The following is a 72,089-nucleotide window of genomic DNA, read 5'->3' on the forward strand; positions in this document are numbered from 1 at the left end:
CTGAGGAGTTTGATAAGTTCTACAACTTAGCTCTCAGGGCTGAGGCAGCTTTGCTCATGGTGGAGAATTCTAAGAAGTGCTTCAGAGATTCCAGCTCGTCTTCCTCAACTCAGGTGGTTCAGAAGCAACAGAAGTCTTGGGTGTCTCCTCCTGCTCCTCGGCACACGCAGCAGTTTAAACATTCAGGTGGTCGTGGTTCTTCCCACCTACCAAACTCAGCTTTCCAGGAGAGATTCCAGCAGCAGAAGCAAGGGCCTCCTCAGACACAGTACCGTCAGCCAGCACATGTTACTTGTCACAAGTGTGGGCAGAAGGGTCACTATGCCAACAAGTGCACTTCTCAACTCCGTTTTCCGCCTCCTCCTCCAGGCAAACCTCCAAGCAATGCTCTCATCAAGTTCAACCCCAGGTCTGCTCGAGTCAACATGGTGAATGCGGCTGAGGTAGAAAACTCGTCAGATGTGATCATGGGTAACCTCCTCGTTAATGATATTCCTGCTAAACTGTTGTTTGATTCTGGTGCTTCTCATTAGTTCATGTCTAGACCATTTGCATGGAATCATGATTTCGTTTCTAATACATTGGACAAACCTCTTCGTGTGGTTTCCCCGGGCATGTTGATGAGCTCTAATGTGGTAATTCCGGATGTTTCTGTCAAGATGGGTAGTTATTCTTTTCTGGCGTCTCCTATTGTCTTGGGCAATTCCGACATTGATTTGATCCTTGGTATGGACTGGTTGGCCATGAACAAGGCATCGATCGATTGTGAAGCTAAAGAAGTGAAGCTTACTCATTCTTTGGAGGACGTGATTATCTTCGCGGCGCGCGATGACACAATCCGTCTGTTCTCTTTGAATGAAAAGGGTGAGATTAATCCTATTTCGCAAGTCCCAGTGGTCTGCGAATACGAAGATGTGTTTCCAGAAGAACTGCCAGGAATGCCTCCGCACCGTGAAGTTGAATTTGTTATTGAGCTTGAACCAGGTACTGAGCATATGTGCAAACGGCCGTACAAATTGGGTCTAGAAGAGCTGAAGGAACTTAAGAGGCAACTCGATGAGCAGAAGCGTTTGGGTCTGATAAGACCAAGCTCGTCTCCTTGGGGCTGTGGAGTACTGTTTGTCAAGAAGAAGGATGGCACAAACCGTTTGTGTGTCGATTACCGTCCATTCAACAAGAAGACAATCAAAAACAAGTATCCACTTCCGAACATAAATGAGTTGTTCGAACAGTTGAAAGGGGCTAAGATCTTCTCCAAGCTCGATCTCAGAATGGGCTATCATCAAATTCGCATTCGCGAAGAGGATATTCCGAAGACTGCTTTCAGGACAAGTTTTGGCTCGTATGAGTATACGGTCATGTCTTTTGGTCTGGCAAATGCTCCACCGACATTTTGTCGAATGATGAACTACATATTCTTTCCGTTCAAGAATGAGTTCGTCTTGCTGTATCTCGACGATATTCTGGTCTTTTCAGAGACTGAGGAAGAACATGAAGAACATCTCAGGCTGGTGCTTGATAAGCTGAGAGAGCACAAATTCTATGCCAATTTTTCCAAGTGTGAGTTCTGGTTGAAAGAAGTCGTCTATCTTGGGCACATCATCTCTGTCGAGGGCATCAAAGTTGATCCGTCGAAGGTGCATGCCATTGTGGAGTGGGAGCCTCCGCAAAATGTGAAGCATCTTCGAAGCTTTCTCGGGCTTGCAAGCTATTGTAGAAGGTTCATTGAAAACTTCTCCAAGATTGCTAAGCCTCTCTCAAGTCTTCTTCAGAAGGGTGTGAAGTATGCCTGGTCTCCAGAGTGTAAGTTGGCCTTTGACACACTCAAAGAGAAGCTCACCTCTACTCTAGTCTTGGTTCCTCCTGATGATTCCAAACCTCACCAAGTGTTCTGCGACGCCTCTCTTCAAGGTCTTGGTGCAGTTCTGATGCAAGAGAAGAAAGTGGTTGCTTATACCTCCAGGCAGTTGAAGCCAGCGGAGAAGAATTATCATGTGCATGATCTTGAGCTCGCAGTAGTTGTACATGCTCTGATGACTTGGAGACACCTCTTGTTGGAACGAAAGGTTGAAGTGTTCACCGATCACAAGAGTATCAAGTACATCTTCACCCAGCCTAACCTGAATCTCCGGAAAACTCATTGGGTGGAAATGCTCCAAGATTTCAATCAGAGTGTTGAGTATAATCCAGGCAAAGCTAATGTCGTGGCAGATGCTTTGAGCAGGAAGGCTTACTACAACAGTCTCATTCTGAAGCCTCTCCAGCCTGACCTTTGTGAATCTTTCAGAAAGCTCAACCTTTAGTTAGTACCTCAAGGATTTCTTGCAAATCTTCAGATCTCTCCTACATTGGAAGATCAGGTCCGAGCAGCACAACTTCTTGATGCAATGGTGAAGAAAGTCAAGATTGGCTTGGTGATACGTCTCCAACGTATCTATAATTTTTATGGTTCCATGTTGTTATCTTGTCATCTTTGGATGTTTTATGCACCTTTTATATCTTTTTTGGGACTAACCTATTAACTCAGTGCCAAGTGCCAGTTTCTGTTTTTTCCGTGTTTTTGGCCCATTTTCAGAAGGAGTCCAAATGGAATGAAACTTTATGATGATTGTTTTGGACCAAAAGAGACCCGAGAAGCTTTGGAAGAAGGCCACAAGAGCCACACGGGAGTCACAAGCCCTGACGCCACCACCACCCCCTAGGTGGTGGCAACCAGGCTTGTGACCTCCTCGTGGGCCCAACCGACGTAATTCCACCGCCATAAATTCCTATAAATTCAGAAACCCCCAAAAAGAAACCTAGATCGGGAGTTCCGCCACCGCAAGCCTCTGTAGCCACCAAAAACCAATCTGGAGCCCGTTCTGGCACCCTGCCGGAGGGGGAATCCATCTCCGGTGGCCATCTTCATCATCCCGGCGATCTCCATGACGAGGAGGGAGTAGTTCTCCCTCGGGGCTGAGGGTATGTACCAGTAGCTATGTGTTTGATCTCTCTCTCTCTCTCGTGTTCTTGAGATGTCTTGATCTCGATGTACCATGGGCTTTGCTACTATAGTTGGATCTTATGATATTCTTCCCCCTCTCCCTCTTGTAATGAATTGAGTTTCCCCTTTGGAGTTATCTTATCGGATTGAGTCTTTGAGAACACTTGATGTATGTCTTGCACGTGTCTATCTGCTGCGATCAACTTGCGGGTTTGTGACAATTGGGAACCTATGCATGTGGGTTGGCACACGTGGATTCATGTGAGTACTCGATGTATGTTTTGGTGATCAACTTGCGGGTTTGTGACATTGGGAACCTATGCACAGGGGTTGGCACACGTTTTGACTCTCTGGTAGAAACTTTGGGGCACTCTTTGAAGTTCTATGTGTTGATTGAATAGATGATTCTGAGATTATGTAATGCATATCGTATAATCATGTCCACGGATACTTCAGGTGACAATGGAGTATCTAGGTGACATTAGGGTCTTGGTTGATATGTATCTTAAGGTGTTATTCTAGTACAAACTCTTGAATAGATCGATTAGAAAGAATAACTTTGTGGTGGTTTCATACCCGACAATAATCTCTTCGTTTGTTCCCCGCTATTAGTGACTTTGGAGTGACTCTTTGTTGCATGTTGAGGGCTAGTTATATGATCCAATTATGTTATCATTGTTGAGAGAACTTCCACTAGTGAAAGTATGAACCCTAGGCCTGGTTTCCACGCTTTGCAATACCGTTCGTGCTCACTTTTGTTACTAGTTACCTTGCTGTTTTTGTAATTTCAGATTACAAAAACCTATATCTACCATCCATATTGCACTTGTTTCACCTTCTCTTCGCCGAACTAGTGCACCTATACAACTTACCATTGTATTAGGTGTGTTGGGGACACAAGAGACTCTTTGTTATTTGGTTGCAGGGTTGCTTGAGAGAGACCATCTTCATCCTATGCCTCTTGCGGATTGATAAACCTTAGGTCACCCACTTGAGAGAAAATTGCTACTTTCCTACAACCCTCTGCACTTGGAGGCCCAACAACGTCTACAAGGAGAAGGTTGCGTAGTAGACATCAAGCTCTTTTCTGGCGCCGTTGCCGGGGAGGTTAGCGCTTGAAGGTATATCTTTAGATCTTGCAATCGAATCTTTTTGTTTCTTGTTCTTTCGCTAGAAAATTACAAAAAATGGAATTGAGGATGCCTCATATGCTCCATCTTTTCAATGTCTTTCGTGAGCATGATGGGAAGGAAAATTGTGCTCAAATGCTGAAAGAAGAATTACATAGAATGCTTGGCATAGAATAAGTGAATGATGAGCATGATTGCAATGTTCTTAGCATGAATTCTTTGAATACCCATGATGCTAATGATATGCAAAGCCACAAGCTTGGGGATGCTATATTTGATGAAGATGATCTTTTTAGTTCTTCCACTTTGAATGATCAAAATTATTTTGATGAAAGCATGCCCCTATCTATGATGATTATTGTGAGGATACTTATGCTTTAAAGAAGAGGGATGATAAAACTTGTCATACTCTCAAGAACCCCTTTGCTAAACCTTGGTTTTTCATTGTGGACATAATTTGTAGTGCTCAAGTCTTTTACGATACTCCCACTACTATTCTTGAGAATAGATTTCCTTATGTGGAGAGTAGTAAAATTTATATGCTTGTAGATCATGAAAAGAATGCTTTAGGTGCTGGTTATATTGTTGAATTCATTCATGATGCTACTGAAAATTACTATGAGAGAGGATCATATGCTTCTACTTATTGCAATAGTATCAAGCTTCCTCTCCATATGTTGAAATTTTTGAAGCTATGCTTGTTTTGCCTTCCTATGCTAGTTGATTCTTGCTCCAATAAATTGTTTGATCACAAAATCCCTATGCATAGGAAGTGGCTTAGACTTAAATGTGCCAGCCATTTGCTCCATGATGCTCTCGTTGTGTTTCAATCCTTACCTTTTATGTGAGCATCATTGAAATCAATGCCTAGCTAAGGGCGTTAAACGATAGCGCTTGTTGGGAGGCAACCCAATGAATAAATTTTTCTTTGCTTTTTTGCTTCCTGTTTTGTGTTTTCCACACTTTCATAATTCTGTTATGATTGTGTTTTTTGTGTTTATTTTTGCTTTTGTGCCAAGCAAAACCGTTATGATTAGTCTTGGGGATGATCGTTTGGTCATGCTGGAAAAGACAGAAACTTTCTGCTCACGAAATGAATTTCCATTTTTTTCTGGAAGAGCTTTTGAGTTGATTCTTTCTGCTGCTGATTTCTACGCAAATTCTTCAGACTTTCGTAATTTTTCAGAATTTTTGAAGTACAGAAGTATACGAAATATACAGATTGCTACAGATTGGTCTGTTGTTAACAGATTCTGTTTTTGTTGTGTTGGTTGCTTATTTTGATGAAACTATGGATAGTATCGAAGGGTATTAGCCATGGAAGATTGAAAATACAGTAACCCAACATCAGCATAAGTAGAATTTAAGTTTTCTACAGTACCTAAGGAAGTGGTGGTTTGCTTTCTCATACTAATGTTATCACGAGTTTCTGTTTAAGTTTCGTGTTGTGAAGTTTTCAAGTTTTGAGTGAAGTTCTTATGGACAAAGAGATAAAGAGTGGCAAGAGCTCAAGCTTGGGGATGACCAAGGTGTTGGGTAACGTAGCATAAAATCAAAAAATTTCCTACGCATGATCAGATCTTCCTATGGAGAGACCAGCAACGAGAGAGGGGTAAGAGCATCTTCGTACCTTCGAAGATCGCTAAGCGGAAGCGTTGCTAGAACGCGGTTGATGGAGTCGTACTCACAGCGATTCCGATCTAGTGCCGAACAACGGCACCTCCGCGTTCAACACACGTGCAGCCCGGTGACGTCTCCCGCACCTTGATCCAGCAAGGAGGAGGGAGAGGTTGGGGAAGAAGACCAGCAACACGACAGCGTGGTGTTGGTGGAGAGACGAGGTCTCCCGGCAGGGCTTCGCCAAGCGCCGGCAGAGAGGAGGAGGAAGAAGTGCAGGGCTGCGCCGAGGGAGAGGGAAAACTGTGTCCTCCAAAGGCCAAAAGTGCCCACTATATATAGGGGAAGGGGAGAGGGGGTGCCACCCCTAGGGTTCCCACCCTAGGGGGTGCGGCAGCCCTCCCAGATGGGGGGTGTGGCGGCCAGATGGGGAGGAGGGGGTGGCGCACCCCTCTGGTGGGCCTAAGGCCCACCTAAGTTAGGGTTCCCCCCCTCTTTTTCTTTCCCCTGCGCCATGGGCTGATTGGGGAGGCGCACCAGCCCAACTAGGGGCTGGTTCCCACCCCCACTTAGCCCATCTTACCTCTTGGGGTCGCAGCCCCCCTTCGGTGGTCCCCCGGGACCACCTCCGGTGGTCCCGGTGGTCCCGGTACGTTACCGGTGATGCCCGAAACACTTCCGGTGTCCGAAACCATCCGTCCTATATATTAATCTTTACCTCCGGACCATTCCGGAGCTCCTCGTGACGTCCGGGATCTCATCCGGGACTCCGAACAACTTTCGGTAATCTCGTATAACAATTCCCTATAACCCTAGCGTCATCGAACCTTAAGTGTGTAGACCCTACGGGTTCGGGAGACAAGCAGACATGACCGAGACACCTCTCTGGCCAATAACCATCAGCGGGGTCTGGATACCCATGGTGGCTCCCACTAGCTCCACGATGATCTCATCGGATGAACCACGATGTCAAGGATTCAATCAATCCCGTATACGATTCCCTTTGTCTGTCGGTATAGAACTTGCCCGAGATTCGATCGTCGGTATACCTATACCTTGTTCAATCTCATTGCTGGTAAGTCTCTTTACTCGTTCCGTAGCACGTCATCGTGTGACTAACTCCTTAGTCACATTGAGCTCATGATGATGTTCTACCGAGTGGGCCCAGAGATACCTCTCCGTCACACGGAGTGACAAATCCCGATCTCGATTCGTGCCAACCCAACAGACACTTTTGGAGGTACCCGTAGTGCACCTTTATAGTCACCCAGTTACGTTGTGACGTTTGATACACCCAAAGCACTCCTATGGTATCCGGGAGTTGCACAATCTCACGGTCGAAGGAAAAGATACTTGACATTAGAAAAGCATTAGCATACGAACAATACGATCTAGTGCTAGGCTTAGGATTGGGTCTTGTCCACCACATCATTCTCCCAATGATGTGATCCCGTTATCAATGACATCCAATGTCCATGATCAGGAAACCATGATCATCTATTGACTAACGAGCTAGCTAACTAGAGGCTTGCTAGGGACACATTGTGATCTATTCATTCACACATGTATTAGTGTTTCCTGTTAATACAATTATAGCATGAACGATAGACGATTATCATGAACAAGGAAATATGATAATAACCATTTTATTATTGCCTCTAGGGCATATTTCCAACAGTCTCCCACTTGCACTAGAGACAATAATCTAGTTACATTGTGATGTATCGAACACCCATAGCATTATGGTGCTGATCATGTTTTGCTCGTGGAAGAGGTTTAGTCAACGGGTCTGCAATATTCAGATCCGTGTGTACTTTACAAATATCTATCACTCCAGTTTGGACATGGTCCTGGATGGAGTTGTAGCGGCACTTGATGTGCTTCGTCTTCCGGTGAAACCTGGGCTCTTTGGCTATGGCAATGGCTCCAGTGTTATCACAGAAGAGTGTCATAGGACCCGACGTGCTTGGAACCACTCCAAGGTCGGTGATGAGCTCCTTCATCCAAATTCCTTCATGAGCCGCTTCTGAAGCAGCTATGTACTCCGCTTCACATGTAGATGCTGCCACGACTTCTTGCTTGCTGCTGCACCAGCTCACTGCCCCACCATTCAACACATATACGTATCCGGTTTGTGACTTAGAGTCATCCGGATCTGTGTCGAAGCTAGCATCGACGTAACCCTTTACGACGAGCTCTTCGTCACCTCCATAAACGAGAAACATTTCCTTAGTCCTTTTCAGGTATTTAAGGATATTCTTGACCGCTGTCCAGTGTTCCGCATCGGGATTACTTTGGTACCTCCCTACCAAGCTTATCGCAAGGTTTATATCAGGTCTGGTACACAGCATGGCATACATTAGAGAGCCCACGGCTGAAGCGTAGGGGACAGAACTCATCTTCTCTCTATCTGCTGCCGTGGTCGGCGACTGAGTCTTACTCAATCTCATACCTTGCAAAACTGGCAAGAACCCTTTCTTTGAGTTTTCCATATTGAATTTCTTCAATATCTTGTCAAGGTATGTACTTTGCGAAAGACCTATGAGGCGTCTCGATCTATCTCTATAGATCTTGATGCCTAATATGTATGCAGCTTCTCCAAGGTCCTTCATTGAAAAACTCTTGTTCAAATAGGCCTTTATGCTCTCCAACATCTCTATTTCATTCCCCATCAATAATATGTCATCCACATATAGTACGAGGAAAGCTACAGAGCTCCCACTCACTTTCTTGTACAGACAGGCTTCTCCGTAAACCTGTATGAACCCAAACGCTTTAATCACCTCATTAAAGCGAATGTTCCAACTCCGAGATGCTTGCACCAGCCCATAGATGGAGCGCTGGAGCTTGCATACTTTGTTAGCACCTTTAGGATCGACAAAACCTTCTGGTTGCATCATATACAACTCTTCCTTAAGATTCCCGTTAAGGAATGCTGTTTTGACGTCCATTTGCCAAATTTCATAATCATAAAAGGCGGCAATTTCTAACATGATTCGGACTGATTTCAGCTTCGCTACGGGAGAGAAAGTCTCTTCGTAGTCAACTCCTTGAATTTGTCGAAAACCCTTTGCGACAAGTCGAGCTTTGTAAACGGTTACATTACCGTTTGCATCAATCTTCTTCTTGAAGATCCATTTATTTTCTATGGCTCGCCGGTCATCGGGCAAGTCCACCAAAGTTCATACTTTGTTCTCATACATGGATCCTATCTCGGATTTCATGGCCCCAAGCCATTTGTTGGAATCCGGGCCCGCCATCGCTTCTTCATAGTTCGAAGGTTCACAGTTGTCTAACAACATGATTTCCATCACAGAGTTGCCGTACCACTCTGGTGCGGAGCGTACCCTTGTGGACCTTCGTGGTTCAGTAGTAACTTGATCCGAAGCTTCATGATCATCATCATTAACTTCCTCTTCAGTTGGTGTAGGCATCACAGGAACAACTTCTTGCGTTGCGCTACTTTCCTGTTCGAGAGGGGGTGTAATTACCTCATCAAGTTCTACCTTCCTCCCACTTACTTCTTTCAAGAGAAACTCTTTCTCTAGAAAGGATCCGTTCTTGGCAACAAAGGTTTTACCTTCGGATCTAAGATAGAAGGTATACCCAATAGTTTCCTTAGGGTATCCTATGAATACGCATTTCTCCGCTTTGGGTTCGAGCTTTTCTGGTTGAAGTTTCTTCACATAAGCATCGCAGCCCCAAACTTTAAGAAACGACAACTTAGGTTTCTTGCCAAACCACAGTTCATACGGTGTCGTCTCAACGGATTTAGACGGTGCCCTATTTAAAGTGAATGCTGCAGTTTCTAATGCGTATCCCCAAAATGATAGCGGCAAGTCGGTGAGAGACATCATAGATCGTACCATATCTAATAAGGTGCGATTACGATGTTCAGACACTCCGTTGCGCTGCGGTGTGCCAGGCGGCGTTAGTTGTGAAACGATTCCACACTTTCTTAGGTGTGTGCCAAACTCGTGACTCAAATATTCTCCTCCACGATCAGATCGTAGACATTTTATTTTTCTGTCACGTTGATTCTCAACCTCACTCTGAAATTCCTTGAACTTTTCAAACGTCTCAGATTTGTGCTTCATCAAGTAGATATACCCATACCTACTCAAATCATCGGTGAGAGTGAGAACATAACGATAACCACCGCGAGCTTCAACGTTCATTGGACCACACACATCAGTATGTATTATTTCCAATAAGTCGGAGGCTCTCTCCATTATTCCTGAGAATGGAGTCTTAGTCATCTTGCCCATGAGGCACGGTTCGCATGTGTCAAATGATTCAAAGTCAAGAGACTCTAGCAGTCCATTAGTATGAAGCTTCTTCATGCGCTTAACGCCGATATGACCAAGGCGGCAGTGCCACAAGTATGTGGGACTATCATTATCAACTTTGCATCTTTTGGTACTCACACTATGAATATGTGTAACATCACGATCGAGATTCATCAAGAATAAACCATTCACCAGCGGAGCATGACCATAAAACATATCACTCATATAAATAGAACAACCATTATTCTCTGACTTAAATGAGTAGCCGTCTCGCATTAAGCAAGACCCTGATACAATGTTCATGCTTAAAGCTGGTACTAAATAACAATTATTAAGGTTTAAAACTAATCCCGACGGTAGATGTAGAGGTAGCGTGCCGACGGCGATCACATCGACCTTTGAACCATTCCCGACGCGCATCGTCACCTCGTCCTTGGCCAGTCTCCGCTTATTCCGCAGTTCCTGCTTTGAGTTGCAAATGTGAGCAACAGCACCGGTATCAAATACCCAGGAGCTACTACGAGCGCTGGTAAGGTACACATCAATAACATGTATATCATATATACCTTTAACGTTGCCGGCCTTCTTGTCCGCTAAGTATTTGGGGCAGTTCCGCTTCCAGTGACCTTTTCCCTTGCAGTAGAAGCACTCAGTCTCAGGCTTGGGTCCGTTCTTTTTCTTCTTCCCGACATCTGGCTTACCGGGCGCGGCAACAGCTTTGCCGTCTTTCTTGAAGTTCTTCTTACCCCTGCCTTTCTTGAAACTAGTGGTCTTGTTGACCATCAACACTTGATGCTCCTTCTTGATTTCTACTTCTGCAGACTTGAGCATCGAGTACAACTCGGGAATGGTTTTCTCCATCCCTTGCATGTTGTAGTTAAGCACAAAGCCTTTGTAGCTTGGTGGGAGAGACTGGAGGATTCTGTCAATGATAGCATCATCCGGAAGTTCGACTCCAAGTGAAGTCAGACGACCGTGTAACCCAGACATTTTGAGTATGTGCTCACTGACAGAACTGTTCTCCTCCATCTTACAGCTGAAGAACTTGTCGGAGACTTCATATCTCTCGACACGGGCATGAGCTTGAAAAACTAGCTTCAGCTCTTGGAACATCTCATATGCCCCGTGTTGCTCAAAACGTCTTTGGAGCCCCGTTTCTAAACTGTATAACATGCCACACCTGACCAGAGAGTAGTCATCACTCCGCGCTTGCCAGACGTTTAGAACGTCCTGCGCTGCTGCGGGAGCGGGAGGGTCACCTAGCGGCGCATTAAGGACATAAGCCTTTTTAGCTGCTTCAAGGATGAGCTTTAGGTTGCGAACCCAGTCCGCATAGTTGCTACCATCATCTTTCAGCTTGTTTTTCTCTAGGAATGCGTTGAAGTTGAGGTTGACGTTGGACATCTACAATATTTATAAAGACAACTTTTAGACTAAGTTCATGACAATTAAGTTCATCAAATTAAGTATGAACTCCCACTTAAATCGACATCCCTCTAGCCATCTAAGTGATACATGATCCATGTTGACTAACCCGTGTCCGATCATCACGTGAGACGGACTAGTCACCATGGTGAGCAACTTCATGCTGACCGTATTCAACCATACGACTCATGTTCGACCTTTCGGTCTCTTGTATTCGAGGTCATGTCTGTACATGCTAAGCTCGTCGAGTCAACCTAAGTGTTTTGCGTGTGTAAATCTGGCTTACACCCGTTGTATGCGAACGTTAGAATCTATCACACCCGATCATCACGTGGTGCTTCGAGACAACGAGCCTTCGCAACGGTGCACACTTAGGGGAATACTTTCTCGAAATTTTAGGAGGGCTCATCTTATTATGCTACCGTCATTTTAAGCAATAAGATGTAAAACATGATAAACATCACAATGCAATCATATAGTGACATGATATGGCCATTATCATCTTTGCTCATTCGATCTCCATCTTCAGGCATCGCATGATCATCATCGTCACCGGCGTGACACCATGATCTCCATCATCATGATCTCCATCATCGTGTCTCCGTGAAGTCGTCACGCCAACTGCTACTATCACTACTACTATGGCTAACCGTTAGCAATGAAGTAAAAGTAGCAAGCACAAGGCGTTGCATCTCATACAATAAATTAAGACAACTCCTATGGCTCCTGCCGGTTGTCATACTCATCGACATGCAAGTCGTGAAACCTATTACAATAACATGATCATCTCATACATCATACATGCAACATCACAACTTTGGCCATATCACATCACATGTCAAACCCTGCAAAAACAAGTTAGACGTCCTCTAATTGTTGTTGCAAGTTTTACGTGGCTGATTTGGGTTTTTAGCAAGAACGCCTTCTTACCTACGTGACAGCCACAACGATGATATGCCAAAGCTATTTACCCTTCATAAGGACCCTTTTCATCAAATCCAATCCGACTAGAGTAGGAGAGACAGACACCCGCTAGCCACCTTTATGCACGATGTGCATGTCTGTCGGTGGAACCAGTCTCACGTAAGCGTACGTGTAAGGTCGGTCCGGGCCGCTTCATCCCACAATACCGCCGGAAAAGAATAATACTAGTAACGGCAAGCAAATTGACAAACCATCGCCCACAACTTTTGTGTTCTACTCGTGCATAGAATCTACGCATAGAAAACCTGGCTCGGATGCCACTGTTGGGTAACGTAGCATAAAATCAAAAAATTTCCTACGCATGATCAGATCTTCCTATGGAGAGACCAGCAACGAGAGAGGGGTAAGAGCATCTTCGTACCTTTGAAGATCGCTAAGCGGAAGCGTTGCTAGAACGCGGTTGATGGAGTCGTACTCGCAGCGATTCCGATCTAGTGCCGAACAACGGCACCTCCGCGTTCAACACACGTGCAGCCCGGTGACGTCTCCCGCACCTTGATCCAGCAAGGAGGAGGGAGAGGTTGGGGAAGAATACCAGCAACACGACGGCGTGGTGTTGGTGGAGAGACGAGGTCTCCCGGCAGGGCTTCGCCAAGCGCCGGCAGAGAGGAGGAGGAAGAAGTGCAGGGCTGCGCCGAGGGAGAGGGAAAACTGTGTCCTCCAAAGGCCAAAAGTGCCCACTATATATAGGGGAAGGGGAGAGGGGGTGCCACCCCTAGGGTTACCACCCTAGGGGGTGCGGCAGCCCTCCCAGATGGGGGGTGTGGCGGCCAGATGGGGAGGAGGGGGTGGCGCACCCCTCTGGTGGGCCTAAGGCCCACCTAAGTTAGGGTTCCCCCCCTCTTTTTCTTTCCCCTGCGCCATGGGATGATTGGGGAGGCGCACCAGCCCAACTAGGGGCTGGTTCCCACCCCCACTTAGCCCATATTACCTCTTGGGGTCGCAGCCCCCCTTCGGTGGTCCCCCGGGACCACCTCCGGTGGTCCCGGTGGTCCCGGTACGTTACCGGTGATGCCCGAAACACTTCCGGTGTCCGAAACCATCCGTCCTATATATTAATCTTTACCTCCGGACCATTCCGGAGCTCCTCGTGACGTCCGGGATCTCATTCGGGACTCCGAACAACTTTCGGTAATCTCGTATAACAATTCCCTATAACCCTAGCGTCATCGAACCTTAAGTGTGTAGACCCTACGGGTTCGGGAGACAGGCAGACATGACCGAGACACCTCTCTGGCCAATAACCATCAGCGGGGTCTGGATACCCATGGTGGCTCCCACTAGCTCCACGATGATCTCATCGGATGAACCACGATGTCAAGGATTCAATCAATCCCGTATACGATTCCCTTTGTCTGTCGGTATAGAACTTGCCCGAGATTCGATCGTCGGTATACCTATACCTTGTTCAATCTCATTGCTGGTAAGTCTCTTTACTCGTTCCGTAGCACGTCATCGTGTGACTAACTCCTTAGTCACATTGAGCTCATGATGATGTTCTACCGAGTGGGCCCAGAGATACCTCTCCGTCACACGGAGTGACAAATCCCGATCTCGATTCGTGCCAACCCAACAGACACTTTCGGAGGTACCCGTAGTGCACCTTTATAGTCACCCAGTTACGTTGTGACGTTTGATACACCCAAAGCACTCCTACGGTATCCGGGAGTTGCACAATCTCACGGTCGAAGGAAAAGATACTTGACATTAGAAAAGCATTAGCATACGAACAATACGATCTAGTGCTAGGCTTAGGATTTGGTCTTGTCCACCACATCATTCTCCCAATGATGTGATCCCGTTATCAATGACATCCAATGTTCATGATCAGGAAACCATGATCATCTATTGACTAACGAGCTAGCTAACTAGAGGCTTGCTAGGGACACATTGTGATCTATTCATTCACACATGTATTAGTGTTTCCTGTTAATACAATTATAGCATGAACGATAGACGATTATCATGAACAAGGAAATATGATAATAACCATTTTATTATTGCCTCTAGGGCATATTTCCAACACAAGGCACCCCAAGAGATTCAAGGATGTCGTAAAAGCCTAAGCTTGGGGATGCCCCGGGAAGGCATCCCCTCTCTCGTCTTCAATCCATCGGTAACATTACTTGGGGCTATATTTTTATTCACCACATGATATGTGTTTTTTGCTTGGAGCGTCTTGTATCGTAGGAGTCTTTTATTTTTGTTGTGACACAATCATCCTTGCTGCACACCTAGAGAGAGAGACATGCACTCACCATGATTTTGTCGAGCTTCACTTATATCCTTTGGTAGACAATTCAGCTCACATGTGCTTCACTTATATCTTTTGAGCTAGATACTTTTGCTCTGTGTGCTTTACTTATATCTTTTAGAGCACAGTTGTGCGTGGCTTGGTAGTTGATATATGCTTTGAAAGTAGTCTCAAAAGTGGTAGTTATCCAAAGGGATACGGAAACTTCCACCTTCATGTGCATTGAATAGTTAGAGAAGTTTGATTCCTCTCAATTAGTTTTGAGATATGGTTGTGGTAATATTGAAGTTATGCTAGTAAGGTGTTGTGGATCTAGAAATACTTGTGTTGAAGTTAGTGATTCCCGTAGCATGCATGTATGGTGAACCGCTATGTGATGAAGTCTGAGCATGATTAGTCTTGTGATTGTCATCCTTTGTGTGGCGGTCGGGATCGCGCGATGGTTTATACCTACCAACCCTTCCCCTAGGAGTATGCGTTGAATGCTTTGTTTCGATTACTAATAAAACTTTTGCAACAAGTATATGAGTTATTCATGACTAATATTGAGTCCATGGTTTAGATGCACTTTCACCTTCCACCATCACTATCTTCTTAGTGCCATGCAACTTTCGCCGGTGCACAAAACCCACCATTAGCCTCCCTCAAAACAGCCACCATACCTACCTACTATGGCTTTTTCAAAGTCATTTCGAGATATATTGCCATGCAACTACCACCATGACATGTGCCACCACGTCTACATTGACATTGCATGATCGTAAGATAGCTAGCATGATGTTTCCATTAATGTCTATGCCATGCTAGATCATTGTCACGGTATACTACCGAAGGCATTCCATATAGAGTCATCGTTGCTCTAAGTTTTGAGTTGAAAGTGTGATGATCATCATTGATGGAGCATTGTCCCATGTGAGGAAATAAAAGAGGCCAAAGATGCCCACCAAAATAAAAATAAAAATAAAAATATAAAAAAAGAGGCCAAAGAGCCCACCAAAAAAACAACATGAGAGAAAAAGAGAAAAGGGACAATGCTACCACCTTTCCACACTTGTGCATACTAAGCACCATGATCTTCATGATTGAGAGTCTCTCGTTTTGTCACCACCATATAGCTAGTGGGAATTTTTCATTATATAACTAGGCTTGTATATTCCTATGATGGGCTTCCTCAAAATTGCCTTAGGTCTTCGTGAGCAAGCAAGTTGGATGCACACCCACTAGTTTTCTTTAAGAGCTTTCACATACTCTTAGCTCTAGTGCATCATTGGTATGGCAATCCCTACTCATTCACATTGATATCTATTGATGAGCATCTCCACATCTCATTGATATGCCTAGTTAATGTGATCATCTTCTCCTTATTTTGTCTTCCAACCTCCACCACACTCCACACCACTTATAGTGCTAAAACCATGGCTCACGCTCATGTATTGCGTGAGAGTTGAAAAGGTTTGAGAAAGTAAAGGTGTGAAACAATTACTTGGCCAATACCGGGGTTGTGCATGATTTAAATTCGTTGTGCAATGATGATAGAGCATAGCCAGGCTATATGCTTTTGTAGGGATAACTTTCTTTTGGCCTTGTTATTTTGAAAGTTCATGATTACCTTGCTAGTTTGCTTGAATTATTATTGTTTCCACGTCAATAGCAAACTATTGTTTTGAATCTAACGGATCTGAATGTTCATGTCACGTGAGAGAAGTTACAAAGGACAACTATGCTAGGTAGCATGCAACATCAAAAATTCATTCTTTATCACTTTCCTACTCGAGGACGAGCAGGAGTTAAGCTTGGGGATGCTTGATACGTCTCCGACGTATCTATAATTTTTGATGGTTCCATGTTGTTATCTTGTCATCTTTGGATGTTTTATGCACCTTTTATATCTTTTTTGGGACTAACCTATTAACTCAGTGCCAAGTGCCAGTTTCGGTTTTTTCCGTGTTTTTGGCCCAGTTTCAGACGGAGTCCAAAGGGAATGAAACTTTACGATGATTTTTTTGGACGAAAAGAGACCCCCTAAGCTTTGGAAGAAGGCCAGAAGAGCCACGAGGGAGTCACAAGCCCTGACGCCGCCACCACCCCCCTAGGTGGTGGCGACCAGGCTTGTGACCTCCCCGTGGGCCCAACCGACGTAATTCCATCGCCATAAATTCCTATAAATTTAGAAACCCCTAAAAATAAACCTAGATCGGGAGTTCCGCCGCCGCAAGCCTCTGTAGCCACCAAAAACCAATCTGGAGCCCGTTCTGGCACCCTGCCGGAGGGGGAATCCATCTCCGGTGGCCATCTTTATCATCCCGGCGATCTCCATGACGAGGAGGGAGTAGTTCTCCCTCGGGGCTGAGGGTATGTACCCGTAGCTATGTGTTTGATCTCTCTCTCTCGTGTTCTTGAGATGTCTTGATCTCGATGTACCATGGGCTTTGCTACTATAGTTGGATCTTATGATGCTCTTCCCCCTCTCCCTCTTGTAATGAATTGAGTTCCCCTTTGGAGTTATCTTATCGGATTGAGTCTTTGAGAACACTTGATGTATGTCTTGCACGTGTCTATCTGCTGCGATCAACTTGCGGGTTTGTGACAATTGGGAACCTATGCATATGGGTTGGCACATGTGGATTCATGTGAGTACTCGATGTATGTTTTGGTGATCAACTTGCGGGTTCGTGACATTGGGAACCTAAGCACAGGGGTTGGCACATGTTTTGACTCTCTGGTAGAAACTTTGGGGCACTCTTTGAAGTTCTCTGTGTTGGTTGAATAGATGATTCTGAGATTATGTGATGCATATCGTATAATCATGCCCACGGATACTTGAGGTGACAATGGAGTATCTAGGTGGCATTAGGGTCTTGGTTGATATGTATCTTAAGGTGTTATTCTAGTATGAACTCTTGAATAGATCAATCAGAAAGAATAACTTTGTGGTCGTTTCGTACCCGACAATAATGTCTTCGTTTGTTCCCCGCTATTAGTGACTTTGGAGTGACTCTTTGTTGCATGTTGAGGGCTAGTTATATGGTCCAATTATGTTATCATTGTTGAGAGAACTTCCACTAGTGAAAGTATGAACCCTAGGCCTTGTTTCCACGCTTTGCAATACCGTTCGTGCTCATTTTTGTTACTAGTTACCTTGCTGTTTTTGTAATTTCAGATTACAAAAACCTATATCTACCATCCATATTGCACTTGTTTCACCTTCTCTTCGCCGAACTAGTGCACCTATACAACTTACCATTGTATTAGGTGTGTTGGGGACACAAGAGACTCTTTGTTATTTGGTTGCAGGGTTGCTTGAGAGAGACCATCTTCATCCTACGCCTCCCGCGGATTGATAAACCTTAGGTCACCCACTTGAGGGAAAATTGCTACTGTCCTACAGCCCTCTGCACTTGGAGGCCCAACAACGTCTACAAGGAGAAGGTTGTGTAGTAGACATCACTTGGCAAAGGGTCTTCCCAAATATAAGTGCTTCAATGTTGATGCCAGAGACACGTTGTTCTTTGAGGATCGTCTTGTCGTTCTGAAAGGTGATCTCAGAAAGGTAATCATGGAAGAAGCTCATAACTCTCTGCTCTCTATACATCCAGGAAGCTCCAAGATGTATCAGGAATTGAAACAGACCTTCTGGTGGACTCGCATGAAGCGTGAGATTGCTCAGTTCGTAAATGAATGTGATGTATGTCGAAGGGTGAAAGTAGAGCATCAACGTCCAGCAGGTCTTTTGCATCCATTGCCCATTCACGAGTGGAAGTTCGACCATATTGAGATGGATTTCGTCACCGGGTTTCTGAAGTCCAAGAAGGGTAATGATGACATCTTCTTCATCATCGACAAGTTGAGTAAAGTGGCTCATTTTCTTCGAGTCAGGGAATCCATCTCCGCAGCTCAGCTTGTAGAGCTGTACACTTCCAGGATAGTGTCTTTGCACGGCGTGCCTATGATGATTTCTTCGGATCGCGGAAGTATCTTCACTTCCAAGTTCTGGGAGTCTTTTCAGTCTGCGATGGGCACGAAGATACGATTCAGCACAACTTTTCATCCTCACACTAGTGGTCAAGTGGAGCGACTCAATCAGGTCCTTGAGGATATGTGAGAGCATGTGTTATCTCTTTTGGCATGAAGTGGGAAGACTGCCTACCTTTCGCTGAGTTCTCGTATAACAACAGTTATCAAGCTAATTCAGGCAAAGCTTCGTTTGAGATTCTCTATGGCAGGAAGTGTCGTACCCCGCTCAACTGGTCCGAGACCGGCGAGCGTCAGATTCTTGGGAATGACTTCATAGAAGAAGCTGAAGAGATGTGTCGGGTCATTCGGGATAATCTCATAGCAGCGCAGTCCCGTCAGAAGAGCTATTATGATAGGAAGCATCGTGACATGTCTTATGAGCTCGATGACTTCGTCTATCTCAAGGTGTCGCCTATGAAGGGTACACATTGTTTTGGCATCAAAGGCAAGCTTGCGCCTCGTTTCGTTGGTCCTTTCAGAATTGTTGGCAAGAGAGGCGACCTTGCGTATCAGCTCGAGCTCCCTTCAAACTTTGCAAATGTGCATGACGTGTTCCATGTCTCTCAGTTCCGGAGATGCTTCAAGACTCCCAAGCGCACTGTTCATCTTCAAGACATCGACCTTCAACCCGACCTATCCTATCGTGAGCATCCAGTTGCGGTTCTCGAGGCGATTGAGCGCAAGACCCGCAACAAGACTGTCAAATTTCTCAAGGTGCAGTGGTCACATCATTCCGATAAAGAAGCCACTTGGGAACGCGAGGATCACCTCCGTTCTGAATTCCCAGAGTTCTTTCAGTCTTAGATCTCGGGACGAGATCTTTTTGTAGTGTGGGAGAGTTTGTAATGGCCCAGAGTGTAACTTGCCTTATTTGGAACCTTCTGTATGTGGGTCCATCTTGTCATTGCAATGAGAGTTATATTCCATGTGGTGTTTCATGTGCATGCCTTGTTTCCTTTGCATTCATGCATCCTTTCATCCATGCCTCCATTATATTGTTTGATGTTGTTGTGGTTTCATGGGTGATGATGTGGGATGATGTGTGATGATATGTGGAGTGTTGTGGAGTGGTGCATTTGAGAGTAGGGTGCAACTTATGCTAGGTTTCCAAATGGGTTTTAAAACTTCCCCCTTCTCTATTTATCTTAAGCACTAGTTTCTCTTGCTCCATCCTTGATTCAAAATGTCCATATTTCTAAGTGTTTTGTGATGGATGTAATGCTATGTTTTTAGTGTTCTGAACTTTGTTTTAGTGGTGCAAATATTCATAAAATAGATCAATTAATTATGTTTTATAAATATTTATATGCTCCAAAAATTTCTTTTATATTTTATTTAAATAGGTCATAGTTCCTTATGACGAGGGGCATTTTTGTTTTATTTTTAGCTTCTACAGTGTTGCCTGTGCATTTGTTTTGCCTCTGTTTGTTTTGTAATTAGAAAACCCCAGTGGGTTTCCTTTTCTTTATCTGGCGCATCCAGGTGGGCCTTCTCCCCCCTGTCTGGCCCAACCTCCCTCTCGCGTGTGCCTCCCTTTTTCTGACGGCGTCTTCTCCTTCCCCTGTTTCTTCCATCAGTAATAGGCGGGCGAGGAGAGAGCGTAGCGACGCCGTGAGGCTCACGGACGTAGAGGCCCCTATTTAACCTCGGCGTGGGTGCCCTGCTGCCTAGGGTTCCACATCCTCCCTCCTAACGCCGCCACCTCCCTTCCATCTCTCTCTCTCCCTCTCCCTTCAGGTAAGATCTGTAGGAGCAGGCTCAGAGACAGTGTCGCCGCTGGTGTTCTGTTGTCCCTCCCCTCCTCGTCGGCGCGTATCCGTCGAGCCCGAGCCGTCCACGAGGATGGGGAGTCAACCCCCATTCCATTCCCGACGCTAGCGAGGACGATCATCCTCCCTCGCGTCTCCTCCGCGTCGTCATCGCCGGAGCAGCTGCGGGTCGCGCGGTGGCTGCATCCTCTTCTTCCTCTCCGTCGAGGCCAATCGTCCCCGAGCAGTCCAAGGTGAGCTGCTCGTCCCCTTCTTCCTTTTCCTCCTCGCACGTAGCGTCATGTCGCCGTAGCGCCGCCGCTCTGTCGCCGTAGCCGCTGTCTAGTTGTGCGTAGTGGCGCCGCCGTGGCAGGCTCCCTCCTGCTGCGGTAGGCACGAGAATGGATCCGTGGTGGATCCCTCTTCCTCCCTGCAAGCAGTCGTTGACCAATTTAGGCCGTAGCTTCCTCGGCGGTCGTCCCCTGTTCCGGCCGCCGCCGATCTGTTGCAGGAGCAGAGAGGGGTACCCAATAGAGCAACCTCCTCTTCTCTGTTAAGATCTGAGTGCATAGCAGAGTGGTAGGTGGGTTTTGTTGCATCAGGTGGTCGTGGTTCGAAACCCCGCAGCGCCAACCCTTTTGTTTTGTGGATTTCGGCACAGTAGCAGCAGGGGCATAGTTTACCATGGTTGTCTCCCGTGTTCTGTCGAGCAAGGTGCAGTAGCAGAGTGGTTTGCATGTGTGTGTGTTGTTCAGCAGGTGGTGGGACCGAATCCCCACTGCCCCCTTTATTTTTATTTCCTTTTTTTCTTTTGTGTTACTCTTGTGCATGGGTGATGAGCTCATGCACTAGTTTGTGCAAGTGTGTGTGTGTGGGTCCCCCCCCCACATACTTTGTGGTTGTGTATTTGGTCATGTGGTGTGTGTGTGCATGTGGTGTGTGACACCCACATGCCCAAGGCATGGCATAGCCTTAGTGGTCACTTATGTGCAAGCTTGTAGGTGTAGGTGTAGGAATGCATGATGCGAGTGTAATTTAGTGTGTGTGTTTTAACTAGCATGTGTAGGTGCTTGATATATGTGTGCTTGATGTATGTGTGTGTGTGGTGGTGTGCTAGGGCACATGAACATGAGGTCTACCCCTCATGTGAACTAATGGCGTGATGAGTGTGTGCAAATGCATGTGTAGGTGGTGATCTAGTGAGATGCACATGTGATATAGCACTATTTACCTCTATGTGATTCCATGTAGATTTTACCTTTCTACTTTGTGCCCATTTGTTCTATGCAAGTACCTAGGTATTATATATGTTTTTGGGGTAGAATCATCCCAGGAATCCAATGGTGGAATCAGATTCCACTTTGGAACACTTTGTGGGAATGTCATATTTCTGTTTTGTTCAATGTTTAGAGCTCGGTTCCATGTGATGTGATGAGCCCAAGAGGATGATTCCTTGTTGTGGCAGTAGAGGGTGAACCCCTCTATAGCCTGTTGGTTTTGTTTTATGCTTAGTAGTTTATATGTGCAAGTTGTGCTTAGTCAAAGTAGGCATGGGGCTGAAATTTCAGCTTAGTGAAAATCTGTGATTTTCACAAAGTCTAAGAAACTGCTGTTATTTTCTTCCCTGTAGTTGTGCTTGCAAAAGTTCATGTGTTGGGAATCAGCCCTTGCAATCAACTGGAAAGTTGGAGCTTTTGTGTTTGTCTAGCTCTCTGTTAGTTTTCATTCCATTTGACTTCCTGTAGATATTGTTTTGGGTGTTGTCAAAATGCTTTAGAGCATAAACAGCTAGTGAGAATCTGAGATTTTCACTAAGTCCTTGATAACTGATATTTTTGTCCAAGTTAGCAGATGTAGAACTTTCTGTGTGAAACTCCTTTGTATTATCTTTTTGCTCATGCTTGAAGAGCTTTTGAATAGCTTCTGCCACATATCTTATTTGGCACATTTGGGTGGTTGTAGATGCTTTGCATGTAGCTCTCAAACTGCTATGATGCTGTTTAGGACAGAATGTATCGTTTTGATGTTTTGATGCTTGTGAGTGCATAGTTGATGGTGTGGTGAGTTTATTTGCACCACCCCATCTATACTTGTTTGTTTTATGATGTGGCAACCTGGGAATACCAGAAGTATGCCATGGGAGTGTGTTTGTGATGGATTTGATCCATAGGACTCCATTTCTTGTTTTGTTGTTTTCGGTTGATCTGTAGCTCCGTTCGTAACATTCTTTATAATTGCATCGTTTTCGCGTGATGCATCTGTTCATGTCATCTTCATGCATGTCAAGATAGCTTAGAGAGAAATTATGTCCAGAAGTTTGTAGTTTCTTCTCATGCATGTGCAAGTGACTAGAATAGAGATGCATGTTCATTTTCATCTCATGCATCATGTGCTTGTTGCATCATGTTGTGTTGTTGTTCATTGGTTGCTATTTTTATGTTGGGTAGAACCGGGATCGGAGAGCGAGTACGTGGATCCGGGAGAGTACGTGCAAGACGAACAAGAGCAGTTCCAAGCTGAAGACATCACATGCAAGATGAAGTGACTTTGATACCATCTCTAGTCTTGTTATGCTAGATTCACGTTTCCTTAGTTATATGCACGCTGCCTACCACTGAAATAATTGCCTCCTGATATTGCCATGAAACCCAAACACTTTCCCCTTCTAGGAAATATTGAATGGCTAAGTAGGGTTGCTCAGCTTCTAATGTTAGCGTTGCTAGTTACAGGTGCAGTTGTCTCATGTGATAACATGATTTTGATATCATTATGTTAAATCTGTTATTTAATTAATGCACCTATATACTTGGTAAATAACGGAAGGCCTAGCCTCTTGCCGGGTGTTTTGTTCCGTTATTGGCGCCATAGTTTTCGGCTATCGGTGTTTGATTCCATAACTGATCGCTCCTAACACGTTCGGGATTGTTATGGGGACCCCCTTGATAACTCGTGTAGTGTTAAGACTTGTCCGGCAGGACGCAACATTGGTGTTAATTTGCTAATCACTTAATAATAGTGTGCATAGGGAATAGCTACCCCGAGGAATTAATCAACAATCCGGGCCAGTGCTCCTCATGAGTGTTGGTCCAAACGTGAGCACTGTTCGGGGCCAACTCAGGGCAACTTGAGTGATTTCTAGCAGGCCACCGTGCGCGTAGCTCATCCGTCGTGTCCTGAGACTGAGATATGTGGCTCTTATCGGGGTCGTCGATACGACGGGAGGTCCTGCTAGTCTTGTCTTACCTTAGCGATATATCTTGCGTATAGGAATCCCGGTGAAGTTTTGGTTCTCCCCAGAGTTGAAGTTTTCCTCTAAGGAATCCGACGAGATCAAGAGATTCGTGATAGAGGATTACTTTGCGGCCCGTGACCGTTTGTGATGGACTAGTTGGAGCACCCCTGCAGGGTTTAATCTTTCGGAAAGACGTTCCCGCGGTTATGTGGCAACTTGGAATATTTGTTAACATACGGTTATAGATAACTTGAACATAATCTAATAAAATTGCCAACTGTGTGCGTAACCGTGACTGTCCCCTTCGAACATCTCTCTTCGATCGGGAACACGGTGGGGTTATGATTGACGTAAGTAGGTGTTCAGGATCACTTAGTGATCAGCTAGTCTTCGCTCGCTAGTATAGACCACCATCAATAACTTGTTACGTAAGTTAGCCACCATAAATGCTTAGGATGCTGCAACCTAAACACTGAACCTTCCTTACCTAATAAATTGACTAGTTCTGGCACCGAGGTCATAGATTGCTGAGTCCCCGTGGCTCACAGATTACTTCAACACCCCAATAGGTACAGGTACGCCCGACACAGGTGATCCCGATGGCACGCAGCTGGCGTGGCAGTACGATGAGGAGAACGACCGCCTGTATGTGGACTATCCAGAAGACTGAGGCGTGGTCGTGATCTTGGGCAAGCATGTAGGGTAGGATAGTCTTTTCTCATGTTATGTAGTCCGTAGCGGAACTACCTTGTCTGAATAATGTGTGATGTAAACTATGATATTATCTATGAGATGGCAAATGATTCCCTATTTGTCATTCTATTATTATATATGTGATATGTTATCGTGCTTGCGAAACTCTTATATGCGCTTCTTTCCATTTTGGGGCCTCGTTCCCTAAATCGGAAAGGGTCGCATCTTACTCGTTACAAGTCATTACTCTAACAACATGATTATTCATTTCAGCAAGAAAATCATTTTGTGACTTAGGTACTTGATCTAGTTGGGTGTGAACCATAGAGGCATGTTTACCTAGACCTTTCACATCATTAGAAATTCTAAACATCAAGTCACTTAAGTGGTTTATCATCATGGCATTATTTTTCAGTTGATCCTTAACATGGTTATTAAAGTGCTCTTGCTTAACAATGTAATTATCAAATTCATTCATGCATTTTTCAGGAGTCTTGCATAAGGTGTATTATTTTCGGTAAAGGAACGGAGGGAGTTTACCTCACTACCTGTGTTGGGGTATCAAGTCCATGTATTTCTTCAATTGGTGGTAATTTCTTGGCATCCTCAATTTTAATACCTTTCTGTTTCATAGATCTTTTTTGCTTATTGCATATCTTTAGGGTTGAGGAATATAATACCTCTCTTCTTTTGAATATCTTCCGGTGGTGGTTCAGGGAGTGTCCAATCATCAACATTTTGTAATATATCATTTAATAACTCTTCTGCTTGTACAATGGTTCTTTCCCTAAAAACACAACCAACACAATTATCTATGAAATCCCTAGAAGCATTTGTTAGTCCATTATAAAGATATCAAGAATTTCATTATTCTTAAGAGGACAATCATGTAAAGCTCTAAGTAACAGGAGAAGCCTCCCCAAGCTGATCATGTTTCATTTTCTCCATCATATATTTTTCTTTTAGTTTGCATAGTAATCTCCTCACATCATTTCTATTTTCACAAGCAAGAAAATACCTACCCACCTGACCATCCATAACATAACTTTCACGTACATAAGACAATTCATATCTATTAGGAGGACGAGGTGTAACACGTGATTCAAAGTCTTCATTAATTTCAACATTTTCAAGCTCGCTAGCTCTAGCAATGTGAGCGTCAAGTAATTCACTCAGTGCACAGTCTCAGTTTCAACATGTGTAGCAATAGTATCATGATTAATTTTAGAATTAGCATCATCAAGTTCATGTGACATATCGGGACGATCAACATGTAGTGTTGTAACAAGTTGATTCAAAACAGTAGGCGAAACAAAAGCAGAGCTATAGTTCCTTACCTCCTCTCGTGCGAGAGGGGACGATCTTAGTTCGATTATATTTTATATTCCTCATAGTGTCAACCGGATATCCCCAAGTCAACACAATAAATAAAGTTATGCTCCCCAGCAACGGCGCCAGAAAAAGGTCTTGATAACCCACAAGTATAGGGGATCGCGACAGTCTTCACGGGCAGTATTTCACCCTAATTTATTGATTCGACACAAGGGGAGCTAAAGAATATTTATTGTCCTTGATAGATGAGTTGTCAATTCAACCGCACCTGGGATATCTCTATGCAAAAAGGATTTAGTAGCACAACAAATGGTAGTAGTAGTAATAGTAACAGTGATAGCGGCAATTTGGTAACAATAGTAATAGGAACAATTGAGGAGCACGTGTGACAGCAGCAACAACAGTAGTGACTTAGCAAGATAATCACTAGAAAGAATTCCATGGTCAATATCACATGGTGAATACATGAACTCCTCAAACTACGTCAATCACTAGAAATAATTCCAATCATTGTCATCTTGGAGTATGTGGATCAAGACACGTAACAGGTAACTACAACTTACAAGATAGGATCTAAATCACTCTTATATTCATGGAAAAATAATAGGTTCAGATCTGAAATCGTGGCACGCGGGCCCTAGTGACAAGCATTAGGCATAGCAAAGTCGTAGCAAATCAATCTAAGAACATAGTGGATACTAGGGATCAAGCCCTATCAAACTTCACTCGATTACATGGTCAATATCATCCAATCCCACCACCGTCCAACAAGACTACAAAGGAATTACTCACTCCCGATGGTGAGAATCATGGCGGTGTTGATGGCGAAGGGTTGGTGATGACGACGACGACGAATCCCCCTCTCCGGGGCACCAAACTGACTCCAGATCCGCCCTCCGGAGGAAGAACATGAGGTGGTGGCGGCTCCATCTCGTAAAACGTGATGAAAACTTCTCTCTCATTTTTCCCTCCGAAGATGTGATTTTATAGGACTGGAATTAGGGTCGGAGGAGCCACGTGGGACCCACAAGCCATCAGGGCGCGGCCTAAGGACACTCTGTTGGCTTGTGGCCCCTGGCAACCTTTCTCCAGCAGGTCTTTGCTCCATAATTCATCATAAATCTAAAAAATATTTCAAAAAAGGTTTCGTTCGATTCCGAGAACTTTTATTTCTGCACAAAAATAACACCAAGGTAATTCTGTTGAAAACTGCGTTAGTCCGGGTTAGTTTCATTCAAATCATGTAGATTAGAGGTCAAAACCATAGCAAAAGTGTTTGAAAAGTAGATATGTTGGATATGTATCACCCTCACCCCTTACCATTTACTCGGTCACCACTACCTCTAGCCTCACCACCACCAGCGGTTATGACTCAGATCTGCGAAAGCGACGGAGGCGATGGATGCGAAAACACCACTCTCCGACAACACGAGTTGGTGGTCCCCTTCCTATTGGCCACCGTTTAGTCGTCTTCGACTCAACCATGTCCATCTCCCCTTCTTCGTCCTTGTCTCCGGTGCCAGTAAACAACACCCCCTTCCCTCTACGTTAGGTCGGTTGTTGGCCATTAGGCAAGTGTAGATCGATTTCCCCATTGCTCAACGCACCCCCGATGTCGATTGAGTTATGGACGCATGGGTGAGGCTGGTAGTTTAGGCAGCAATGGTGATAGCTATGATTCAGGCATGGCTCATGTTTATGCACAAGAGAGTTGTTCGTCATGATGAGAGTCTGTCATTAGTTATGGTCAAATGTGTATCCGGTATCAGGAGAGGATTGCAAATCTGAACAACATCTACAACTGCAAGGACAAATAGGCTTTGTGGATGCTTCGAATGAAAAAAAAGCACCATTTGTCACGCTTGTCCAAACCTTCAGGTGTAGGGGATTCTACAAGATAGCATTCATACCATTGTGGAAGAGCAAGTGGTCATGTTCCTCCATGTTGTTGGCCATAGCCAGAGGTTCAGGGTTATGCACAACACATTCAAGAGATCAATGGAAACCATCTTAAGGTAATTCACACAAGTGTTCTATGTTGTTGGGGAGCTCAGATGAGAGATGATCAGGTCACCAACTGATCGAACTCCTACCAAGATTCACACTAGCCCAAGATGGTATCCATAAGGTGAGCACTAACAGTATGTGGTTCATGGGTTGATATTTTTGTATTGTTTAAGGTGAGCACTAACATAATCTTATAATGGGCAATAGATGTATTCATGTTACTGCCAGAGTGTCGAGGTCACGAGCTGTAGCATGCAAGGGGAGGAAACATTACGCAAGCTAGAATGTGCTTGTTGTTGTTGACTTTGATCTGAAGTTCACATATGTGTTCGCTGGTGGGAAGTGCCGGCACATGATACTAACATTCTTAGTGACAACATGAGTCGTATTGATGGCATCAACATCCCCGACGGGAAGTTCTACCTAGGAGACGCTGGCTATGCATGTCGGTGTGTTCTTCCATCCTCCAGAAAATCCAGGTACCATTTGAACAAGTTTGCTAGTAGGAACTATCCTGGGACTCCACAAGAGCTATTCACTCTCACACACTATAGCCTTTTTTTAAATGGGGGGCAAAAGCTTTGCCCCTTTTCAGTAATTAAGGAAGGAGGAGTTTGACAGAGTTTGCCGAAAACATAGCAGCAAAGAAATGCCCCCAGCAAAAAAGGGGGGGCACACCACCCAACAAAAAAACTCTACTCTCCCAACATATTGTGCCCCAAATGCTTTGCTCCCACAGTGGCCCAAAGTTGTGCCAGCGATTGTATGGTGCGAAGGAGGATGAATGGTGGCGCGTTTGTGGAATGGAAGACCCTTGCATTGCTCTCATCCCAAATCATCTTGCGCACTAACATAGTGAGGGAGGCCATCGCCCTTCTGTGAATCCCATGGGAGGATGCCATGTCGTACCACCAGTCTTTAATGGTCCTGTAGGCAGGCCAAGCAGAGGTGTCCAAGCTAATGAGTTGAAGCCAGTCTTTTACCAATCTCCATAGCCTAAGAGTGCACCAGCATTTGAAGAAAAGGTGTTCGACGATTTCTTGCTCCCTTGTACAAAGTGGGCAAGGTCCACAGTTTGGCCATCTCCTCTTGGCCAAACTGTATGTCGTCCAAATCCGGTTCTGGATTGCAAATCATGCAAGAAACTTAACGTTCGGGGGTGCCCAGGTCTTCCAGACAACTTTGCACATGTCAGTATGGGTGATGGACAAAAATTGCACATTATACGCAGAAGAAGCAGACTATTCTCCTGAGGCGGTATGCTTCCACGGGATGGAGTCCTCGATGTGCGCGTTTAGCTGGATTCTGTGGAGGGAAATCCATAGCAAGAGAAATTGCCTAAGATGGTCCAGCGAGAGCGTTATTCCAAGGTTGATCTTGCTAATCCATGCAGCATTATTCAAGGCCTCCTGAACCTTCCATGTCTTTCGCGATGATGCCTCGAAGATCAGAGGGGCGATGTCTTTTGGCTTACTCCCATTTAGCCAAGGGGAGTTCCAGAAGGGTGTACAGGCATCGTTGCCAACGGTGATGGTTGTGCACGTGTAGAATAAATATGTCTCTCTCATCACATGGGTTACCTAAGCCCACCCATAGCCTTGTTGGCTCGGTCCACTCAAGCCATAGCCAGCGCAAACAAAGAGCCTGGCATAATTTATCAAGATTCGATACCCCCCCCCCCAACTCATTGGGCCTGCAGGCGTGCTCCCAATTGACACTCTAGCCTTAGAGTTACTATTGAGAGGGCCTTTGGAGCTCTGAAAACCGGATTTAAGGTCCTAGATCATAATTCATTCCACACTTTCCCCGCTTAGGTTAAGCTTGTTCTTGCTTGTTGCATTTTGTATAACTGGATCCTGCAATGGGGTTGTGATGAACTGGTGCCTAGCTGAGAAGGAAGATGTGACGCCTCACGATGTTGTTAGCTCCGGCCATGATGTGAAGGTATTTGACAACGAAGCCTAGAAGAATAAAAGAATGGAGTGGACACAGACAATGCGGGATAAAAGAGGCCGGACAAGAATCTGAAGTAGAAGAAGAGTAAGAGCAGCAGTAGAAGAAGAGGAAGAAGTAGCAGTAGGAGAAGAGGAAGCGGATGGACTCCCATCTAGTTAGCATCGATGATGAACTTTTCCTTATTCGGCCATATGGCTCTTAATAATGTATATTGTCATTTGATTATAGCTAGTATGAATTGTAATTTGTTTCGTAGCTAGGACTGAATCTATATTCAGATCGTGTGTGGCAAGGTCATCACTAGTGAGAAGAGCACTTTATGCAGATTGCAACCAAATAGCCTGTCCCTATGTGCGCTTACTGTAACACGGACAACCAAATGGCAGGTCAAAATTAGTATCTCATGCAACTAGCCTAGACGCGGCAATCAGACAATGTGCACATCATGGTTTTGAGGCTATTTTTTCTCATCCGGACCCATCAAAGAAACACATGCAATGCATGCAAAATTGATGCAACTTACTAAACACGCCCTTGTTGTTCCTACCATCTAATATGTAATACGTACTTCATTGCGAACCAAGTAAAAATTTTGATTGGTCTGCTGAGGGTGGATGTGCAACAACTGCTTGATTAGAGCTCACTCAAGTCACTCATATACTCTGTCTTGATGTATATTGGCAGGCAGATTGTGAAAGGGTAGTACTGGGCGCCAGTGCGCCGGCCCGAAAACTCGGTCGATGGCAGCACAACCCTACGATTGGAGGCTCCCGCATCGTTGGATCTCCCTTGGTCCTTCGCCCTCCTCTAGCAGCTCAACCAACACCCCGATCCTGCCTCCCTACATCTCGCACGCGCCGCCGCCTGCGGGTAGCCTTGCGGCTCTCCGCGCGCTCGTCGTCGTCGTCCCCATCATCAGCCTGCTCACCTCGCTCGTCGTCGACGTCGTGGTCCGCAGCAACCCACCACCAACATCTCGTCTCCTGTGAAGCATTGTGGGAGTCCATCAATGGATGTAGCAAAAAAAAACCAGTACTAGCAAAATCCAACTATGGTTGCAGCAAAATCATCGTCGCCGTCGTCGCGAGGTCGCAACACCGCTTTGATGGATGTAGCAAAAAAGTTCGTCGGTTGTAGCAAAATACAACTACGGTTGCAGCAAAAATTCGTCGCAGCCGTCGCTAAGTCGCAGGTCCACCTTGATGGATGTAGCAAAAAAGTTAGCCGGTAGTAGCAAAATACAACTACGGTTGCAACTTTCCTTGCTGGGCAGAGTTGATTGAAGCTTTTCTGTCTATGGTTGAAGCTTTTATCAACAACGCTTGAAGCTGTTTGAGATGACGGTTGCAACACATGTATACGCGCGGTCTGACCATTGCGGCAGGCGACGAGGATGACAAGCGAAGGCTGAAACCGACGATGCGGACTGCCAACAGGGACGGGAACCGACAATGCGGGCGGTCAACGGAAGCAGGCACCGGCGCTGCGGGTTGGCCCCCTCGGCGCTGCGGGTTGGCCCCCTCGGCCATGCGCCCCACCACACGAGAGAAATTGGGTGCCAGATCGAAGGAGATCGCACGGGTCACAACGTTCGGCCGCGTTTCCCATTGTGAAATTTCTTCTTCCTGGGTTGTTCAAGCTACGAGAGCCGAACGTTTCCCATTGTGAAATTTCTTCTTCATGGGTTGTTACGTTCATAAACTTTAACCCGCTGAACCTCACTAGGATTCGGAAAACACACGACGACCTGATTATTTGTGCCAATAGATCTAGCAGCACGTCACCACCCAGCACAAAATTTTCTCTTTTATTTTATAGCTATTTTCAGAACACAAGAAATTGAAGTGAACAGGATTGCATTTTTCTCTGCAATACAGTCAGAAGTTACAATGCAAAGAATTCGATGGCACAGATGAATGATCAGTGTTCTTCCCGGAAAAAAAGAGAATGATCAGGGTTCGATTCTCAGGCAGGATAAAAAGGTACAATATCACAAGATCAATAGTTTACAGTTCATATGTCCTGAACCAGGGCATTGGTTTCCGATAAATAAATTGAATAATAAATCTATGATTTGTTACACCCGTTAAATTCCGCTTGTGGGGATCTGGGGAGAGCCTCCTGTACCAGGCTTACTGTAAGCTAGAAGAATCCATCTAATGTGCCTATCTACTCTTGCACTAACATCACAACCCCATTGGAGAGGAATTTCTACAGACCAGCGAGCTACCGAATCTCTTGATTCCATCATTCAATGGTGAATATTCCTTTCTTGATTCCGTCACTGGATGTAGAATGGCATTTGCTTTCATCGTCCTCCGACGGAAGCGGCACGCCGAACACCCAGTCAAGGACATTCAGGTACTTGGACCGGAAAACCTCTCTTTCCTGGGCGTAGCAGTGCATGATGATCGAGGTAGCCATGCTGAAAACCACTACATCGGCTCGCTTGATCTGTAGTATCGGAGGGCAGAGTCCAGCGTCGGTCAGGCATGTGAAGAAACTCTCGATGGCTCTCGCAAGGCAGTACAGGGATATCTCGGTTCTCCTGCTTTTCTTCTCGATAAACAGCGCCAGACCCGCCGGGAACTGCCACATGAAAACAGTTAGTACCGCAGACATGGTTAACTAATTAGACGCTTAATCCATGCGGTAAACTGTGTGTCTTTGCTTACCGTGCCAAGTACAACAAGTGGAGTACTACACTTCTCGAAGGTTCTAAAAAGGAAGCATGTCCAAGCCCTGAAATAGAAAAAAAAACACCATGAATTGCTGTGCCGACAAGGGAGGTTGGCGATATATTTACATTCTTAATACGAGAAGTTTGGGGTTGAAATAAAAAGAACTCACCATGCAGATGCACAATACATTGAGAGGAACAGGCTAGATCTTGCTGTTCCTAGAAGACTCTTCCCCATTATTGTGTAAGGCCTGCATGTTGTGAGGTCTTCAGTACATATTAGGTGTATCTAGCTATGCTAGAGTTTGTGTCCAGTTAGGAGTCCTTGTCTTAGGGGTCAAGTTAGGTTATTGAGTTTGTATGTTAGGGATATGGGTCAAGCTGCGACAAGCTGGAATTACTGTTCACTGAACATTAACCGGCCTAGAAGGTCTATAAAAGGCAAGCAAGACCAATCAATCTATTCTTTCTTCTCTACCTATGTCTACCCAATCTCTCACAGACATGCCGACTGGCTAGCTTCAGAACGGTAATTATCCCGTTGTGAATCTAGGTTCACAACACTTAAAGAAACTATAACCTGTTGCAAAAACTGCAGAAGGCAGCATAACAGCTCCCGTAGAATACCAATAGATAATATTGCCATCAAGAACACTCGTTTTTTTCAATATAAATAGGACACACATTTTTAGGTTTGGTTCTTACATGAAGCACAATTACCCTGAGGTCATCAGGCTTAATTAATGCAGGGCCTGCATGGTTTTTGGCAGCTAAAAGAAGAAACTCCTCAAGATATGAGCAACTTAACATGTCAGTTTACTTGATACAGTTGTGTACCTTTTCAACAGATCCTGCCGATGAACTACAAGTGCAGGAACTAGGTAGACTGGAATATAGACAGGAACTGCTCTTCCATATGCTTGTAACAAGAACGAAATAAAATGTCCTGCACATGATTGATTGCCATGCACAATCTGGATTGGAGAGAGAATAGATTAGATGAAGGAGAAGGCATTACAGAAGGAATAAAAATAACAAATGATAGGAAATTAACAAGGAACACTCCAAAAATTACTCACAGCAAAATGTTATACGGAGTGGCAAATTTTAACATGCTCCCTCTTACCCCCTCTTTTTACATGTGAGGTAAGAAGTTAAGAGTTAATCAGACCACTAATGAATGAGATCAACGGCTCAGGTCTGTTATATACTCTTACCTCTCATGTGAAAAAAAGGGGTAAGAGGGAGCATGTTAAAACTGCTCATACGGAGTACCATGCTCGATAGGATACTACACTACATGAATGTGATGTCATCATGTGACACATGTTACAACTAAGGAAAACTCTGACAATTATTAACAAATTTGTAGTACTTACTTCCTCGCGAAAAAAAATGTAGTACTTACTGAGCAAGGCACTTTCATGTCTGGATCCAACTTTATGTCAACACCAACAGATTTGTAGTGCTTCTCAATAGCCTCTAGGTTAGAGAAAGCAGTGTGGTTGACTACTTCCTTCAACCCTTGCAGAATAGACTGATCCTTTCCACCATGCGTCTTCAGAAATGATTTATATGATGACGGCAAACTGTCCTGCTGTAGAATGTATGCAGATCTGCAGAATCAACAACATAGGCAAAACTCACCATTCCCACATTCTATTGAATATATATAACAAAATACACACCAGTCACCGGTGTTGATGCCTATATGTTTTAATAATGTAAAATGGTTTAAGTTATTTTAAGCAAGATAACAAGGGAAATGTCCTTGAATCTACAAATATATCACATTCTTACATTTATATTCCAGTCCCAGTAGTGCACTCTACGATTCCATTTCTCAACTATTTGGACAAAGCAATTACAGTCCAACAAACACATTCCTTTTACACATTTTCTCAAAAACAACCCTATTGTTGCCATGCGGCTTTTGCCTAACATCAAAACGTTGTCTGCCCATTTGAATGCGATGCATTCTAATGAGACATTAACGAACAACATGAAAGATAAAGTATTACCTTCTAGGTTTACATACTACTCCCTCTCTGAACTTATACAAGATCTAACTAATAATTAGTTTACAGAGGGAGTGTTTTTTATGATATTAATAAATAGCACATCATTTCAAATTTCACTAAAGAATGACATAACTGTTATTGATCAAATGTAGCCGCTATTTTTGTTAACAAAGTAGCCCTTATGTGTCACAAACAAGGTATCTCAAGAGAATTTTGACAATTCAGAGAAATTGTCTATACTACATCTGTAGTGCCATTTGCAAATACTCCCTCCATTACTAAATATAAGTCTTTTTAGAGATTCCACTATAGACTACATACGGATGTATGTAGGCATACTTCAGAGTGTAGATTCACTCATTTTGCTCCGTATGTAGTCCATAGTGGAGTCTCTAAAAAGACTTATATTTAGGAACAGAGGGAGTATAACATTTCCAGAACTGAACATACAATGGATCAAAAAACTGTTACTTAGCCCTTTTTTTCAAATATAAACAGTACTTAACCTGCATAAATTTGAAATGATATACTCCCTCCGTTCCTAAATATAAGACCTTGTAGAGATTTTACTATAGACTACATACGGAGCAAAATGAGTGAATCTATAATTTAAAATATGTCTATATACATCCGTATGTAGTCCATAGTGCAATCTCTAAAAGGTCTTATATTTAGGAATGGAGGGAGTACTAGTTTTGAGCGTTGGGTGCAGTGCAATAGGGGCATCAGGCCCAAATAACTCCATGCACTGCATATCAGCGTATATTAACAGGGCTAAGCGATCTCTGTACATACTACATACATGCAGTAGTAACATTGACATATATAACTAGTGCAACCCGGAAACACATAGGAATTCAGTGGAACTTACAAAATTTGTGCAGATGAAAGGCACATAAGGAAGACATCACCATGTGACCAGGTCAAAGGTTTGCAAATCTTTCCAAATCTTCTGCTCTTTATTCCACAACGTGACGCAAGCACCGCCGCACGCATGAGAATGTATATTGCCAAACTGGTATGCTGCGTGCCTGGCCCCGTCAAGAGCATAGAAGGACCAGCAATTAACCCAGATAATAATGACCTCCACCTTGCTGTTCTGAAGCAACAAGAGTATTGAGTTATATATTATCTCAAAACAAACTCCTACGTTACAGAAGGGTAGTGTGAAAGATACAATGGAACAGAAAACAACATGCATTCTGTGATATAATCAAAGTTTAAATGCGTAATACGTTTTGTCGAAAGCAACCCCCTTCAAAACTTTATAACGCTTATGGCATGTGGCAAGGAGACTTCATAGGCACAACCTGGGAGGCCATTCAGTGGTTTCCTGGCATGTGTGTAGAAGCCTGACTGAGGTCACTGAAAAGTTGGAAATGTGGAATATTTTTATCCTTTTTCTAATTATTGGAAAACAATATATGAAGCCAAGTTTGCGAATTCTTTGTTTGCAGGATTCCAAAAGTGAAGTTTGTAAGTTCTACTCCCTCTGCAACTTTCTATAAGACGTTTTTAGTGACCATGACAGTGTCAAAAAAAACACTGTGTTATATTAAGTTACAGAGGGAATAGGTTGCAGTTGCAGTATCCCAAGTGAAGTTTCGAGATCCAAAATCATCGAAGCAACATTTGATGTTAGAGAGGGGGAGAAAAGAAGACCTTGCTATAGTCCTTTTGAAAGCATAAAGTTAGGCGTATTGATTCATCATGATCAATAAAGATGATGATTTAGGTTAAGACAGCATTGCTATAAACTATTGAGATTGCGCTCTGGTAGTTGTAAGGATCTTATTTTGGGTTAGCAAGCAACATATATCTCCAGATCACGCAGGAGTTGCAAATTTTGGTATTTCCTAGAATCAATGGAAGTCCAAGATTAGAATTTAGCAGTCAAATATTACAAATCTGTCTTGATGATACCTCGGAGTTGCAAAATGTTGGTCACTGATCACTACCAATCTAATACTACCTTCGTTCGGGTTTATTAGGTCCCATTATATTTTGGGTTAAACTTTGGCCATCGATTTGATTTGCAAAATAAAAGTGACACGTCATAAAAATTTGAATTGTTGGATTCATATTTGAATGAAGTTTTCAGTTCAATTTTTCCTACATACTATAACTCATACTCCCTGGTGTCAAACAACTCCTATATTTTTAGACAGAGGGGGTATTTTATTGCGCAGATGATAGTCAATCTTTGTCTCAAAATGTGAGGGGGGCTAACAAACCCGGACGAGCAATCCCAGATTCAAGTAGCAAAGAAACATCATTTCCACACCGTAATCATTTGCAAGTTGTGAAAGGTTGATCCCCAGGTCCTGACCGAACTAAGCGATCTTTGCTTCCAATTCTCGGTACCGACAAACAAAGAAGAATTTATATGACAATACACCTACACCAAATCGACATCAAAGCACGTCTCCTTGAAAATGTGACCAATCAGTAACAAAACACAATAGTAGCGCTCTTCCTCTTATCCTCCACAAGAGTCTGCTCACACGCTGTCTTTACACGCAACTCGGCAAAGCCGGAGGAAATTATTAGCTCAAGTCAAGGAATCGCACACCGTCTCTGTTACAACGAAATCGACAGCCATTGCTATTAATAGGACGGGACGGGGAGGAACTGGCTAGTAGAATCATCACTTGGACAGCGGGGGTGTGAGGCGGCTGACCTTTTGCGGCCCCAAAGGGCGGCGATGCACTCGTCGACGGAGACGAAGGAGCCGGCGAAGGTGCCGAGGAACATGCCGTACCTGACCGTCTCCTTGAGCGCCAGCAGTGCCGCCTCCTCGTTGGTCATCGCGCCCGCCTTCCTACACGCACCACGCCGCCGCACGGGTTACAAGTTACAGTACAGTACAACACAAGAAGCCGCGAGGCGTGGCAGCAGCGGCGCGGATCAGGCAGCGTGCGAGGGAGAGCAGCAGCACCTCGATCTGGTGGAGCGGCGGGTGCGGAGGCGGACGAGGAGGGAGAATAGCGCGAGGCCGCCCTTGAGCCCGGCCCCGATGGCGAAGCCCTTGGTGGCCGCCCCCACGCAGCGCCGGAGCCACCGGATGTCGCCCCCCTCCGCGACCGTCCCCGCGCACCGCCGGAGCCACTGCAGCTCGCCCTCCGCGGCCGCGCAATGGAGCTCGTCCAGCGAGGCGGGGGCCATGTGCCGGAGATGGGGATCCGCCCCCTCCCCCCGCACCGCAGTCGCAGTCGCAGTCGCAGCGAAGGAGAAGCGGAGGAGACAGGAAGCCGTGCTCCGGGCGGCCTGCGTCCCGTGCGCAACGTGTGTCAATGTGGGGACTACTCCTCTCCTACTCCTACTAGGGAGGAATAGTCCCGCTGGACTAGCTCCGTTTAACTTAACCGAAGCCGGCTTCGGCTTCTTTTTAAACATGCAAGCGTCATATGAATTTTTATACGCTCATTTCTACTAGTATAAACTCATATGCGTACATCCTACCTTTACGAAAATCTTTAAAAGACTGAGTCATCGTCACAAACGTCTCCTCCTAGTAAAAATATATCGCCGAAAATTTAAATATCACTGATCACTGCCTCTTTAACTATGGGGAAGCCGGCTTCTGGGCTACTTTGGGGGCTCTGACCCAAGCCAACCCAACCCAACCGGGCGACCAGGAGCGACCCGTCTGCGCTGCGCTGCGCTGCATCTGCAGGACGGACAAGCAAGGGAAGCGCATGTGCTGGATCTGCTGCAGGTGATCCACCTCCAGCCACCACTGGGTTTAAGACTACACGTACCGCTACACATGACATGATTGATTTGGCTCTAGGGCGGTGCTTGATTACGGGTGGACGGACTTGATTATCGGTGGGATCTCTCATGATGACATGCTACAGTTGTGTGTGTGTGGAGCGGGAAACATGACGAGTCCTCGGACATCACATCAACCATGCAGCAGGTACTGCTCTTTTTTTTTTTTTTTTTCTTTTGCGATGAACAGCAGGTACTACTCATACTAGACTATTATTAGTAGCGCTACACGCGGCGGTAGTTAGGTCTGCGCTGACATGTTCAACCTCAAGAAATAGCAGTGAAAAGACAGCACGTGTAAAGCCGTGGCCGGCGAGAGGCAACAAACTCTGGCCGGAGCGAGCGACCGGCGGCAGCTAGAGAGCGGGAGGTGTGCACGCAAGCAACAGCCGACACGCGACGCGCACGCCCCCGTCGTGTCCGTCCAGTTACACGTCCGCGTCCGACCCGACCCGACCCATTCACGGCGGCCACTGGCGACCTTGACGGACGGACCGCGCGTTGATCCTTTCCCTTTCCCTTTCCATGCGATGTTGGGATGGTTCGGGAGAGCAAACTGAGCACATGGCATCCACGCGTGTCGCACTCAAGGCCATTCTCGTCGCGTCTTTTCTGTATATATATATATATATACGAACAACCCGCGGCCTGCGTTTAACGGGGCGTCGCTTTCGCGCAGAGTCGTCAAAAGTGATGTGCGAACGTGTCCATGTTGCTCCTTCTTCTCTACTTGCTCGTTTGGACGCTTGTAGCTGGACGGCACGGCCGAAAGTTCATTCGGGTTGGGTGCTTGGTTTGGGCTTTTATCCTTGCTTGGTGCAGACACCACACCTGTTTCGCTCCTACCCAAACAGCAGCAAGAAAACTGGCCAAAGCATCAAAACAGCAGCGCCGCAACCATGTTTCGCTCCTGCCCAGGCCCAGGGACCAAATGCAAATGAACGCGACCGTCACCACCGCCACAAGGGTTCGACAAATCTTATCCTACAGCAAAACCATGCGATCATCTATCACGTGTCCCTCCCAACAATACAATCAGAAGCAACCTTGGACCATTACGGACAAACATAAATGAACAAAACCAATGTTGCCAGGTGCTTACAAAACTAAACCAAGATTTTCTAAAGCAACGGTGCCTGTTTATACAAAAGAGGCTCCTAATTAAACATCTGCCCTCTACAAATAAACACCGACACTGGTTTATTTCTCTAAGCGCCTTGCATTGTACAAGGCCTTAGTAAAAGTTTCATGAGCATCCATGCCTAACTAGTTTAATTTTAGGCAAATAACTGAAAGGTTTTAATTTCATAATCCAGATACATTTTCAACCAGGATATATATACTGTACAAGGAGCTAGAGCTAGACAACCAAAAAGACAAAAAAAGAAAACTCAAAACCATAATGGACAAGTCGGTTTAGTGACTATCAATCTATCTGGTGAGGCTAACAAACAAATCAGAGAGGTAATTTACAAGAACAAACGCCACTTCGTTAGGACCTAGAAATAGCCAGGCAATGGCATGTCATCGTCCCAGAGCTCTTTGAATTCACTCATCAAGAAGCCTTCATCCATCTCCGGCGACTCCTCGAGCATGCTTTCTTCCACGGGCTGTGTCACATTGTTAGCAACAAAGAATTGAGTAAGCCTTACATCAAGAATACAGAGCAAAAACTCGCATTTTCTTTTTCTTCTCCACCCCTCAACTCTTGCCGGAGTTTAGATTTCTCCCCACAACTCTTAAACCAGACAAATCACATCCACATTTATCAAAACCGGATAGATCATATCTCGGGGACTACCCCAAAGCGTTCTTTATGACGTGGCTTTGGAAATCAACTCCACGTCACCCAAAACTACTTTTGGATAGCCTCCAGTTTTGATGGTTGGGTCCAATTTGTCTGCTTTTACGGTTGAGGGGTAAAATCTATGCTCTGGTAGAAACATGTGCCTAATTTTTAACCAACACATCATGCCTAATTGTTCAGCGTCACCCTAAAGCTTTTGTATTGGTGCCAAAAGGGCAGGAAAACATAACGCTACCTGGGATTCCTGCATTTTTGTTACGACAGTCAGAATCCTCTGATACTGGTCCCGAGCATCGGGGTACTGAACCATTGACTTCACTCTGGCAAGAGCTCTCTGCAGCCTTTCTTCAGTTTGCTTCCGTCCTTCTTGCAAGAAGTTGTAATCATCCTCGGCAGGTTTAACTGGGATCACATCAACACTGCTGCTACTAGTGGTGCTTTCTGTTGCACCTTCTGTAGACCGAAACCCGCGTAACCCAGCTCCTCGCCGCCTCCAGCGCAATATAACCTTCTCCACTATCCCAACAGACCAAATTATTTTGCGATAATGCTTTCTCACTTGGTGACCTCGCACATGAGCCTAGCAAGTACACAATATAGCACGGTTGAGAAAAAAAATCATAATAATAATAGCATCAGAAATAAGAGATGCTTGACAAAGCATTATAGCTGTTATAACATCATGGTATGATATCCTGTCCTGGATACTAGATTAGCCAAAGAAAAGAAAAACTCATGTTTCACTGAATTACCTTCACACAAATTTGTAAATGATACAGTCATAATTGAAACATTTTAGTATTGCAAAATTCAGTAGAAAAATATGAAATGTGTTGGCGTACTAGCATACTAATCCAGTATTAATCTGGAGCGTTCAGAATTGTAACAAATTCGATTAATTGTCATATACTTAACATTCATACCTGGATCTTGACAATTCGTTGTCTAATAAGCAGAAATTCTTTTCTTCCCTTCCATCCACGAAATTTGTTTTGTATCCGAGTTGCAGCAGCATGCATGGGATCGAATTGTCCTGGTTTAGATGGTTTATAAGATAAGAGTGACATGGCGCGTTCATCTGATATCACACCATTGTCATCCTCATACTGAACTGCTTGCTTTCTCTGGAAGGACTGCACCCTGAAAACTTGATATATCCGAGCAGCAGCTTGGGCAGCATTCCGCACAGCACCTAGTGAATCTCCCATCGATCCAGCCTGAAGACCTTGACCTGCCGATGGTGAGGCAATTCTTCCGGTAACATCTCCAATACCAGGTAGACCAGATATCTCTGATGCATTGCTCCCCATGGCTTCCTTCAGGTTGAGGGTCTGAAGATGGCTTGTTAAAGAAAACTCTGCCAGAAAACCGGAAATTCCCTTGTGCCCATTGAACGATGCAAGATCAGCTGGTGTGCGCCCTGAAGGGAAATCAGGCCTTGGATCTGTCAAAGCTCCAGGAGCCGCACCTAATGCTATAAGAGCAACAACTGTACGCTCTCTGCAGAACATGGCAAACAAGTTCAGTACATATACATGTGTGTGTGTGTGTGTGTGCGCGCGCGCGCAAACAAAAACTATCACCCTCAAAAGAACTTACCTGCCACAAAATGCTGCCCAGTGAAGTGCAGTCCATCCATGAACATCTCTGAAATTTATGCTTACACCAGCAGTTATTGTTGGCCTTATCGCCCAATCATATCCTAGAGCAGCTGCCAGATGAAGAACGCCCTGCCCTTCCTCATCTAACACACTGGGACCTTTGCCACCACCTCCTGCTTTGTGAAGAAGCCAGACATGCAGCTTTTCTTTGATACCGCTTTCAACAAACTGATCCTGCCTATCATCAGGGGCAAGCTGATTGTCATCAGCAAACTTTAGCAACTCAGACCACTGATCATTGTTCGTCATCAATGAGGTTATCTTCTTGTTCAAATCAATCAACTCCTTTGTGGGGTTAGATAGAGCTGCCTGGAACTCGTTTTGCTCATCTTGTCCCAAAGACAATAATTCATCAAGACGCGCCTGGAGATATATTTTGTTTGTAGCACCATGTGGACTGGGAGCATCCATGTATTGAGAATCACTTGGTCGATATTCAAACTCTCGTACTTCACTGCAGGCTAACCTGTTGGAGCAAGTCACATAAAAAGGGACCCTACCAGGTTTGTGCGACGGAGAATAACACCTGAGGGTCCCGTCTACTAAAATTTCTGCTGGAACTTCGACTTCTCCAAACATACATGACCACTTGAGCTTTATAACTTCGTCAGAAGTAAGGAATCTACCAGTGACAAGAACCTGCAGGATACAAGCAATTTTGTAAGCAGTTAACAAACACTAATTCACTCGGACACCAGGACAGTTCTATTTCGTATGGCACTCCTAAGACTTTCAAGCTTTAGAAGCCTAAAGTATAAGTTTAAGAAGACATACCCTAGTCTTTGAACCTGCATATGTCCAGCTTGGAAAAAAATCAGTGATACTAAACAGCTGATCTTGTGCAACCATTGGGTCCAGAGTAAACTGATCCAACTGGTCACGGCCCGATGCTCCAATGATATTGTCAGCATCTTCGCTGTTCCAGTACAATCCAGAACTGGACTTAACTTGGGAATCATCTACTTCAGCAAGTTCTTTGCTCATCCATCTAGTAAAACTATCACTTTTCTTAAAGCTATCCTTCAGGATATCAGAAAGATTAGATGATTGAGTTTTCAGGACGGGGAAATTAATGGCTTCCTCCAAAAGTTTACTGTTTTGTTCAAAACTATCCACTGTACCAAATGTACCATCTGTAGCACTTGGAAGCTGAAATTCAGTAGTTATACCATCAGTGGCACTTGGAAGCTGAAATTCAGTAGTTGTACCATCATTAGCACTTGGAAGCTGAAATTCGGTAGTTTCACAAGTGAGTACATAACCAAATTGAAGCCAGACAATAATAGCAGTATAATATTTTAGGGGAAGACAGTAATAGTACAATATCAGTAGCATGAAAGTCAAGCAGGTGTTATTAATCACAGTATACAAAATAACACAAAATAAATCTATTGGGATGGCAAGAAACAGCAAGAGAAAAAAAACCAGTTATATCCAGGGAAACGAATACCAGGAATTCATCTTTTAAACATGTAACAGAAAACACTATACTACAGCTGTTCAAAGAAAATAATACATGCCATTCTGAGAAAATCACTGTAAGTGCAAACACAAATTTGTACAGAGTGGATTTAGCTTCATACTTTAAGAACACTAGGTAACCGAAAGGTTGGAGAAACAAACATGCTGAGATTGGCTATTCTCTTGTAGCTATGCAATGTCACTGCAGCTCCAGAGTCTAGTATCTCCCCCTCCCCCCCCTCAAATTTCAAGTTCCTGTTATTTTTCCCTACTAGAATTTGCTTAGCACTTGAGGTAACCATCCTCATCCTAAAAATCATTCGATCTACATTTTCAAAATTTTGAGGAACAATACGCTTAATCAAAATAAAAAAATATATAAGGCACTTTGTGGCATTATTGTACTTCCAGTCTGGTACTGTCTGTTAGAGAAAGATGTGCTCCTGAGTGACTTTTGAGAAGAACCATACCCCATTCAAAATTAGTATGTAGGCTTCATCAAACAATGTTTCACGAAATTACTATTCTTAATAAAAGTGAAAGGGTTATCAGTTACAAAACTCTGTGCATTTCAATTACATCCAAACGCATTAATTTCTGAATATATGAAAACAATATATATTCCATTTTGCAAATTTCTGAAGCAACTCAGGCACTAAAAGTACAACTTGACATAAACAGATAAGACACGGTTTCATGGGCATTTTGCCACAGCCTATGCTCCAAAGGACATAGCTGTGCAGATCCTCGTGCACCATGGGTGCAACAGGAGATGAGGGTTGGGGGTAATCAGAGGTAAACCTCCTCTTTACGTAAACAAAAACTTTGCCATCAGAGAACATTAATATGCTATATATATTATATTGCCACACAAAAATGTCCCTGTTACCTGCCACAGTGGTTCTTTATCCGTGTTTGCATGACCATCATCCAGCCCATTGTTATATACTTCATCAAAAGTGAAAGATACAATTCCAGGGCCTTCTGTAAAAGGAGGCTGCTCAGAAGGAACATGAGACTGGTATGGAGGCAATTGATGAGTCCCTTTATCCAGTTTCGTCATTTCATTCCATGATGACAGATCAAATTGAGTACTGGGCCCATTGAATGTAATTCCAAGATTGGACTCGTTATGAATCACAGGTAGGTTATTTTGATAATGAGAATAGAAGCCTGTATTAGGTGCTGTAGCCTGTAATCCTTGATGATTACCTAAACAATAGTAGCAAATAAAGAGTTACAAATCGATCCAACTTAGGTTTCATAGCCTTAATAAATCATTTTTAGTGGCACATACCTACAGACGATGCAGGACCGTATGAGCTGACAACAGAACCATCAATTACGGATCCACCTCCATTTTCATGCTGCTGCATCCGAGAGATAGAGTGGTATCCGGCTCCTCCCGAATAAATATCTGCTGCACCGAATTTTGCTTTAGATACGCTGTGCATAGTTGGAATAGTATCAGTGAAACTATTTAACTGGACTTCGTGCGGAACAGAATAAGATGATCAAACAGCTCTACCTGATTCTGCCTCGTATTCAGAGGCTTGTCCGCTAAGTGAGCTTTCACCATCTGTAGTTTGTGAAGGCATGCTTAAAGGGCTATCCACATAGGCCCCTTGTAGCATGCTATCATGCCCCCTAGTACGAGAACTTGACTTGCCAGCCTGATGTTCATATCCATATACAAAGAAAATGAGACTTTAAGCGACTTATTGCAGGAAAAGCTTTTGTTCACAGCGCATGAGGCAACAACGACTTAAACTCAAGACTTTGAACCCAGGATAGTAAAATGAAGTAGGCAAAGTAAAATATGTAAGCAAAGAAGCAAGACAAATTTACTTCTAAAACCAACATAAACAGAGGGCTTCCAAAATAGGCTGATTAGGTTCCTATATGGAGAGACAAATTAGTTTAACATGTTCAGATTAGTCAGTTTATCATGAGATAATAATTTTCACACAATGTGCTACTGGAACATATGCAAGCATAAACACACAATATTCTTACAAAGGTGGAGTCCAATTTCTTACCCCTTTTAGTTAATTTCACTCTTAAGTTTTGCACTTACTTTACATTTTCCATCCTGTTAACAATGCATTATTAACATTTTCTGACAAGGCTACCTAATCAAGGATCGATCACTTAACGTATCACAGCACTGAAACAGTTTCTTTTGTACAATTGCCTAATTCCTGGTTTATCGTAAGAATCAAGCTCATCAACCACCAGGGCTAGTGAAAAACAAATCAGCACTCTTTATAAACGGTATAGCAACTATGATCCCAAAATAAAACTACAAGTGTGATTACTAATTTACATGTAGCACCTAAAGTGTTGTCCAGACATAAGGATAAGGTAAACAAGTAGCTAACAACATTGCAACCATAGAAGGATTAGGTGTAACCTTGACTTCGAGATAATGTACAAGGACAATGTGCATATAGTCCCTGCAAAAGCAAAGGTATGATAGCTTAAATACAAATGTAGTGTAGTATTTCTAAGTTCCCATGCATGCATGTAAGCTCCATACAGGCATATACAATGCACATGCCATGAGTTATTCAGCAACCGCGAACTTTGCAATATGATAAAAGCAGAATGGATCATTAAAAGTATTTCACTTACTCCTCCAGCATCCAATAGCTCCTCCTCTGGAAGTTTATATTCTCTTCCCCATGAGCATAGTAGCAATGAAGCACATCGATGCTTCCAGACTAGATTTATAAGGAAATATCAGTTAATTTACCTCTGTAGACAAACAATGCAGTATGACTAGGAACCCTTAGAAAAATACTGCAAGATGTCACAGAAATAGGTACTAGTAACATTAAACTTTACTTACTTTTAATCTTTCATGGGCTTCTTTGACAGTCTTTCCATCTTTTTTCTTCCTCCAATTATGGCCATCCTTCCTGAAAAATCTCAATACCTTCCGATCAAACAAGAAAAGTGAACCACCTACAAGCAGAGATACAGATATTAGTGAGATACAATTGAACCTTAACATGACTACTTGGGAGACACGTTGTCAGCTCATGTTCATGTTTACTTTAGAATATGTAGGCTCCAAATAGCACATGTCATTCCAAGTGTCGAGATGTTATTAAAATAGAATGTTCAAATCAAAGCCATGGCTGATCCGAAGGCAAAATGGCATCGATCTAAAGACACTAGTAAGGTATAACCGAAAGCTTAAAGAATCCCATTGAGCAAGGACACAAGACCCAGGCCTGGCATGAGAAGGTGCACAGATCACATAGCAACCCCTCAATCCTGACACCAGGAGAAAGATCATGGTGCATCCAGAGGCTTAGAGATGTGGTTCAAGCTAGTTATAGTAAAGATTGCATAAAAAATTTCTATCGCTATATGGCATTAAAAAGCTGGCAGGGCTACCAGGATGTGCTAAAGTTTACACCTGAGATCAGTATTTGACTAGGTTAAAACGGAAAAAACACCATAAAACCTTATTTTCTGTTTTCGCAATTTCAATGGAACTTTTATTCTCAGAGTGTTGTGCAAGTTTTGAAATCAATGACAGTTTCCAAGTTACAAAATATTGATATATTTGCCCAAAACATAAGTTGATTCGGAGAACTACAAAACAAATAATCAAACAACAAGAGTGTTGAACAGCAAACAGGGGTCATACTTGCAGGCATATTTGGTGGCTCTGGAGCTATACGGAAATTCCTGTAATTCTTGAGTATTTCGCAAATCTCAGTAGGGCGTAGCCATCTGGTTTGAGCCTCCTTCAGTATCTGCTCCATGTCTGTTCAGAAGTCAATGAAATGTAGAGTCAGACAATTCAACTAGTTAAAAAATAGTCATATAAAAGCGGATTTTAAAATCACTCGAGAGAAAATATCATCAGTGTTGCTTCCCAATCTACAACAAATGAAGCATGTGTCATCATCAAAATTCACTTGCACGGTTCAATTTCCTATTTCAGGTTCATGTGCGCACATCACTGAAACCCCAATTACTACTCCCAGAAAACCTTGTAACAATCAGTAGGTACAACTTGACCACCTAATAAGTGACCAAACGTTCCAACTGAGCAAACTGTGGTGAAACTGACTCGTGTCCAGACACAATCACAAAAGGACAACGTGAGGGGTATGTTCATCACATAGATGAAGGAAGCACAATTACTAGAAACGCAAGGAGCCGGAAATTCATCTCCAGAGTGCAGACCACTCAGACCACAGCCGCTACAGCTCCAGGTGGTTCCTCAGGACACTCATGCGCCCAGTGATCAAACTGAGATCTCCACCTTTTCCGCAGCTCCAAACAACCAAAATCTCCGCCACGGAAACTCAAAATTGTCAGAAATCACTTGGCACCAACAATTTCATGCCCTCAAAATTCCGCGGCAGCCCAACGACCCAGATCCCCCGCACGCAACGCAAAGAAGGTGCTGAGCGGAAACAAATCGAAACAAAGACTGGACCGGACCGAGAGGCGTTGACCATCGCCAGCCACCTGAAGCAGGCGCGGGCGGCATCAAACCGGACCAAGCAAAAACACGACACAGAAGGGGAAAAAAAAAACTCCGAGGCGGCTCTCACCCAGCTGCGGCGCGATCCCGTAGCGCCGGCCCTCGGCCATCTGCGCCGCCGCCCGCGTCAGCCGGTGACCGCCGCGAGCCGGCCGAGCGGCGAGCAGCAGGACTCCCGGCGGTCCGCGCCGGGCGAATTCCGCGGTAGGGTTTTGGGGGATTCCGTCTCCGTGGGAAGGGGAGGGGAGGTGGTGGCGATGGGTGTTTTAGCCGACAGGTGAGACGAGGCGGGGAAAGGGAAACAACTGGACGGCTCGCGAATCGCGATGGGCTACAAAGGAAGGAAGGGAGGGAGGGAGGAAAGGGGGGGCGCTCGTGGAGGGTGGAAATGCCCGTTCTGCCCCTCGCCCGCGCTGGACGAGGGGCAGTGGTAGCATACCTGATCTTTCTGGCGATGGGAGGATCCTGGCCGTCCGATCACGGTTGGTGGCGCGGTGCGGGGCGGGGAAGGGAAGGGAAGGGCCGGCCGCATGCATGCATGCATGCATGGCATGAGTACACACGGGACGGGGGGCGCGACTTGACTTGTGGCGCGGTAGGTGGAAGGCGCCAAACCTGTCAGCTTTGCGCGTATACTCTATATACTGCTGTACGGTCGGGTCGGGTCGGGTCTAGTGTGCTGGTGGCCCTGCCGCATGCTGCGTTTTCTACACGTGCCTATCTGTGACTCTGCCATCCACCGCCCGGAGCCAACTCCCCCCAAGAGACAGCCATGTGTTAGTAGAAGAATTCGGCACCGTTGCGTTCAGCAATGCTTCGACATATACAGACCGTCTTGTCCTCTTTTTTCTTTTCTTTTTTTGCAAATCCTGGCAGCGTCGGTTTTGCGCACGGGGAGCTGTAAATGCGGCAGCGGTTACATCAACCGCTGCCGGTGGTGACAGGCAGCGCAACACATACACATACTAATCCAATTCCAACGTTGTCGCGCTCCGAACCACGTATGTATTACGTACGTACAGCACGCAGCTCCTTCCGCCAGCGTCGTACCAAAGGGGGTGGGATAGGAAGGAAAGAGCCGGGGAAAGCGAGTGGCGCGCCACTAGTCAGTTGCCCGTTCAACGCGAAACCACCCTGATCCAAGAAAGATCCGTTCGTGCACAGGAGAATGATGCTCTGAGCCTCTGACTGACCCGAACCCGAGGAGGAGCGCTTCTCGCGCGCGCCCAAGCTTGGCGGGCAACGGGGAAGGGGAGGAGGGGCGGTCGTTATCCGTCCCCCTCGCGCGCCCGTTCCCCGGCCCGTCCGTCCGTCCTTGTCGCCGTCGCTATCGGCTCGGGCTCGTGGGCTCGCCGCCGTCCCGCATACGTCTTGTCGCTCACCTTCTTTTCCTTTTTTTCTTTTCGATTGACGAAAGCCTGATGACCACTCCTCCGTCCTCTCCCTCATGCCAAAAAAATCGACGCAGATATTCTTTTCCATGCCACGCACTGACGCCGCTTACCACGAAGGAACTGATCATCACGGTAATTGCTTCAAGTCTCCTGCCTGGGGCCGAGGAAGAGGATAGATTAACCTTCACGGACCCGGAGCCGGAGCCACGCGTCCCGGTCGCTGATCCGCGCGCATGATTGCAGCTCGGGGTCACTGACCAGAGCTTCCCCGGCCGCTTGAAGCTTCTTAGAAAATTCGTACGAGTAATTAGCTTAGGCATCATTCGTCGATCGTGCCATCCATTAGGCCTGCTAGGCCGACATTTATCTATGCAGCCTTGCAGCTAGCGGTAGCGGCTTTGCACCTAACCCCTGACCCTGAACCTGCTCGTCTTTCCAGCTCAAGTTAAGCGTGCATGCCCGGATACCCCCGGGCCCTGGCCAACAACTCTGATGCGGGAAGAATTACGCATTGAATAATCGCAGCAGATGCTAGGCACGCTAATCCTTGGATCGCCGGAGCCGCATGCGCAGTCAGAGGCCGTGGATGGACGATACATCCACCGGTCCTGTTGGGAGCAAGGTGCATACATAATAAGGTGGGTCGATCGCTACTGCTAGTCACGGAGACGGGGACGCGCTTCCGCTCCGGAGGTGCCCAGACCAGGTGTCCATGGGAGGGAGGGCGGAAACGTCGCTGCTGCTGCTGCTGCTACCGGCAGGCGCGTCGTGCTCTGTGTTGGCCGATCAACAGGCACCCAAGAGGCGAGCAATCAGCGGCAGTTTTTAAAGTGATCGCCCCGCCGGGACGGCGTCCGCCCATTCGGCGTCCGTTGAGAACGGCTGGGCCTGACGAAGAAGCTTCCATGGGGAACGGCGGAGTGCAGCGGCCACGGCTGCTGCCTGGTATGCATTGCATTGCATGCCGACGTGCTGCCGCCGATGTCAGAGGGACTGTAGGACAGTGCCCCACGCGCGTCAGCGCGTCACGCATTATTGCGGTCACGGCCCTGTTTACAATCAAGATGCGAGTTCGCATCCATCTCGCACCTGTGGCTTCAACTGTGGGTCTGTGTGCTACCATGAAAGAACTGGGCCGCGGGAAGGAGAGCAGCTGACCGACCTCAAGAATCGGAGGGGTCGGCTGCTGACCGTACTACAAAGCCTATCCCAGCATAGTGCTGAACTGTGGATGTACAGTAAAAAGAACAACGGAGAAGTACATACTAGGCAAAGGCAATCCTATCTACGGGGTTCTTACCAACAATAATTATTTAGGAACGAAGAGAGTATTAATTAGAGCTTTTTTACCGTACCTTGTACTGTTTAAAGGGGAGGCAGCAGTATAACATAATCAAATCATCAATTTTCTAAGGGTACGATGGGTAGAAAAATATGTTAGTTAATTTACACGAAGCGGTGCCCTGGTCCTTCGCGTCCTTATCCTTGCCGCGGCTCCTGCTCCTTCTCCCTGCCGCCGCCGCCGCCCGTCGCTCTAGCCCCGCCCTCGAGGACCTCTACGGCTCCATGCTCCTTCTCCCCGCCGTCGTCGCCGCCGCCACTCGCCGTCGTGGCCACCGCCGCTCGTGTCGTTCTCCCTGTCGCCGCGGCTCCCTGCTCCTTCTCCCTGGCGTCGTCGCCGCCGCCACTCGCCGCCGTGGCCACCGCCTCTCGCGTCGTTCTCCCTGTCGCCGCCGCGGCCGCCACCGCCACTCGACATAGTTGGCCCCGCCATCTTGGACCTCCGCGGCGCGTCCTCAACCTGGTAAGGTCTCTGTTCTGTTCGAATCCCCTGTTGAATAAATCATAGTGCATCTTCCTTTATCAGATAGCTAGTTTTCTGAAACTGTAATGTAGTGAATCGTGAGGTCTACTCTTGCTTTTGTAATTCAGAATAAGAGGAATAGAACTGCAGTAAGAAAAGTTGCAGCTTTTAGGCAACACAAACACACTGTCCACTTCTCTGTCAGTTCATTGCAATTGCGTTCTTCAATATTCAGTGATAACATCCCCTCTGAACAGAGATCATTATAATCTGCGTGTTACTCCCCTATGGGTTTTGGTTAAATCACTCTTCTAGTTTGACCTTTGGACAAATCTTCATATTCCTACTAGTTTGGCCTTTGGACAAATCTCCATATTCCTATTAGTCTGCGGGTAGTACTAAATTGTTTATGCTTAAATCACTCTTCTATGGTGCTGGTTCTGTTGGTGCAAATTAGGAAGTGCTTACTGGAGTATATCTAATGTTTCTGTTTGATTATGTACACAAGCATTGTTACTGATACGTGTTTTAGTTTCATGGGTGGAATTCAAATAACTTAGATTTGATTCTTTTTAATTACAGGGTTTGACATAGAATATGGGAGTGCCACCCTCGAGAACATTGCAGAATATGACATGGTGATCAGTCAAATTTTTGGCAGCGAGGAAGAAGGTTACAATTACTATAATGCATATGCTCGGTCAAAGGGTTTTGGTGTTACGAAGGAAGAACTGACCAGGAAGTCGGGCACGAACATAGCTTTTCGTCGCCTTTATGTCTGTTGTAAAGAAGGATATCGGGTGAGGAAGCACTTCGAAAAAACGACGAAGTTCCATGTGTTGGAGAGTGTGTGTGTCCGGTGTGTTGGTCATGGCCCACCATCAGGAGAGTGCGTGTGTAATTAAAAAATCCAATAGAAGTAACACAGGGTGATAATAATAAATAATTATAGACAAAACATTAAATATGCTCATTGGGGGAATCGAACCTATGACCTCGAGCAAATTAGTGCACCAACCAAACTAGCTGGTCATATACTTGTGATGTAAATTCATATACTTGTGACGTAAATTCTTAAGTATATAATTATTTACTTCACTTCAGGGAGGTTGTAATTAAAAATTAGGAAAATATATTAACTAGCGTCACAAAAAAAATTCTTTTGTACAGATAAGTCGAGTCATAAACATTTAGATCATCTACAGACGGAATCTAACCAAAGTATACAGTGAAACGATAATAATAAATAAATAATTACAGACAAAACATAAAAAAAATCTATAGATAAGTCGAGTCATAAACATTTAGAGCATATGCAGGCAGAAACTACGATGAATTTCATTGTTTTATGACATTTTATGTATTTTACACTTTTTTATGACAAACTACTAAAATACAAGCCGAACGTGACAGAACGTGCATAATAGGCCATTCGGGTACAAGCCGAAAGGTTCAGTCTCACTAGTGGGGACGGGGCCTTTAGCCCCGGCCCGTAAGGGGCTTTAGTCCCGGTTCACCAACCGTGACTAAAGGCCTAACCTTTAGTCCCGGCCCTGTTACAATCCGGGACTAAAGGTGTTCCACGTGGGCACCTCGTAGCGTCCCAGGGGCAGACCCTTTAGTCCCGGTTCGTTACACGGACCGGGACTAAAGATTTTTAGATTTTGCTGATTTTTGGGTTTTTTTTTGAATGAAATTATTTTTTGGTTTTAGGGTTTAGGTGTTCGGGAGATTAACGCGATGCCTCGTTTGGTGTTCGGGAATTAGTTTTCATATAATTTAAATAGAAATAATTATGCATATATATATATAAGATTAACTTATCTTACAAGCGAGCATATATATACAATTATATGCAGATCTGAATTATCGGGACTAGAGCCCGTCTATTCGATTACATGGACGAACATCAGTAATGGCCCCTAGTTACACTAAATCGTCCTTTGTCATCTATAGCTTCCGTCCTCAGAAATCCCGCAAGCTCCTCTACAACAGCAATCGCGCTTTGCTCTGGTAGGACCTTCGTCCTCATGGCCGTGTGCTATATAAGAAGAGGAGATGAATATGAATATCAATCATGATAACAAAGAATGACGGGTAAAAATAGAGGCGTGAATGTTCATTGCTTACGTCGAATCTGTGATCCTTGAGCTCAGAGGTAAACGTGTGAATGGTCTCGCAAACATAGTATCCGCATAGATGAGTTCCCCGTGGCTGCTGGTCGCACTTTACGAGAATAGAATATATATAATCAAAATAATAATCTAGCATCATAAATGTATTGAAAATTAATAGAAGTATATCATACTACTACTTACCTGAGCCGCTCTAAAGGTCAGCTTCTCAGGAAAGTTACCGGGAGTCACGCACTTGAACCGCTTCCAAACCCTGCCCGACAAGGATAATGATTTCTAAGTTTTTCATTAATTGATATATCAGAAAATCATCGAAAGAGACCGATAGAGCGCAAGAATGATTAAAATTACCCTTGGAGCATGTCCTGCAGGCTTTGGAACTGTTCCAAGGGTCTCGATAATGGGTCGAAGGCATCAACTCTTCCCTTATCAATTTGAATGTCCAACAGAATCCAATGAAAGCTGCATATATATATATGTGTGTGTGTGTGTGTGTGTGAGTAACTTATCAATTACACTTATAAGTGAATGGACACAACAGAGTAAAGACCCTCACCTGAAGTTGTATGGAAACAGTATGTGGTCACAAAAATTTTGATCTATTAGAAACCTTAGAAGGTTTTCCTCCGTCTCCTTGGGTTTATCAGTTAGCGTCGCTATATGTATTTTATCTGGGTCAATAAACCCAATATTTAGGATGGTCTTACTTTTACAATCCAGAATCTTCATTTTGCATAATAGAGTACAAGTTATATATAGACAATGAATTGAAATAGCTAAACAAGTTATATGTAGACAACGAATTGAAAAACTTACAGACAATAGCAACTCATAAGCGATTTGTCGAGGGCGTCGCCATTGTACATCTGGAAGAGTTTATCAAAGTCGATATGGATTTCTTCGGAGCGGCCGTAGTACTCCCGTGGGACACTCAGCACGATCATCGTTCTCCCATTCTTTGATTCACTTAAGTACCATTGATGCAAGTAACGCATATTTGTTGGGAGATCATCTTTGCTGACCAAAGGCTCTCCCATGACAAACTGTGGCTTAGGGGCTACCACGGCCTTGGGTATCCTGTCGTCTTGGGAAGCCAGCAAATCTTCAACCGAGATACCACATTCAGCCGCCAACTCCTTTGCTCTTTCAAAAGCTTGCCCCTGCACCGGAGGGGGAACATTCTCGGTTAACACCTTGAGGGGTGGGATCGACTGTTTGGCATGTTGTCCAAGCTGAGGAACGTCTGATTTTTTCTTGCTTGTAGTTGAACTTGATTTGCTCCACTTGCACTTGCACGTGAGCTTCTCTTTTCACTTCCTTCTGCAATGTGCGTGTATAGTCATCAGGCTTATAGTGTAAGTCATATTGTGATGGAAGGGTTATGAAGTCTTTTGCCCATGCTATTTGCTTCTTGGTGTATTCCGGGCGGGGCTCGGGTTCCTTCTTTTTCATCTGCGCATCATGATGTTCCTTTGCTATCCTGGCGTTTTCCTCGGGGGTACGATCATAAGGTCTGATAGGAAGATTAGCATGAGGTACCTTTGGGAGGGGCGACCGTTTGCGCTTTGGGGGGCTCCATCGCTTAGGAATCATCGACGGAGCGTTCTTGGTGGCACGCTTCCGCTTAGTATCCTATGCGGGCGGCGGCGGAGACGGACGACCCAAGTCCGGCGGCGGTGATCGAGATGGACTCGTGTTGTGCTGGCCGACGTCATGTGGAGGGCTTGGAGGTAATGGAGGTGTAGGTGACCTGCGACGACTAGGAGGCGGTGTTGTCCTTGGGGCCGAGCCTGGAAGCTTGATGTAGTTCTTGTCCCATAGGATGACTCCACCCAGTACTTCTCCGAGTGTCCTCTCATCTTCGGGTCCAGCTATGTCGAGCTCCATATCATGAAACCCCGTCATGATTTCATCCACCCCGACTTTAGCAAAGCCAGCTGGAATCTCACGGCCATGCCAGCGTGCATCAGGGCCAGAAGGTAAAGCTTGTCCGACGGCCACCTTCATGGATATGTTCTTGAATTTCTGATGGAGTTCACATGATGTTGACTCCTTGATTCCATCCACGGGGTCGCCGGGACCGCCCTCTATCATTCTTCGTGCATCGTCGGGCGGGGCCTCAGATTCAGCCACGCTGCTTTTCCGCTTAGATGGGGCGCCGGTAATATCAAGTGCAGGATCTTCCTGGCGCGGTACTCCTCTAAGCTCATCAATCTGCTTCTGTTGCTCGTTAATCCTGGCAAGCAACTGGTTGAACTTGTCATTCTCCTCATCCTGCTGCCGCTTCTTTGCTCTCTCTCGGCTTCTGTAAGTGTCTTGGTCTCTCGCAAACCCAAGCCACCACGGGTAAGAAGGACCGAAGCCTCGCGTTCGTCCTCCATGTTCCTCATTGCCGAGGACCAGTGTGAGCAAATCTTTCTCTCTATCTGCAGTGAACTTTCTTTTTCCCTCCTTAATTTCTTTCACTATCCTTTTCCAATTCTCCCTGGGTATCCTAAGACCGTGACTGCAGATGAGGTCCCCTGTTTTTTCGTCGTACGACCCACCATGCGCAAGGAACCAATTTCTTGCTCTCAATTCCCACTCATCACGGAGTGGTTCAGGTACGATGCCTTTATCTAGCAGATCTTGCTCTTTCTTATCCCACTTTGGGATGGCAGTCTCATAGCCCCCTGGCCCCAGCTTGTGGTGATATTTCTTCTTGTTGGCATTTATCTTGTTCTTTTCTGATAATGCCTGGGCATCTTCTGACTCCTTGTACTCTTGAAATGCCTTCCAGTGATTCGCCTGCTTGGCTAGATACCCCTCGAATACTGGCACTTTCTTTGTCTTCAGATAGTTTTTCCATAGCTTCTTCTTCCAGCTACGGAACAGTTCGGCCATCTTCTTTAGAGTCCACTTCTTGACTTTGGCCCTCAGTTTGTCTACCGCGTCTTCATTCTCACATTCTGGCAGGCTGAAATGTGACATGAGATCATTCCAAAGATTATCTTTGTACCTTTCGGCGACATAGTCACTATCAGCTGCCCCTTTGCGCTTGTTCCACTCCCGAACGCTGATCGGGACGTGATCCCTAACGAGAACTCCGCATTGCTTCTTGAATGTGTCAGCAACATTCTTAGGAAGGTTGGGTTCGCCCGTAGGCATTATCACCTCAAAGGTGTAATGCGTCCGTGCATCCAACTTTCTAGTCGGGCCTCGTTTCGTAGTTTTGATCGATGTGGAGGCCTAAGAGACACTATTAACACTTAAGCATATACACTATACAATATTTCTTCTTCTTGTAACCCTAAACTAATTTTTCCTCTTCTTCTATTTCTCCTCTTCTTCTACTTCTTCTTCTACTTCTACTTCTCCTCTTCTTCTACTACTTCTCCTCTTCTCTTCTTCTACTTCTCCTCTCCTCCTCTTCTAATTTTTTCTCTTCTTCTTCTATTTTTCCTCTTATTCTCCTCTCCTCCTCTTCTTATTCTCCTTTTTCTTCTTTTCTTCTCCTCCTCTTCTTATTTTCCTTTTTCCTAATTCTAAATATTACTAACCCTAATAATCTAGCACAAACCTAATAACAATAGGAATTAAATGACAAAAAAAATCTTGTTCTTCTTTTCTTCCCTTTTTCTTCCTTTCTTCTCCTTTTTCTTCTTTTCTTCTACTGGCTGGAGTGTTGGGGAGGAGGGGGCGGGGGGCTTACCGGCCGGAGGTGTCGACGGCGCGGGCGAGGAGGATGGCGCGACGGCGAGGAGGACGGCGGCGGCAAGGAGGACGGCGCGACGGCGAGGAGGACGGCGGGTAGCCTGACGGCGTTGTCGAGTTCGTCGTTGTGCCGCGCCGGGCAGGAGAACGAGAGGAGGAAGAAGAGAAATGGACGATTTGGGTTGGAAAATTTCGAAGTCCCGCCTATATAGGTGGATCTTTAGTCCCGGTGCGTGGCTCGAACCGGGACTAAAGACCCCCTTTAGTCCCGGGTGGAGCCACGACCCGGGACTAAAGGCCTCTTTTCGGGCAGACCAGGAGGCGGGAAGCACGGGGTCTTTAGTCCCGGTGTGTGGCTCCAGCCGGGACTAAAGGGGGTCTTTAGTCCCGGGGCGTGGCTCCACCCGGGACTAAAGCCCCTCCTCGGCTGCACGATAAGTTTAGTCCCACCTCGCCGAGCGAGGGGGACTAACACTTGTTTATAAGCCCCGTCGCAGCTTGTCCATCGAGCTCCTCTCTAAAGCAGGCTTACGGGCCTAAACTTACTGAAAATTGAAACTATATTCGAAATTGTGGAGAAAATTCAATCTGAATTCAAAGTGAGTTCACTTTGAATTTAGATTGAATTTTCTCTATGAATTCATATATAGTTTCAATTTTTTTCTATTTTCAAAATTAATTATTTTGACTATCCAAACTATTAACTATTTTGTTATTTTCAATTAAAAACTATGTTAATTATTATTTTTTTGCATATTTGAGAATTTGACAAAACTATGATAATGAAAAGTGTTTGAAATTGAATAAATAATTCAAAACTATTTTCTATTTTCAAAAGTAATTATTTTGACTATCCAAACTATTAACTATTTTGTTATTTTCAATTAAAAACTATGTTTATTAAAAATTCTTTTTGCATATTTGAGAATTTGACAAAACTATGATAATGAAAAGTGTTTGAAGTCGAATAAATAATGCAAAACTATTTTCTATTTTCATAATTAATAATTTTGACTATCCAAACTATTATCAATTTTGTTATTTTCAATTAAAAACTATGTTTATTAAAAATTCTTTTTGCATATTTGAGAATTTGACAAAACTATGATAATGAAAAGTGTTTGAAATTGAATAAATGATGCAAAACTTTTTTCTATTTTCAAAAGTAATTATTTTAACTATCCAAATTATTAACTATTTTGTTATTTTCAATTAAAAACTATGTTTATTAAAAATTCTTTTTGCATATTTGAGAATTTGACAAAACTATGATAATGAAAAGTGTTTGAAATTGAATAAATAATGCAAAACTATTTTCTATTTTCAAAAGTAATTATTTTGACTATTCAAACTATTAACTATTTTGTTATTTTCAATTAAACTATGTTTATTAAAAATTCTTTTTGCATATTTGAGAATTTGACAAAACTATGATAATGAAAAGTGTTTGAAATTGAATAAATAATGCAAAACTATTTTCTATTTTCAAAAGTAATTATTTTGACTATCCAAACTATTAACTTATTATTTATTTTTTGAGCTAGTTGACCCTGAAATTGAAAAGCACTACAAATGAACTCTGAAAATGTTGAAAGTTGGCATGCTATCATCATTTCACCCACATAGCATGTGTTAAAAAGTTGAGAGGGCTACGACAAAAAGTGGATGCACTTCGTGTACAAAACGGACAATCTCTCTCGAAGTATGAGCGTTTCGAACGAGAACTCGTCTCTTACAAAGGGATTTCATTTTTTTGAACTTATTTGAACTCCATACTTTTTGTGTGTTCAAAATGCACCATTCAAAGGCACATCCCAAATTTTCAGCAATTTCTGACTTTATTTGGTATTTTTCGTGCATTTACTTATTTTTTTTGAGCTAGTTGACCCTGAAATTGAAAAACACTACAAATGAACTCTGAAAATGTTGAAAGTTGGCATGCTATCATCATTTCACCCACATAACATGTGTTAAAAAGTTGAGAGGGCTACGACAAAAACCGGATGCACTTCGTGTACAAAACAGACAATCTCTCTTGAAGTATCAGCGTTTCGAACGAGAACTCATCTCTTATAAAGGGATTTCGTTTTTTTGAACTTATTTGAACTCCATAATTTTTGTGTGTTCAAAATGCACCATTCAAAGTCACATCACAAATTTTCAGCAATTTCTGACTTTATTTGGTATTTTTCGTGCATTTACTTATTTTTTTTGAGCTAGTTGACCCTGAAATTGAAAAGCACTACAAATGAACTCTGAAAATGTTGAAAGTTGGCATGCTATCATCATTTCACCCACATAACATGTGTTAAAAAGTTGAGAGGGCTACGACAAAAACTGGATGCACTTCGTGTACAAAACGGACAATCTCTCTCGAAGTATAAGCGACCCCCACAATAAGAGACGACATTCTACTTCTCTCATATATGGTGGACACTAGCTCACGGGATTTTTCAACCGTCGATGATGGTCGCTACTCCTACTTCCCCTAGTGCATAACCAATATCTAGCACAAGAAGAAGAAGGAGAAACGACCCCCCACAGCAACAGTCGACATTCTTCTTCTCTCATGTATGGTGGACACTCCCTCACCTGATTTTTCGACCGTCGATGATGGTCGCTACTCCTTCTTCCCCTAGTGCATAACAAATATCTAGCACAAAGAGAAGAAGGAGAAGCAACCCCCACAACAACAGTCGGCATTCTTCTTCTCTCATGTATGGTGGACACTTCTTTTTGTATATATATGTGGTCGAAATGCATGATACCATGAAGTTAGAAAGGGCTAAACCATTCAAAAGTAGCAAATGAAGTTAGAAAGGGCTAAACCATTCAAATTTGGAAACTATAATGGCACAAATAGAAACTAGACATATATAAATTGGTCCAAGCAGTACATGATACTAGTCCAAACAGTACATAATAATAGCTACCATAGATATATATACAAGTGTTCGACGTTGAGAACACTACTCGTCTGAATCGTCTGAATCAGAATGTCCACCTTCCTCGAGGTGACGCTGGCCATAGTTGACGACTCGAATCTTGCGGTACAACTCGTATGAAACGTCTGCATCTTTTGCTGCATACTCAATGTTGATAGGATCAAGTGGGCCCTTCTCCCAAAGTTTGTGCCGAGACTTTGGGAAACTGGTCTTCATATCACCATATTCCTCGTCGATCAAGGCAACTGCCATATGAGCCATCGAAGTCCTGACATGTCGAAGCCTGAATACCGTTTGGAGATCAATGAGGCAACTCGTTGGTATCTCAATACCGAAGTTGTGCCTCATCTTCAGCTTGTCGTTCCTTATGTCAACGCTAGCAAAAGTGATGCCGCTGCGAAGGAAGTCCATGAGTTTTGGACAATGCTTGTCACTTCTGCAACAGAAACAAATTAAAATGGAACAAATATTACATACTGCTGCAATAAGGAGACATGTTTCACTACAACTAAAGAGAAAATTATCTTTAGGATTCAAATAGAACATATGCAATGGAACCTAGAGAGATCACTAGCTATATGCAATTTTCATGACTATGACATATCATATTGCTATCCAATGGAACCTAGAGAGATCACTAGCTATATGCAATTTTCATAACCTTGGATCAAAGAACACCGCATAAAATTGTATCACTACAACTATGATTTCAATGGAACATTTTGAACCAATCAGATTTTTCAGATTGTGGAACACTATTCCAATCAGATCGTGTTCCCTTCAACTAATCAAAATTGTTTCACTACAACTATTTGAAGCGAACCAACTATGATTCCAATGGAACATATTAAACACTAGTTGATTCTAATACGATTTTTCAGATTATGGAACACTATTCCAATCAGATTGTGTTCCCCTTCAACTAATCAAAATTGTTTCACTACAACTATTTGAAGGGAACCAACTATGATTCCAATGGAACATATTAAACACTAGTTGATTCTAATACGATTTTTCAGATTATGGAACACTATTCCAATTAGATTGTGTTTCCCTTCAACTAATCAAAATTGTTTCACTACAACTATTTGAAGGGAACCAACTATGATTGAAACAAATAAACTTACAATGTCATTATCTTGGATCAAAGAAAGCCTCAAAACTTACCTCGCCCATTGGAAGATCAAGACATGGCGTGCGAAGCATAGTTGGATGACGGCAACACCGCGTTGATCGGCCGTGTACTCCAGATCAAGCCTCAAGAACTTCTCATGATCCATTGCGACGTCAAGCCATTTTTCCTTCAACTGTTCAAGAAAAAACGGCACCTCCCTGCTCTCGTTCGTGTACACGACATCGAGCATGGTCGTGCCATGTGCGAGCACCTTTTGAAAGCTTGTTGGCATGGTGGAAGAAGAGAAGGGAAGAAGAGAGGAGAAGAACAGAGAGCAAGAGCGAGAGAGAAGAAGAAACAAAGAAATGGCGACTGTGCTTCGGTTCATGCTTTTCATCGCCCGAAACGACGCGGGATGCAAACCGTTTGGGCCTTTAGTCCCGGGTTGAGCCACCAACCGGGACTAAAGAGGTATACCAACGGTTGCCACCACTATGGCAGGCCACGTGTTAGGCCTTTAGTCCCGGGTTGAGCCACCAATCGGGACTAAAGGGGGATACGAACGGTTGCCTCCACCACTGCCCGCCGCGTAGCCCTTTAGTCCCGGTTTGGGACACGAACCTGGACTAAAGGCTCCTTACGGGCCGGGACTAAAGCCTCGAGGGAGGCATTGAGAATTGGGGCGACGTGGCCGGGCCTTTAGTCCCGGCCCACAGGCAGGCCGGGACTAAAGGGTCCCGGCCAAAGGCCCGTTTTCCACTAGTGTCTCTTACCACGTTTTTGTTTTCACTTTCTTCAATTGCTCCAAAAAAGATTCTAATACATTGTATCATACTCGAAAGAATGGATGCCAAATTTCATTGATTTATGGCATTCTATTTATTTTTTATGTATTTTCGATGTAAAAACACTAAAATACAAGTCGAACGTGACGCAACGTGCATACGGTGTCGAAATTCGTTTAAATTTTGCATATACGAACAGCATGGGCATGCACATTTATTGGCCAAATTTTATGTGATTTCATGCATGGTCAAAAATTGACCATGTTCATGGTAGGGGTTCGGGTACAAGCCGAAAGGGTGACTCTCCTAGCACGTATCTTTTAACTTTCTTCAATTGGTCCAAAAACAAATCTAATACATTGTATATCATAGTGGAAAGAATGGATGCCAAATTTCATTGTTTTATGGCATTGTATGTATTTTTATGTATTTTCGAAGTAAAAACACTAAAATACATGTCGAACGTGACGCAACGTGCATACGTTGTCGAAATTCGTTTAAATTATGCATATACGACCAGCATGGGCATGCACATTTGTTGGCCAAATTTTGTGTGATTTCATGCATCGTCAAAAATTGACCATGTTCATGGTAGGGGTTCGGGTACAAGCCGAAAGGGTGACTCTCCTAGCACATATCTTTTAACTTTCTTCAATTGGTCCAAAAAGAAATCTAATACATTGTATCATAGTGGAAAGAATGGATGCCAAATTTCATTGTTTTATGGCATTGTATGTATTTTTATGTATTTTCAAAGTAAAAACACTAAAATACAAGTCGAACGTGACGCAACGTGCATACGGTGTCGAAATTCGTTTAAAATTTGCATATACGACCAACATGGGCATGCACATTTATTGGCCAAATTTTGTGTGATTTCATGCATGGTCAAAAATTGACCATGTTCATAATAGGGGTTCGGGTACAAGCCGAAAGGGTGACTCTCCTAGCACGTATCTTTTAATTCACTTTCTTCAATTGGTCCAAAAACGAATCTAATACATTGTATCATAGTGGAAAGAATGGATGCCAAATTTCATTGTTTTATGGCATTGTATTTATTTTTATGTATTTTCGAAGTAAAAACACTAAAATACAAGCCGAACGTGACGCAACGTGCATACGTTGTCGAAATTCGTTTGAATTGTGCATATACGATCAGCATGGGCATGCACATTTATTGGCCAAATTTTGTGTGATTTCATGCATGGTCAAAAATTGACCATGTTCATAATAGGGGTTCGGGTACAAGCCGAAAGGGTGACTCTCCTAGCACGTTTCTTTTCACTTTCTTCAATTGGTCCAAAAACGAATCTAATACATTGTATCATAGTGGAAAGAATGGATGCCAAATTTCATTGTTTTATGGCATTGTATGTATTTTTTATGTATTTTTAAAGTAAAAACACTAAAATACAAGCCGAACGTGACGCAACGTGCATACGGCGTCGAAATTCGTTTAAATTTTGCATATACGACCAACATGGGCATGCACATTTATTGGCCAAATTTTATGTGATTTTATTCATCCCCAAAATTAGACCATATTCATAGTAGGTCGTTCGGGTACAAGCCAAGTGGTAGTCTCCTAGTACGTTTCTTTTCTCTTTCTTCTATTGGTCCCAAAAATTTTAAAGTACATCATATCATAATGAAAAAAATGGATGCCAAATTTCATTGTTTTATGGCATTATATATATTTTCTATGCATTTTCGATGGAGAAAAACCCTAAAACAGAACTCTCATGAAAAAAAAGAGCCACGTACAATTTTAAGAAAAAACTTGATACTATGTATGGAACTGATCGTGCAGCACGGGAGTTACGTACAACTCGCAGGAAAAAAAATAGTTAGGTATAGCTGCCATTATTCTTAGGATAAAATAATAACAGAAACCACGCTGGCGTCCTTATCTAACCCACCCTACTATTAATTAGGGACGGCCATCAATCTAATCTGCCTCCAATTGCCGCCGCCACCATTTTCACGTTGTCCTCCAGAAACAGCCATGGAGCATCGTTCTTATCATCCGCCACCAAGGAAAACGCCATCAGGCAATCCGCCGCCACTAGGGAATGCGCCGCCACGCAATCCGCCGCCATCAGGCAATCCGTCGCCACGCAATCCGTCGCTCAACCCGCCAGCAGCCAATCCATCGCTTCCAGAGAACACACCAGCAGCCAATCCGTCGCCATGCAATCCGTCGCTCAACCTGTCAGCAACCAATCCGTCGCTTCCAGAGAACACACCAGCAGCCAATCCGTCGCTCAATCCGCCACTGCGAGAGAACTAGCCACCAGGCTGCAAGCGAAATCTCAGGCAAAAAGAAACAAAGTAAGGAAATTCAGTACCTGGTTAATAGTACGACACACTATTTTGTTCCATAGATGTGCATAGTACATCAGAGTATTTTTTTATTAGATTTGTATATTAGATCTATGTATTTTCATACGCTAGATGCATATTGGAGCATTATTATTTTCATTGTCGGCCTGCTTCGGTGTCACTGCTGAAAGAGTTCATCAAAATTAGCCCCACCACAAAAATTCAGATATGTTACCAGAAAAGCAGATAATATTTCTTACTACTCCAATCCGCATGGTTCGACATAATACTTAACCACAGCAGCCACTACTGCAATGGTGCTCTTGAAACCATGGTTCAGTCTTTGTCCCTAATCATGTTTCATCGGTACATACGTGCATGCTAGACGAACGACAAACTAACCCAACGCTCCACTTGACGTCTGGTTGCATCCATCAACCAGCCACCCAGCTGTACACTATAATGCATATACCCTCTGGCAGCTGGACCGCCGGGATATAGGGAGCATATACACCCCAAATCCAAAACGCCACTCCTGACTATTTAGTCCTTATTTCATAGTTGTCACATGTGCAATCGAAATTTGGTTGAAGGAACTCTACAGCAAAGACATATGGTTTACTGCTATCATCATTATTATGTATATAATGCTAATTGATATCTTTTTGATCCAATGATTAGGAAACACAAGCATGTTCCCTTATAGCATATCACAGAGTAATTAAAGAATTCACCGATGACCAAAGAAAAATCATAGCAGATGTGGAGCTAGATGGCTTACTGAGGATCCTACCTGTCACAATTCGAAGGAACATGTGCAGATCTATAGCAGAGCTATACGACCCCACTTGTGACGCCTTCATCATTGATGGGGGACCACTAACCATGACCACTCGGGACGTGGAGCAAATATTTGGTATTCCTGCACCGGGATTCATATGGCTTGAACCTGGAGGAAAAGATGTCAGCCGGATATACAGAGAGTTAGAAGCACATGGAGAGCACAGAATAACTTTTGCGCAGCTGCAGAAAACCTTAAAAGCACATATAAAGACAAACGAACATGGGATATATTTTCTCCGACCCTTCATTTTATATTCAATTGGGGTCCTACTGTGCCCAACAACTCAAAGATACGTTAGCTCAACTTATCTACCGAAAGTGGCGACAATGGAAAGTATTAAGGCCACAGACTTTGCAAAGCTCTCGCGTGATCATCTAATGAAGTGCGTTATCAAGTATAATGCAGCGCGAAAAGATCCAGAAAGAACAACACTCCAGGGTACAGTTAACCTTGAGGGGAACCTTCCGTTGCTCCAGGTTAACCCTCATAGTAATCATGTAGATGTACGATTGTATCATAATATGATACAGTGACTAACATCCAAATTTTGCAGTTTTGGTTCTGGGAGAACCGTCGTCTAGATAGATTAGACAAAACAATTGATTACAGCAAACGAGTTTGAAAGAGACTTGCAGGGTGGTCAGGATGACACCACTAGTGAGCACAAAGAGTTTGACAAAGACGATGTCCTAAAATCAGACGTATGTATGTACATTAATTACGTGACTGGCTATTTTTTTAATGAACTCCTCCCTCTAACACGCAGGCAACAGGACGTTCTACGGTGACGGGACAAAAGAAGAGACAAAGGAAATCCACTTCTGCAAATAACAAGGATTTTGTTTATTTTGTTGAACCCAAGAGAACTAAAAGATGTAAGATAAATCCTAAAGATGTGAGTGCTTCCAGAATGGGAACGGATGATGCTCCGGATGAGAAGATAATTGAAGAGGTCATTGACTATGTCAATGCATCCCCGTCTTCGAAAGTGTTGGTACAAATTGACGAAATTCATCTCTATCGAGCTGGTCTTAGATGCTTGACAGCTCCATGCTTTAAAAGTTTTACAGATGGATGGCTAAAATGCAAGGTATGTGGTAACTTCTTAAATAATAAACAAATTGTTCTTTTCTTTTTCAAATCCTTACTACTTTGTGATTCAGATTTTGGATGCAGCCATAACATGGGTACGTCACATGCGCCCCAAACCAGATATTCGGGCCGACGGAAAGATCTACCTAGAGAGGGCATCAGTTAGCGGTGTGCTAGTCAGAGACGGAAGCGTTGCAAGTTATACCCGTGATCTACAGAACAAAACATGTGCTAGCAATCTTGGAAAAATGTACATTTCCCATGATATGGTACGTCGCACTACCCTAAGTCATTTTCTAAATGGTACAAAACTAATTATGTGTAAATTGCAGGTTGCTCTTCCTGTGAATGTTAAGGATACACACTGGTACGTGTCGGTTGTCAATGCCAAAAAAAGGGAAGTGCAAATTCTGGATTCATAGCTATCAAGAACAAATCAGTTTAAGAAAGCCCACCCGGAACTAGAAAACATGGTACATTTTCTCAATGCTTACATACACACCAAGAGATAATTTTCATATTATGTCTTATATTTCTTAACTTAATGTAGCTCAAAGGCATGCAACTCCATATGGAAGCGGCATTTCAGAATGGTTGTGAAAAACTTGATACTTGGGAGGATTTTGACATCAACACTTGGACAGTTAAAGTTATCAAAAATATACCACAACAGCAAGACAGGTACTGTACACAACAATTAAAACCACACATTTAGTTTTGGTACTAAAAAATAGTTATAACAATCCATATGATTGCAGCATGTCATGTGGGGTTTTTTCGGTAAAGAACATGGAAAAGTTTACACGCAATGATCTAGATGGAGCCTACACAGCAGTATGATGTCCACACTTATTTTAACCATATCATTCGCAATTTTACAGCTGTCAAACTAACTCAACCTATTATGCAGGATGACATCCCCAGGTTCACGAAACAACTCAGCGCCCTCCTAGTGGAGTCTACATTCAACTCAAAAGGACGGCGAAACGGCGAGGAGTAGAAGATAGTCAAAGTCATTAATGAAGGATGAAGAGAGTTGAAAGTTGTTAGAATTTGCTAGTTTTTCTACAATAAAATTAGGATTAATATTTGTTTAAACTTTATGCTCATATTTTTTATGTTGGGATTGAACTTTAGAAAGTTTTACAATGAATTTTGTGTCTGTTATGTGAATCAGTTGAAACGAATACACGTGTAATTGCATGGACGCATATAGATAGTATTTATGCTTGTGTTTCTTACAGTTGTCGTTAGAAGATGAAAATCTATGCTTATAGGGGAAATTTATGAGGGGAAAAGAAATGGATTTGAGTTCTGATCAGCTTGGTGGTCCAATACCTAAGCTTCCCATCAATATAAGGCTCAATTTAACCAGCCTGGATCTCAGTCAGAACAATTCACTTGGCCCACTACCATTAGACTTTGGAGCACCAAGATTTAAACACTTCTAAACTTAATGGGTCAATTACTGATTGCCTAGTCAACGAGTCCAGCACAAGCATGGCAGGTCTTAGTATCACTAATCTAAGCTTAAGAAACAGCAACCTCTCGGGTGCATTTCCTTTGCTGCTGCAGAAGTGTACACGACTTAAACAATAATCAGTTCTCTGGGACTTTACCAGCATGGATTGGGGAGAAGCTACTTACATGGAAAACAAGATGCCATGAATGTTGGCGTCGATTGGAATCCTACAGGGTAGGTAGGGGCCTACTCTGCCAAAAACGACCAGCCTACGTAGTGGACGAGCAGTAGATGTCGGTTCCAAGGCCGAGCAGTAGACACCAGCGTTTAATGCTAGATACACAAGCATTGTGAATGACAGATTAGTCTTGTCATTTGTTGAAATAAAATAACAGAAACATATTAGAAATAATTAAGATTTAACATCAAGTACCTGACAATTGGCTCTATTTTCATCCAACCTTGTCAATGCATGAAAGTTCTTTGCTGGTAGGTTGGGCGCATATTTCAAGCAGATCAAAGCACTACAAGAAGCAGATACTCCAAGTCAAACATGATAATAGCATAAATCAATAACACACTTAGCAAGCAAAAAACCTGTCCATACTTAGTGTTACAGGGGTTCCCAGCAACTATGACTTTCACATTCCGAGATGCAACTTTCAATCTAATGTACATGTTTTGCCCGGAAAAAAGGTTGCAGGTAAGCATTACGTAGACAGTCCGCATACCTGAAAATAAACAGCTGATATTCTGCAAAGAACTTTCTTCATATGTCCAAACATTAATGCCATTCAAGATTTGGTTAACAGTGAAAGAATTAAAAAAACTTCAGAAAAGGTAAAAGCTTCGTTGATAACAAGGACAAAAGAATAATACACTGTTCGGCCACACATATTAGTAATACTGGTGAACTCTATAGTTCCCTCTCCATCGAATATGCAAGAGGACAGGGCACATTTTGTATCAAAGGAACCGCTTAGTTAAATATGAAAGTTTGAGATATACTTTCCTACAAAGAAAAACAATATGTCTCTTTACAGAATGGGTTCTTACTAATTCTAACAGGAAGACACCAACAACTTCTAGCATCCGCAAGAAAAATTCTGCATGATGCACACAGGAAGATATAGAACAAACCAATGCCTATGTACAAAACTAAACTGCAATCATCAAGACCAGGGAATCTTGCAACTTGGTCTAAAAAAGGGAAATCTTGAAGATCAGCACATGCTAGATTAGATATCTGCGCAAGCATTTCATTCGAGTTTGACGATGAACCATCAAGGAAGGACGCAAGCGAGTTCTGAAATGAACATCTCCAAGAATCACCAAGAAACAGAGCATTCACCCCCAAAGAGGAGAAAAGATGGATTCATGACAACAATTGACGCATCTCTGAGTACTGTGACAGCAGCCTCGCCCACGGCCCCTGGTGCGGCGACTGCCTCGCTTGCGACCCCGTCCTCGCCGCCGCAGGCAGCGCTTTCCGCGCGGTCCATGGCGCGAGCGTCTTCCCCGCTGCATTAGCAGGCCTCGACCTCGAGGTCCTCGGCCTCTGCTCCGCCTCCGCCGCCGCGGCGAAGGGCGCCTTCTCCTGGGGTAGGTTCCGGCGGCGACGAGGAGGAGGAGCGGGAGTAGGAGGGGTAGGTGCCGGCGGCGACGAGGCAAAGGACCGAAACCCTAGTAAGCGCACGACTCCGCGACGCCCGCGGCCGACGCCGCTCCCCGCAGCGTGGCGACGACGACGAGGAGCGGGAGCAGGAGGGGGAGATGCCGGCGGCTACGATGAGTAGGGGGCATGGATCTCTCTCTGTGCGACGGAGGAAGGGCGGCGGCGGCCGGAACCCTAGTGTGTGTGAGCGTAGTGGGGAACGAACTGGAAGGGCCGGGATGGGGGTGGAATGGGCCAAACTGGCCTTCGCGGCCTCGCGGGCGGCTGTGTTTTTCTTCTTCCCAAAATGCCCTCGCCACGTCTATACTGGCAGACTCGAGCCGCGCGGTGCAGGCTTTACCGTTCACGATTCCATCTGTCGAACTGGGCAGTATAACTCACTCGTCACCGTTCGTTAATTAAGATTTAACGGATGATATTTCACCCTGGGTACCGTAAAAGAGCTCATTAATTAAGCAAAAAAAAGGTTATCTAATTAATTAGTGAAACACGGTGTGAAAATCGAATGCAAGTTCCTGTTCGAACACCAAAGAATAGAGAGACCAAGCCTACACTCGTCATCACCGTCACAAAGAAGAAGCCACTCCTACTATGGGAGGAGCAGCCAAGCAACTCAACTCTCGCAGCCGCCCAAACATGGACGATGGGAGAAGAAAATTGATCATGGAGGCCTTGGGGATAATGAATATGGCATGGAATGACCGCTATTTGTGTTTACCGGTTCATGTTGGCTGATCGGTGAGGGAAACTCTTACCTATATTAAGGACAAAATTTAGGAGAGGATGCAAGGCTGGATCGAGAAGTTAATCACTAAGCCGCGGAAGGAGATGTTGGTGAAGGTGGTAGCACAAGCGATCCCAACCTCTGCGATGTCATGTTTTTACCTTACAAAAGGGCTTTGTGAGGATATAAGCCCGATGATTGGGAGGTATTGGTGGAGCATGCAAGACAAGGAAAACAAGATTCACTGAACTGGGTGGAGGTGATTGATCAAACTGAAGGGGACAGGGGGGCTCGGGCTCAGGGATATCCATAGCTTCAATGTGGCCATGTTGTCTAAGCAGGTGTGGAGACTTATCCAAAGCCCGGACGCATTGTGTGCGCGGGTGTTGAGGGCTCGGTACTACCCTGACGGGAATATCTTGGAGGCAAAAGAGGGTCCTGGTATTTCCTACGCCTCGAGGAGCTTGTTGCATGGTGCTGATCTGGTGAGGCAAGGCTACATTTGGAGGATTGGCAGTGGATCAAAGGTGAACATCTGGCGGGACCCTTGGATCCTGAGGGCCTGGTCGCGGAGAGTCATTACGCCAAGAAATGGGAACCTACTCGAGAGGGTGAATGACCTAATTAGCCCTGATGATGGGAGGTGGGACACTCAGCTCGTGCGTGACACCTTTCTGCCTGCTGAGGCTAATGTTATTCTGAACATTCCACTCCGGGATGGTATGGAGGATTTCATTGTGTGTCACTACGACTCAAAAGGGCTAAATTCAGTGAAGATGGCATACAAGCTGCATGCGCAGATTTTAGGGCTGAATGGTGATGAGAGGGGCAGCACCAGTTCTGGAGGCCAAGGAGACTTAAGGGCATGTGCTGATAGGTTTTGGACGAGAATATGGAAATTGGCATGTCCTGGCAAGATCAAAATGTTTTGTCTGGCGCTTAGCACACGATTCTATTGCAGTTCGAGCCAATTTGATAAGGAAAGGAATGGTGTTGGAGGATGAACGGTGCCCAATGTGTGGTTACGTTCGCGAGGACAACGCACACTTGTTCATAAGGTGCAAGAGGGTGAAAGAGGTGTGGCGGGACCTGGAACTGGAGGGCACCAGGATGCGGCTGGAGAACACAGTCATGGCGGGAGAGGCTTTAAACATCATCTGGGAGTTAACAAAAAGGAAAAGGATGGAGGTGTTCCGCTTATTGTGGCATTGGTGGAACAACCGGAATAATAAGAGGAATGGTGAGCCGGTGAAGTCGGGGGCAGGTGATTTCTCATGTTGCCCGTATGAGCACAGCCGAGTACATTGAGCTGTGGCCGAAGAAGGAGAAGAGAAGAAGCACGGAAGAGAAAAAATGGCAAAGCCCACGACAGGATAACGTGAAATTCAACGTTGATGCGTCTTTTATCCCTGAGACTAATACTGCCGCGTGGGGTGTCATCGTTCGGGATCATGCAGGGACCATGGTAGCCTGTAAAGCAGGGCAAACCTTCAATGCCTCTGATGCATGTACGGCTGAGCTCTGGGCTATGACTCATGCTTTTGATCTCTCCTCTGAGCTGGGTGCTTTTAGGGTGGAGATGGAGTCACACTCTGAGATGCTTGTCAATGTCGTGAATAATCCCTCCATGGATTTCTCTGAGCATGCTGTGGTGCTGGACGACCTGAAGATGTAGATGTGGACGTGGTTCTCTTTCTGTGAAGTGAAAGCATGCCATCGAGAAGCGAACATGGCTGCTCATAGTTTAGCAAAACTAGGTGTTGTTTGTAACGCTGACTATGCTTTGTACTAGGACTATGATGTTCCGGCATAGGTTGCCGAGTTTGTAAGGGGTGACTTGCCCATGTCGTATTAATGCTATTGCATAACTTAAAAAAAACGTTCGGAGCCGCCGCATTGGCATCCATCGCTCTGTCATGTCCTGTGCACTTCAACAACGCCATCTTCTGGGGTCGCCACTCCGACATACCATCGCTGTCCATCGAGCAGCAACACCACATGACCCAGTCTCCAGCAACGCACACCACATAAGGTAACCATTTGCATACCACGGTCACTGCACCGCTTTTTGGGACGCTGCCCTAACATATTATCCAACCATCCCCCATGGAACGTGTCGGCCGAGTCGACTACATTCCTGCCCTCGCGGCTCAAGGTCGCCACCCAAGTCAATGCGACGGCGTGACGACACTGGGTTACAGAGGTGATGTGCGACATAGAGGTGGAGGCACGAGGTGTCGTGTTGGCATATGTGTGTGCTGGAGCCCTAATTGATATACACACTTCTCCCCCTTTGGCGATGGAAGCTATTGTGAACGCAAGGAAGGAAGCTAACAAGGTGTGGAAGATGGCAAGGAACCAAGATGCGGCGGTCGAGGATAGGAGGTTGGCGGCTGAGGAGAGGAGGGTGACGGTCAAGGAGAGGAAGGTGACATTGAAGGAGAAGAAATTGGCCATGGAAGAGCGAACTAGATTGTTGGAATGAAAGAAATACTTGATCTTCATGGACACATCTACCC

General features: G+C 44.4%; 2 protein-coding genes across 7 annotated transcripts; both read right to left on the reverse strand.

The window, feature by feature from the left end:
* Positions 1-31,636: 31,636 nt before the first annotated feature.
* On the reverse strand, positions 31,637-37,808 carry LOC123449675. 3 transcript variants are annotated; one of them, XM_045126966.1, is made up of 8 exons: positions 37,304-37,808; positions 37,046-37,186; positions 35,237-35,464; positions 33,753-33,960; positions 33,182-33,318; positions 32,515-32,595; positions 32,340-32,406; positions 31,637-32,253 (listed from the first exon to the last, which is right to left on the reverse strand). In XM_045126966.1, the coding sequence occupies exons 1-8, from the start codon at positions 37,759-37,761 to the stop codon at positions 31,912-31,914; spliced, it is 1,662 nt and encodes a 553-aa protein (XP_044982901.1). In that variant the 5' UTR covers positions 37,762-37,808; the 3' UTR covers positions 31,637-31,911. The 3 variants fall into 3 exon arrangements, with proteins under 3 accessions (XP_044982901.1, XP_044982902.1, XP_044982903.1); XM_045126967.1 differs by having other exon boundaries at positions 37,046-37,182; positions 37,304-37,702; XM_045126968.1 differs by lacking the exon at positions 37,304-37,808 and having other exon boundaries at positions 35,237-35,459; positions 37,046-37,165.
* A 1,606-nt stretch (positions 37,809-39,414) lies between these two features.
* Positions 39,415-47,889, reverse strand: LOC123449676 (calmodulin-binding transcription activator 3-like). 4 transcript variants are annotated; one of them, XM_045126972.1, is made up of 13 exons: positions 47,649-47,889; positions 46,730-46,849; positions 45,920-46,035; positions 45,703-45,791; positions 45,482-45,524; positions 44,597-44,741; positions 44,366-44,488; positions 43,958-44,280; positions 42,382-42,795; positions 41,546-42,246; positions 40,870-41,446; positions 40,182-40,526; positions 39,415-39,749 (listed from the first exon to the last, which is right to left on the reverse strand). In XM_045126972.1, exons 1-13 carry the CDS (start codon positions 47,686-47,688, stop codon positions 39,639-39,641), a joined length of 3,147 nt encoding a protein of 1,048 aa, XP_044982907.1. In that variant the 5' UTR covers positions 47,689-47,889; the 3' UTR covers positions 39,415-39,638. The 4 variants fall into 4 exon arrangements, with proteins under 4 accessions (XP_044982907.1, XP_044982904.1, XP_044982905.1 ...); XM_045126969.1 differs by having other exon boundaries at positions 42,382-42,834; XM_045126970.1 differs by having other exon boundaries at positions 42,382-42,834; positions 44,366-44,485; positions 47,649-47,888.
* Positions 47,890-72,089: the final 24,200 nt, after the last annotated feature.

This window comes from Hordeum vulgare, chromosome 4H, assembly GCF_904849725.1.
Source record: "Hordeum vulgare subsp. vulgare chromosome 4H, MorexV3_pseudomolecules_assembly, whole genome shotgun sequence".
Taxonomy (NCBI): Eukaryota; Viridiplantae; Streptophyta; class Magnoliopsida; order Poales; family Poaceae; genus Hordeum; species Hordeum vulgare.

Excerpts from the sequence above, each read along its gene's own strand:
- LOC123449675 (XM_045126966.1), bottom strand. The coding sequence starts at position 37,761 with ATGTTTAAAAAGAAGCCGAAGCCGGCTTCGGTTAAGTTAAACGGAGCT. Across the intron at positions 37,187-37,303 it reads CGCCGCTCCACCAGATCGAG|GAAGGCGGGCGCGATGACCA; the intron begins GTGCTGCTGCTC and ends TGGTGCGTGTAG. Across the intron at positions 32,596-33,181 it reads CGGCAGGATCTGTTGAAAAG|GCCTTACACAATAATGGGGA; the intron begins GTACACAACTGT and ends CACAACATGCAG.
- LOC123449676 (XM_045126969.1), bottom strand. The coding sequence starts at position 47,688 with ATGGCCGAGGGCCGGCGCTACGGGATCGCGCCGCAGCTGG. Across the intron at positions 46,850-47,648 it reads CGGGATCGCGCCGCAGCTGG|ACATGGAGCAGATACTGAAG; the intron begins GTGAGAGCCGCC and ends ACTTCTGAACAG. Across the intron at positions 44,281-44,365 it reads CGGTCCTGCATCGTCTGTAG|GTAATCATCAAGGATTACAG; the intron begins GTATGTGCCACT and ends ACTATTGTTTAG.